Genomic DNA, 64,543 nt, shown 5'->3' on the forward strand with positions numbered 1-64,543 from the left:
TCATCAATATTTTATGTATAAATTGTTGTTATTTTTTCTGCTAATGTTATTTCTTTCCTCATTAGATAGCCTACTAATCTAAGACAAAAATAGCATGATTTTCCCAAATCCATAATTTACTCGCTACAAAAATGTAGTTTTGAAATTTGTACATTATTACCGCAAGTTTTGATTTTTGAAAGAAATTACCGTAAATTTCCATTCATTTTATATATGGTTTATTTTTTTTTAAAACTAAATTCCAATGGAACACATGTAGTTGAAAATAATGCTTGCAAGCCTCACATAGCAACAAAAACCTGCGATTTCACCTCTCAATAAGAGACTTTTCAATAATGCTCACACTTTTCTTATTTCTCTTTCACACATATCACACTCTATCTACGTAGTAGTTGTACAATTTTGTCATTTTTTTCTTTTCTTTTCTTTCTTCTCTCTTCTTATTTTTTACTTCTATATTATTGAAGCACTTATATTGTACCATAATCTATCTGGCACTTGCACATGCAGGTCATGTTGAAGTTTAAAGTCTTTAGCTATTTTGTTAGCGCACTGCAATTACTACTGTGAACAGGTTTATTGAGTCTTTAGCTAAATTTTTTTCCATCACTTTTGCTTTTATAGTTCATGACAAATGTTTATTTTGGTTTTTGGAATTAAATGTTTTTGGTTTATAATATTATATGTTGTTTAAATTGGAATGTACTTAAGCGTCAATTATGAATAAATTTGTCTTCTGAAAACTCAATAGAACTCAACTTTTATAAATAATTATTGCTAGATTTTTTTTTTGTTGTAGTTTCATTAAATATAACTAAAAATTATTCTGAATTTATTTCACTTATTGATTTAGTTTAATATATTAGTTTTAAAATATATTTTATTTGTTTTTTTATTTTAGCCCCTCGTAAAATTTGTACTAGCTTCGCGTTGATTGGTTAAGAGGTTAATTTGTCGAGGCTTCATTGATAGTAAGATGATTGAGTTGTATATAAAGTATGAGGCCTGTTGCAAGTTTACTGTGATACTTTTATTCAGTTTTTATTGATTTATGTCACTAGAAGTCAAAGAGGTTTTGATATCATGTAAATAACGAAGTAAATTATAACTCATTCCACAAACAAATGTACATATTGGATTCAGCTCTATTGTTCTTCTGGCCTTCTGAACCCATATTCATCTTCTCTTTGCAATTAGAAGAGATATTCAGAAACAATGATATCTCTTGCTAGTAAATAGTAAAAGAAGTAAAACCAATACATTAATCAGATAGGCATTGCAAACTGTAATGATCATATTCATTCTATGCTATAAGTTAACATGCTTGTATTTTATTTTGCGCTTCAAACATGCTGGTATTGTTATAAATCACGTGAGTAATTGTGCGTGTGTATTCCTTTAACCCTTGATTAGAGCTACTCTAATTAGCTGCATTAAAATTGTTACAAATTTTGTGGGATTTAATACTTATCAAGCTATCAACATATTTTGTGGTTTTTCAGAAGAAGAAAAGGAGGAATCAATGAATATCATACAATAAGCCATACATCCCTAAAAAAAAAAAAAAACATACAATAAGCCATACAGAAAAGCTGAGTTATTATTATTATTAGTGAAATTTAGCCACATTGTACTAACGACAAATAATTAGTTTACTTTTTTGTGTGACGGGTACAATAATTAGTTAGGAGACCATACAACGGGTCTTTCATTGTATCACATCATTAGTTATTTCCCAGGTTGAAATATTTTGAAAGTTGTTCAATATGCTTCTCAATTTCGCTTCTGAATAAACCATTACCTCTATTTGTTGTTTTTGTGTGTCAACTATCATCGGGTCGTAATTTGTTATTGGTTTTTTTTCTCGGTTAAATGAACAATTTTGATGTGTTTATTGAACAACCATCAAATATTTTTGAACCATAATTTATCGGTGGCCTTTGTTGGGAAATTTTGCCTTACACCCTTACATTTATACCTTCACCCTCACAAATTTTATAAAATTCTATTATTATCCTTTTGTCGGCACATAATAATGAAGTCATTATAAAAATATACGTATTAAAAGTCATGCATTCAACTTAAAAGTTAAAATATTATGTTTTTCAATGCAAAATTGCTTTTTTTAAGTTCTTTAACTTGTGCCCTTAGGGCACAAGTTAACATGACCTTAATTAATTCACCGAAAATAAACAGCTCAAAATTTCTTCAACTGATTATCAATTGATGAATTAGTTTTCCCAATATTAGGGGAGAGAATAAACAGCTCAAAATGTGAACTTGAAGTTCAAATGAAATATTTGAAAGGAAATATTAGTCTTTTCTTGATCCTCAAGATATAGCTCATTTGCAAAATTAAGAAATTAAAATAGTAGCTGCTAATGCTCCAAATAAAATAGATGTCCCTATCAGACAATATAATATTGCAAATGAGCCTCAACCATGCATGAAGCGTGTTAGACGAATCGGTTCCAAATATAAAAATCCTTGAACAAGAAAAGGAGCTAAAACGAAAGATAACCCAAATGAGGATTTGGAAACTCTAAAAGGGTCGTTTAATAAAATTGAATTTTAAGTTCCAGAAGAACTAACCAGATACCTGAAATTTATGAAATATTGATAAATTACTAGTTTGGACACCCGTGCCAAGCACGGGCTCGAATTTCGTCATATTTAATGGAAAAAATATTGTGATGTATCAAGTATTAGTTAAAGTTCCTGTAAACTTAGCTCAGCTAGTATGGACAATGCATAATATATGCAAGGTCTGGGGTTCAAACTTCGGACACCACAAAAAAAAAAGTGTCATTTAAAATCTCATCATTGGATAAAATATTGGAGGTCGAAGAACAAATAAGTGAAAAAAAAAACTCATATACTAAAGCCTTAAAATTTTGGATGAAGATGCGACATCATTCTCACTTGTGTGGTTGTTTTTTCTGCAATGTGTCGAATCACACAAGTGTTGTCTCCCCCGTAAGTCCCAATGGTGATATCATATACGCTTCAACATTTTTGGGGAGCGGAAGTGCTTCGTGGTGGTGGATCACAGACACGAAGAGTCTCATATTTAATTGAGAGATGTTAATGTGTCAAGTGTGGATTAAAATAACACATTGAATGCCATATAATAGATATTGAACAATATATAAGTGAGATGACTTATAATGTCATAAGATTTTGGATGTAACTGTGATGTCAATCTCACTTGTGTAATATCCCGCCTGACAGTGTCGGTATATTACCCGTTGACCGTGCCAGAGGAATTAAATTATGGAAAAGTAAATTAATGGAAACATTTTATGACATGTCAGCTATTTACGGGAAAAGTATAGTGCCAGATTTAACACGTTTAAAGGCAAGGGCATAATGGTAATTTCACGTGGAAAGGATATTTAATTGGTTTTAACCCAAAAATATCTCATTTCCTATTCTCTTTCTCTCTCTTCAAATGTTGGCAAACTTTTTCTCTTCCTTCTCTCTACTCCATCGATCTCTCCTTCTTCTCTCCCTACCTCACCAATTGATCAAGTCTTCTTCATCAAGAATCATGTTCAAGTTTGGTCCTTCTATCATCCTACAAGAGATTGGTACTTTGGGGTAAGCTTCTTTCCACTTCTTCTCCTCTTTATAAGAAATTTAAGGTTAGGGTTTTGTTGTTTGGGAAAGAGGAAGCTAGAGCTTGCTTATGTTATGGTTCTCCCTTGTTCAAGGAAGTGATATGAAGTTGTAGTGAGATGATTTCACTATTTTTCCTTCTCAAGGGAAGTTTAAGAAAACTTAGGGTTTGGTTTGATCAAGAAGCTAAGGCTTTTGTTTTGTTGATTTAGGGCTTATAAGGATCCTATTTCATGGAGTTGGAGAGTGAAGCACGAAAACAACCTTGAAGTTGATTTTGTCTTGAAGTCAAGAGTTATGGTTTGGCTCATGGTATGATGAAAGAGGTTTCAAGCTAGGTTTTCTTCAAGATCAAGAAATCATGGTGCTTTGAATTGCAAGAAAAAATATCAAGATTCAATGGTTTGATCAAAGGAAATGGGTTGACCTAAAACTAGGGTTTTGGCTTACTTGAGCTTGAGGCTTGGAGCTATCACAAGAAACTTGTTTAGGTGAGTTCCATAGCTAGTTTTCCTACCCTTTTGGGATCATGTTTATGCCATATTAGTTTATTATGAAAACTATGAAAAGTCTAGGATTATGTATTGTGATAGTTGCCCCTTTTCTTGCCATGCATGCAAAACATGTTTATACTTGCCAAATGAATGTTTTATAAGTTTCCAATGATCAAATATGTTCCAACATACATAGAGACACTTGGTTTGAGGTTTTTGGGTCAAAAATACCATTTTTAAGTGTTCTGGACTATCCTAACTCGCCACGGCGAGCTATTACTCGCCACGACAAGCTAGAACTCCGAAGGGGGGGTCTTACTCGCCCCCAACTTGCCACGGCGAGTTACCACTCGCCTCCCCAGCAAATCTACTCGCCTAGGCGAGTAAGACAGTGAGTAATCTCATTGTTTTGCTCGCTTCAGGCAAGCATGGGGTTTCGCGATGCGGTTTTCTCCGTGGTGTCTTTTTACGAATGTAAACCCCTCAAATCAAGGTCCTAAATAATGATCATTGTATGCGAGAATTCTTATGATAAATGAGTAAGTAATAAGCATGTTAGTAAGGTATGGCATACTAGAGAAATCAAGTCATGAATCGGGTAGCAAGTTATCCATAAGCAAGGGAAAATTAGAGCCTCGACATAGCTGTCGAGAACTAGCTAGTTAGCAAGATTCCTATAATGATAAGACGCGAAGTTTATTATCTTTGCACATGAACAAGAATAAGATAGCATATATGTTAAGTCAAGGATTGATTAGATAATCTCTCCACCATGATCAAGTACTAGTATGAACAAGTATGTATTTACCGATAATCGGATCGACTCAAGGGTCCGAGGTAATAAGCAAGCAAGTATGAATATGTTTATGTATACGTACGACAAGACTATGACTAATAAGTAGGTGGCATGTCTCTTGCTATCCACATCAGGGGGATACAAGAGGTTCTCGATCTAAGGGGAACGATTCAAGCCGTAAGGGACCCGCATGTCACTGAAATAAGCAAGACGTAGGTGCTCGTGTCTCTTGTTATCCACGCTAGGGGGATACGGGAGGTTCTCGACCTAAGGGGAACGGTTTAAGCCGCAAGGGACCCGTACGACACCGAGGGAGTCCGATGTACGTACATCGGTCATGTATGGGATTGTTCTTGGGGTTACTCCACCCGGGACTATCCGTAAAATGAATCAAGATAATAACTGTTTGTTCAACGCTAACCTAATGAATGAACTTAGATACGTTTATGCACGATATGAATATGTTATGTTTATGCAAGAATGATTACATGTATGATCAAGTTAAGAGCATTAGATGCTATGACAAGTGCAAGTTATGCATAGAACAAGTAAAGAACATGATACCGATGACGATCTTAGGTTTCCCCTAATCTTCCGGTTTAGCATCGTGCCATGATTACGATATGTTTAGGCCTCGATACATAGAGTGTATTCTTGGCAATGCGGTTTTAGTTTCCCCCTGACTGCCATGACACGTATAGGAAGTGAAGCCTATAACAAGTTAAGATAAGATTATGACGGCTCTAGTATGCACTACCGTCTAAGTATGCAAGTCCCCACACACGTATAATCAACCGTTAGGTTGTATGGTAGACACGTGGTGACCGTAGGTTTTCCCCTTGAGGTTGCCTATAGCCTAGGAATTAGGGGAACTCACTGAGACATTATGTCTCATCCCAATCCTTATTTGTTTCAGATATCAAGGTGGACGTCAAGGTAATAGCCGGATGGATTTTCAGCAAGAGCTCGTTCGTACCCGGAGCATGGTGAACATGGATTTCAAGGATGTACTTAAGTTATATAGATAAGATATGTTGTATTTGTCATTGTACGAACGCGTTTTGTTGTATATAAATTCATTCGAAATTTTCATGTTGTATATTTTAATGTATCCAGTACTAAATTAAACGCACGTGCTAGACTTTCTAGATACGTCTAGTATGGGTGTTACATTTGGTATCAGAGCAGGTCGATTCAGACCGTGCCTTGGGTCATTAAATTACAACTAAGGTAGTGGGACCATTGGGTTCTGGGTAAATGTTCTATTTGTTGATGTTAGTTGAACCTGATCAACTCAATTTAGCATTCAACGATTAGAATGGATGCCTGAGAGCTGAATAGGACCCAGGAGGAGCGAAGTATGTGATGAAGAGGTTGATCGTGCCAAAAGGTGGCCGGTGAACAAAGCAAGTAGGAGTTTGAATCCTCCGGGAATATCAGGTCATGTTAAGAATGGTCGTTCCGACAATGTCGGGTAAGAGTTGTTGTTGGAACGGGTTTATGGTATTCTGGAATGTCAGTATAAGGTTACAAGATAGTGAGAAGTCGACATATGTTGACGGAGTCAGCGGGTTCTCAGGAATAGCAATAAGTGAATTTAGTTAAGGACATGTATGCTCGGAAGGTTGCGTAAGTGGCAACGTGACGAGGTAAGTTATTCGTAGTAGAGAAGGATTTATGTTATCAGGATTAAGGCATAGATTTCCGACGTGCCAAGAATTGTGTCGAAAAAAAAGGGTTGATGTTGTCATGCATATGTTATAGAATATTTCATGATGCTAGGAATGAATGATGAGCATTGGTTACTTGAAAAAAAAAATATTTTCATGTAAAGAATGTTCTGAAAGATAGAGTTGGAGAATCTCACCAGTAGCAAGCCTGGGACGAAACTTTCCGTTTTTATGAAATTTACCAATTCGTTCCTATGGTTTGCAATGACTATTGGTGAGATGTTCTTACAATAATCTTTTGTGTGAAGAAAATCTTTTATGACATCAAGTAACGAATGCATATCATATCCTAAGATTTTCAAGGAAAAAGACATGGGCAACCATCAACGAAATCGATACGGTTTAAGGTAGCCTTGGAAGATAATGTGTTAAGAGTCAAGAACAAGCCAAGATCAAGAATATAGAAGTTCCGACATTTAGAAGGAAAGTTACAGATGTTTATGCATAAGGTATGAAGTAGGAAGTTAAAGCGGTGCAAAGTTATGAGGAATCACAAGGTTCGCGGATTATGTGGAACTATGACGTATCTCTCGAATCTATGTTTTGCTTAATAGACTTGCTAAGGCTCGATATGATGTTGAATCATAAAGTTTAAATAGTTTTAGAAAGATTTGTGCGTATGGGTGATTGAAGTTGACATTTTGAAAATTCATAGGAGATTTTCTAGGAACCAGGTTGCTACGACACTCGTAGAGCGGGCTAGACTCATTAGAGTTTAGGTTTGGTGACACGTATGTGTTATCAACTCGTTCTATGATTCCCGAAGCAATGGCCGGGGCCTAAACTCAATATATTTATAAAGTAGAAAATCATCAACGTCAATGACCCGTGCGTTAGTTTACGAAGTTTTCCTTAAAGAAAAATCAACGAGCAAGCATTGGTATGATTAAGCAAAATATGGTATGCGAGAATGCGAAGGTACAAGGCTATATCTTCAAGAAAGATATGTCCAAATGTTAGATGAGTTTGTCAAAGGAGTTCGAGTTGCTTGGAAACAAGTTCAAGTATGATGTGAATGGTAAATGCAACCAGTAAAAACGTAAGGTTTACCCCCAAGTCAAGTATTATGAGTATAAGATAAGTTATCATGAGATTTGAATTTACAAGACAAGTGTAAGGTTGTGACGTTGGTCGCAACATGGAAGATCTCAAGAAGTTAGTAATCAAGTGGTAAGCAGAAATGTGAAGTCTCAATCGCTTTAACGGATTAGAGTATTAGTTTAAGACAACCGGTGGAGATCAGAGTAGCGCCATGGAAGCAAATCTTTAATCATGAAACATGGATTTTTAGTATGAAAGAATACACGGTTGGTAACACAAGTTGAACAAGAATGCATCATAAGACAAGCAAGGAGTTCTCGAAGAGATAAGTAAGTAGGGATGTTTATATAGTCGACATTGGCTAAGGTGAAAGTTTAAAGTATGTATCTTTACCTAGGTAAGATGAGGAAGACAAGTATTTCCATATATGAATGGGACAAGGATCTTTTTGGTTTATGTCATGTATTGACATGTGTATGAGGTATGTATATCAGTTAAGAAGGTAAGAATCCACCTTCGAAGTATACGCATGTTATCATGTAGGGAGATGTGACTCTCGAGTTTTGTGCAATGAGAATCATACTTTCGTAGCTGATACTTGTTGAGTGAAAACGATGCTTGTTAAGACATGACAAGTCATGATTTTAATAACTTTTAAAGCTAAGATTGGTATTAAGGAACTTGGGAACGATGTTTATTTTAAACTCACGGAATTATACATTTTCGAAACTAATGAGATACATTTTAAGTAACCTCACTTAAGACGTACAGGCTTCAAGACCAAATTGTCGTGTGCAAGTTTGGGGCGAGTTGTTAAAACTTTTCAAAATATAAAGACTCGTCATGTGGTCCTGTAGTAACATTATGGACTCAGTTTTGAAATGATAATTCTTTTTAGCCATATGTTTATTCGTTCCAAGAACCCGTATACCAAAGTTTAGAAAATTTCTTAAAGCAAGAATATGGAACACGTATCGTTATCATTTAACAAGAAACGGCACTTAAAAGTATGCACATGTTATGGAAACGAGAATGTTCGTATGAAGCCCATATCCTACAGGATACACGGAAATGTGTTAATAATGTTTGATGTATGTGAAAGTAGATTGCTAGAAAGTTTTAAGAGCATGTGAACCACGATGTTGGTGATTAATTGTCAGATGAGTGATATTGTTGATTTCACATCTTCATGTCAAGTTATATGAGTTACCCCATAGTTCGGGTGTAATAAGATGCAATTAGATTGCAATGAAATCGAAAGATTTCCTAAGGCACTGAAAAGAGATAATAGATTTATGGAATGATTTATATGAGTAATGCAAGTAAGAGGCGTGTGTCCCAAGACTCAGTGAGAAAACCGAGGTATGAATTATATGTTTACCCGATAAAATTATGTATGCATGAAAAGATGTTTTAAGTTACAAGTAAGCACTGCAAGGCAAACCTGGTATCCGATAGGATTCCAGTTAAAAGGTGAATCCTGAGTGTTCATGTTTATGACAAGATACCTTTAGGGATGGTTTATGTTAAGCGGGTAAGATCCGATTCTGAGATAATAAGTTTTTGTCATGAGAATTGGTAGTTGATCTCTAAATTTTGAGGACGAAATTTTTTTTAAGGGGGGTAGAATGTAATATCCCGCCTGACAGTGTCGGTATATTACCCGTTGACCGTGTCAGAGGAATTAAATTATGGAAAAGTAAATTAATGGAAACATTTTATGACATGTCAGCTATTTACGGGAAAAGTATAGTGTCAGATTTAACACGTTTAAAGGCAAGGGCATAATGGTAATTTCACGTGGAAAGGATATTTAATTGGTTTTAACCCAAAAATATCTCATTTCCTATTCTCTTTCTCTCTCTTCAAATGTTGGCAAACTTTTTCTCTTCCTTCTCTCTACTCCATCGATCTCTCCTTCTTCTTTCCCTACCTCACCAATTCATCAAGTCTTCTTCATCAAGAATCATGTTCTAGTTTGGTCCTTCTATCATCCTACAAGAGTTTGGTACTTTGGGGTAAGCTTCTTTCCACTTCTTCTCCTCTTTATAAGAAATTTAAGGTTAGGGTTTTGTTGTTTGGGAAAGAGGAAGCTAGAGCTTGCTTATGTTATGGTTCTCCCTTGTTCAAGGAAGTGATATGAAGTTGTAGTGAGATGATTTCACTATTTTTCCTTCTCAAGGGAAGTTTAAGAAAACTTAGGGTTTGGTTTGATCAAGAAGCTAAGGCTTTTGTTTTGTTGATTTAGGGCTTATAAGGATCCTATTTCATGGAGTTGGAGAGTGAAGCACGAAAACAACCTTGAAGTTAATTTTGTCTTGAAGTCAAGAGTTATGGTTTGGCTCATGGGATGAAAGAGGTTTCAAGCTAGGTTTTCTTCAAGATCAAGAAATCATGGTGCTTTGAATTGCAAGAAAAAATATCAAGATTCAATGGTTTGATCAAAGGAAGTGGGTTGACCTAAAACTAGGGTTTTGGCTTACTTGAGCTTGAGGCTTGGAGCTATCACAAGAAACTTGTTTAGGTGAGTTCCATAGCTAGTTTTCCTACCCTTTTGGGATCATGTTTATGCCATATTAGTTTATTATGAAAACTATGAAAAGTCTAGGATTATGTATTGTGATAGTTGCCCCTTTTCTTGCCATGCATGCAAAACATGTTTATACTTGACAAATGAATGTTTTATAAGTTTCCAATGATCAAATATGTTCCAACATACATAGAGACACTTGGTTTGAGGTTTTTGGGTCAAAAATACCATTTTTAAGTGTTCTGGACTATCCTAACTCGCCACGGCGAGCTATTACTCGCCACGGCAAGCTAGAACTCCGAAGGGGGGGTCTTACTCGCCCCCAACTCGCCACGGCGAGTTACCACTCGCCTCCCCAGCAAATCTACTTGCCTAGGCGAGGAAGACAGTGAGTAATCTCATTGTTTTGCTCGCTTCAGGCAGGCATGGGGATTCGCGATGCGGTTTTCTCCGTGGTGTCTTTTTACGAATGTAAACCCCTCAAATCAAGGTCCTAAATAATGATCATTGTATGCGAGAATTCTTATGATAAATGAGCAAGTAATAAGCATGTTAGTAAGGCATGGCATACTAGAGAAATCAAGTCATGAATCGGGTAGCAAGTTATCCATAAGCAAGGGAAAACTAGAGCCTCGACATAGCTGTCGAGAACTAGCTAGTTAGCAAGATTCCTAGAATGATAAGACGCAAAGTTTATTATCTTTGCACATGAACAAGAATAAGATATCATATATGTTAAGTTAAGGATTGATTAGATAATCTCTCCACCATGATCAAGTACTAGTATGAACAAGTATGTATTTACCGATAATCGGATCGACTCAAGGGTCCGAGGTAATAAGCAAGCAAGTATGAATATGTTTATGTATACGTACGACAAGACTATGACTAATAAGTAGGTGGCATGTCTCTTGCTATCCACATCAGGGGGATACAAGAGGTTCTCGATCTAAGGGGAACGATTCAAGCCGTAAGGGACCCGCATGTCACTGAAATAAGCAAGACGTAGGTGCTCGTGTCTCTTGTTATCCACGCTAGGGGGATACGGGAGGTTCTCGACCTAAGGGGAACGGTTTAAGCCGCAAGGGACCCCCACGACACCGAGGGAGTCCGATGTACGTACATCGGTCATGTATGGGATTGTTCTTGGGGTTACTCCACCCGGGACTATCCGTGAAATGAATCAAGATAATAACTGTTTGTTCAATGCTAACCTAATGAATGAACTTAGATACGTTTATGCACGATATGAATATGTTATGTTTATGCAATAATGATTACATGTATGATCAAGTTAAGAGCATTAGATGCTATGACAAGTGCAAGTTATGCATAGAACAAGTAAAGAACATGATACCGATGACGATCTTAGGTTTCCCCTAATCGTCCGGTTTAGAATCGTGCCATGATTATGATATGTTTAGGCCTCGATACATAGAGTGTATTCTTGGCAATGCGGTTTTAGTTTCCCCCTGACCGCCATGACACGTATAGGAAGTGAAGCCTATAACAAGTTAAGATAAGATTATGACGGCTCTAGTATGCACTACCGTCTAAGTATGCAAGTCCCCACACACGTATAATCAACCGTTAGGTTGTATGGTAGACACGTGGTGACCGTAGGTTTTCCCCTTGAGGTTGCCTATAGCCTAGGAATTAGGGGAACGCACTGAGACATTATGTCTCATCCCAATCCTTATTTGTTTCAGATATCAAGATGGACGTCAAGGTAATAGCTGGATGGATTTTCAGCAAGAGCTCGTTCGTACCCGGAGCATGGAGAACATGGATTTCAAGGATGTACTTAAGTTATATAGATAAGATATGTTGTATTTGTCATTGTACGAACGCGTTTTGTTGTATATAAATTCATTCGAAATTTTCATGTTGTATATTTTAATGTATCCAGTACTAAATTAAACGCACGTGCTAGACTTTCTAGATACGTCTAGTATGGGTGTTACAACTTGTGTGCTTGCTCTTAGTCTAATGTTATGATACTATCCAATACAGGTTCCCACGAAAGGCTCAACATTATTATGATTTGTTTTCTTAGTTTTTGGGTGTCATTTGTTAAATTTTGTATCTTAAATTTTAGTTTTGGGATGTCATTCGCTTCCATGCAATTTTTTCATTCAATCTCTATTATTTTAAATTTCTTCAGTTTTAGTCTTTTGTATGATTTAAACTTCTACATTATATGTAAGAGTAGATAATAAGCAAACATATAAGTGATATGACTAATATATCCAATGTCTTAAGGATTAAGGTTTAAATGTGATGTGAATTTCACGTGTGGGGTTTCTCTTAGTCAAATGTGATGATCAAACTCATTGTAGGCACTGTAAGAACTCCGAACATCATGATGAACTGTTTTGATAGTTTTTGAATTTCATTTGCATAAGTTTTTTGATATTAAATATACATTTTTGGATGTCATTCACTTTCATTCAAATGTTTTTATCCAACCTCTATTATTTAAAATACTTCACTTTTTCTCTTTGGGGGATCTAACAATGAAAAAAAATGCATGTGTTTTGCTGAGTTGACAAAACGATATTTTAAAATTATGTGATATTTTACAACTGAGGCTATTTTTTGTTTGTTTTTGAAATAACTACTCATAAATTTTAACTCCTTCAACTAAACTATAAAATTACAAATAACTCACTTTATTTTCAATACTTTCACGGACGAAACACACAGTACTTTTTTTCCAATCATTTATCTCATTTTCAAATTACTTTTTCGTATTCTTTGCTTTTACAATTTCCTTTCTCTCTTTTCATGAAATTTAGAATCATAAGCCTCTCTCCATGAAATCACCATCAATTCACCTTTTTAATCATGTTATACTCCCTCCGTCCCGGATTAACTGAGCCATTTGCTCATTTCACACATATCAAGAAAAACGTATAAATGAAGGAGAAAGAAAAATGGTTTTAAGTGATCTTGTTAAGTATTGGTGCATTCTCCACTATTAGAAATACAAAGTGGAATCATAATAACTGAGTCATTTGCAAAAACAAAGTGTCCAAAAATATCTGAGCCATTTCACTTTTCAATGCAATATTAATTACTTTTTTTCTCTTCATAACGCTAATTAATACTATTGAATAGATGAAATATTTGGGAATGCAAATAAAGGTCAAGGTTTCAAATTTAAAAGGCAAGAAAGTCCGCATTTTATTTTATGTTTTTTTACAAAAGAAAGTCTGCATCCTTATTTACTTTGAAATACACGTTGTCGTATACATTTGCGTTGAAACCATTTGACTGTCATTGCTATTGCTATAAATACAATAATGAGCTGTTAATTGATATTATATATTTCTTAAAAAAATGTTTCATTAGAAATATGATATCGCATATTTACATGTTAGCATAGTGAATGATGACACAATTGAATTTTGAGGGAAGATAAAATTTAGTTTTGTATAAAAATTGAGACCCAAGTTGCTAAGAAAAATTAAAAGCACTTTTTAGTTTCAAAAAATAAAGTAGAAAATTTAGCCTCTATCTCACTGTATGCTTAAAAATATTTTTTCAGATTCCGTGATTAGATCTATGCGATAAGTTGTTAGAATTTGAGTATATTAAACTTATATAATTATATGATATTCTCATGTTCTTCAATAATATTTTTTCTTTTAGAATTTTCCAAAATTTAGTCTTCTCGGTTTGAAAAAACTAATTGAGGCTTTTTAATGACTACTATAGAAATTTAAAATTGACAATTTAAATAAAACAATTTTTTCTGATAATTTTTTTATGTGAGTTGGACTCCGAAGACTCGTCTGGATTAGATGACATCTCTCGTGATTCAAAAAGTATTTAAAAAAGTATTTGCACATCACTCATTGAATAGATTATCATGATGGCAACAAAAGTTGAATCAACAACTTCCTTAAAAAAAAATTGAATCAACAAATTTGTGGTTGAGTGAAAAGACTGGTGAGTTGTGAACTTTTTTTAAGCTTTTCTTTATGTACTGAACCTTTGTCACTTATTTGAATTTATTTTTGAAGGAAACATTTATTTGAATTAAAACACATATAATTAATTTCCACGTAAATGATAGTGTGTTATAATATTCACATCAATGTATTTATTTAGATCCATTAATTTAGTATGATCAATATTCATTGCATTGTAACATTCTATATTTTTTTGTACGACTTTAAAAAAAAACTGTACAAAAAAGGTACATTTTAGCTTTAAATAAGACATTAAAAACATATTTAAATTGAATTAATTTGAAATGTTGCTGGACTTTTTTTTTTTGTGAGATGTTGGTTGGGATTATCAATTCCTATCCAACCATTCTTATTTTATTAAATACTATTAAACATGATTATCAATTCCTATCCAACCATTCTTATTTTATTAAATACTATTAATATGATTCAAAATAATTAAACGAATCAATTCTTCTTATTCTTACTTCTAATATATGACCAAAAAATAATTGGGAATTTCCTTTTACATATTTGATAATTGACTAATATATAGCCAAAAAATAATTGAGAATTCCCTTTTACATATTTGACAATTGGTTCAACTTAAAATTCGAAAAAAAATAAAAATAACATTGGCACGGATCTCTGAATTAATCCTTCACATGTGTATATAAGAATTATTATAGTACACGTTACTCTATCTTCTTTTTTATTTGGCTACTTTTTATTGGTGGCCTTTCCCGGGTTCAAACCGGAGATTGTCTTAGTATATACATTTATTTGTCATTAAAAAAAAATCTTGGAGATTGTCTTATATTATGTGACTTCAAATTGAAAAATAATAGTGGGGAAAATGTTTATAATAGAGATAATTAACTTTTAGATAGGTTATGACTGAGAAGCAATGTTATTATTTTTTTTAAAGAATATTATTATATGTTATCAATCACACTTATTGTGTTACAAAATGTATTAGAGTTATTGTTATTTATGTTAACAACTTATTGCCCATAAATGGAATTTTAGATACCTTAATTATTCATAATCGATTTTAATATTATTTTTTGAAATTATTTTCGAAATACAATCAGTTTTCTAAAAATTGACTTTGAAACACACCTAATATAAACATTTTTTTATCAATAAGAATCATTTTATGATAATTAAGTAAAAGAAACATAATTTGTCAAAAAACAAAAGTTAATGTTATGATGTTGAATCCTGCAAACATAAAAAGATCATTCACACATTAAAATTAACCGAAAAAACGATGATCCAAAGAATATTTGATAACAAAATAAACCGTATTTCGATATCGGGACTAACGAATACATGAATAATACAATAAAATCTATAAAAACCCACAATTCAATAAAGAAATAAAAAAACATATTATTCTTCAATATATATATATATATATATAACAATATCATTCGTTGATTGAGTGCAAATGGGAATCAACATCACAAACATTGAAGAAAAAAAGTACTCCAATAAAATATAGAATCGGTCATTACAATCATTTTAAATAAAAAGAACACCAACAATATACCTATCAAATAAACATTCTCAATTTTTCCCACGATACATAAACATTCATAAAATTATGTGATTAGATCTATGTGATAAGTTGTTAGAACTTGAGTATCATAGGATGAACTTACATATTTGGACAACATACATGATGATCTAAGCTTTTGTCAAAAAAATAAAATAAAAATACATGATGATATAAGCTATACAATGGATTGAAATGAAAAATTGATTTAATTTTTGAAATCTAGAGCAACATGCTCTCCTATAGAACCCTCAAAAATAGCATTAGCAATTAGATACAAATATAAAAAAAAATCAACCCCATAATCCATCATCATCTAAATTAAAGACACACAACACAATACATATTTTAGGGGAGAAAGATGAAAATGATGAAAAATGAATTGTTTATATATATAGGGAAAAAAAATCATGTATTAATTTACAAGTAAGTCATGATCCATTTTGATTGGCTCATGAAAAATAATGAGTCATGCTCCTTTTTTGATTGGTTGATATAACACAAATGTGTCATAATCTATTTTGATTGGATGATAAGAAAACATTAAATGAGATAGGGAAGGTGAAGATGCCAAGTGTACTATCAAAATAAAATAAGGGAAATGTTTATAATAAAGATGTCATTAATGAAATATCTCAGTTGAATGAGATGGAACAAAAATGAAGTCAACGTTGACGTGTCTTTCTATATAATATAGCGTTATATGTAAAAAGTAATGATGAGCATCATGGATTAAAGTTTATTAAAGATTATAGATTAAAAAAATATCTACAAATGGAAAGAGACAATTATAGTGCAATCAATCTCTCTTCATAAAGCTGAATTTGTTTGAATTTGTTGTCCGCGCACTTGAAGGTGTGAGATTAAATGGATATATATGATTTTCGCGTGAAAAGGGAATTAGAATAGTAAAATACATATATATAGAGTTTGATATGCTCACTGGAAGTGAATTGGTAAATGTTTATCATCTATTTTTAAGAGACATTTTCACCTGAAGTGAGTTCAAATCTTGCTTGATAAAGTTGAATGAAAGACTCAATTTATATGAAAGATATAATATATTTGTATGGCTCACTTGAAATTGATGATTATATGAAACTCCATGAAAGAGCTAATTTTCATAAGACATATAGAAGAAATGACATCATATGTCCAATCTAAATATTTGAAAACGAATTTGTTATAATCATTTTAATGACGATGTAATAATTATTGAACTCCTGAAGAGATTCTAACATCTATTGATTATAGAAATATTTGAAATTAAATATGTTGCATGTACAAAGTTTGTTTGGATTTGCAGATTTATTATTTAAATGAGATTTTGTGCATCGAAAAACTTATATAACATATGTATTTGATATGGATAAATCTAGTTGATTCTGTACTAGAATGATTGTGATGTCACTTGATGTTAATATAGATTATGTCCTCAAGAAAATGATAAACAACTTGAATTGGTCCTAAAGTACCATATCTTAGTTCAACCAAGGACATTAATGTTTTTTTGTTAATTAATGTATTATCTTGGTATTTTGTTTTTGTCAATATTAGTAAATACAGATATCGGAGCAAAGTCAAGCATACACTTGTATCTTAGAGAAACTAGATAATCAAGGAAGTGGAGAATGCTATTTTATAAAGTATGATGATTTTACAAATACAATAAACTTGTGGTTCTTAAAGGGGCTCTTGCAACAACTGAATACGAAGAAACTTTTCAAGTACTGCTAACTTGAAGACGACTATGAAGATAAACCAGATCTTTCAACAAAGTCGTTGCAAGTAAAACTTTTGAGTAACTAGAACAAATAGTATTTGACTTTGTTCTTTTCATATATGATAACTATGATTTTATCCCATTGGGTTTTTCCTGGTAAGTTTTTTAACGAGGTAGATTATGACACAAAAAGATGTTGTACTCTTTTTCCTTTACTAGATTTTTTTCCCACCGAGTTTTTTTCTAGTAAAGATTTTAATGAGGCATATCCTTGACGGACATCCAAGGGACAGTGTTATGAATATTATAAGTGGATGTCCATATAGGAAATGAGTTAACGGACCATAATACTAGATTATTGAGCTTAGTGTATAAGCTACTCTATTTCCCTATAAATAGAGCTCATTTTTAACATTATGTGACACACCAAAGAATAATAATAATACTTCTCCCTATTCTCTCTTTTTCTCCTTCTTTCTATTATTATTTCTATTTACTTGTTTTCATAGCACTTACAAAATTATAACAAGTTTATACAAAACCTCTTAATAATTATTTTGAGGTGTTGGGTTTGAGAGATTGGGTGTTTAGTAAGTATTAATTATAAAACGAACGATATGTACATTTGGGCTGCATTGTGAATGGTCTAAATACCCAGTCAATATAAGCCACGTGACCAGCACAGTCGCAACTTCACTTCTGTTTTTCTATATATAGGAGCATCTTCATCTCCATTCAGGATCACCGGTCACAATTCTTTTACAGATAAAGAACGAAACAGAATCTGTTTTTGTTCTTTTCTTTCTTCTTCTCTAAAATCCGTCAATCTTTTCTTTCCTCTTCACAAAAATGTTTATCGAGAATTTCAAAGTCGAGAGTCCCAATGTTAAGTACACAGAAACTGAGATTCACTCCGTTTACAATTACGAAACCACCGAACTTGTTCATGAAAATCGTAATGGCACTTATCAGTGGATTGTTAAACCTAAAACTGTTAAATATGAATTTAAAACCGATATTCATGTCCCTAAATTAGGGTTAGTATCCTAATTTCATTTATAATCTTTGTTAATTTTTTTATCTTCTGATTTATTTATTTATTGGTTTGATTTGTTAGGGTAATGCTTGTGGGATGGGGTGGAAACAACGGTTCAACCCTTACCGGTGGTGTTATTGCTAACAGAGAGTCAGTTTTCTTAATTCTTGATTTGTTTTTTTTTTTTTTTTTTAATTGTGATTAATTGGAAATTTTATGGTTAATTAATTTTGATTGTGATTATCAGGGGAATTTCATGGGCAACGAAAGATAAGATTCAACAAGCTAATTACTTTGGATCCACGACTCAAGCTTCGGCTATTCGAGTTGGATCTTACCAAGGAGAGGAAATTCATGCTCCTTTCAAGAGCCTTCTTCCAATGGTAAATATTTTCTTAAACCCCTTTTGTTTTAATTGATTTGTTTAATTGAAAGTTATAATTTTGTTATGATGAAATATAATAAGAATTGAAATAACCATTGCATGTCACATATTAAATTGAATATGACTAATGGGATTTAAACAGGTATAATTTGAGGTGTAAAAAATGATAAATTTTAGTGTTGTTTTTCATATTATTTTTTTAATTGCGTTATTATCAGTTTAAGCATGCTATAAGGAGTGATGATCTATATATATATATATATATATATATATATATATATATATATATATATATATATATATATATATATATATATATATATATAAGCTTTTGCTATGTGACATTTTTATTTTTTTTAAATAAATTGGAGTCCAAGATGGTTTTAGTTAAAGATTGATAAAATTGACCTAAAATTCGTTGAAAAATATATGCAGGTCAACCCTGATGACATTGTTTTTGGTGGATGGGATATCAGTGATATGAACCTTGCTGATGCCATGGCTAGGGCTAGGGTTTTTGACATTGATTTGCAAAAGCAATTGAGGCCTTATATGGAATCCATGGTTCCACTTCCTGGTATCTATGACCCGGATTTCATTGCTCCTAATCAAGGAGAACGTGCGAATAATGTTATCAAGGGTACAAAGAGAGAACAGATTAACCAAATCATCAAAGACATTAAGTATGTTTCATGTTAATCTACATGCTTCATGGTTTATGTTGCTATACTTTTACTTATAACCAGCTTAAAATTTGCTGAATATGTTCCTCTGTTGACATGAATTCAGGGAATTTAAGGAAGCAAACAAAGTGGACAGGGTTGTTGTACTCTGGACTGCCAACACAGAGAGGTACAGTAACTTAGTTGTAGGACTCAATGACACCATGGAGAACCTTTTTGCTGCTGTGGACAGAAATGAATGTGAGATTTCACCTTCCACCTTGTTTGCCATTGCTTGTGTTATGGAGAATGTTCCTTTCATCAATGGAAGTCCTCAGAACACTTTTGTTCCAGGTTTGTTTCTTCTATTTATTTTCCCTCTAAATCTGTCACTTGATTAATCTTGTTCATAGCCGTTAACTTTTCTTTTATTATCATCAGGGCTTATTGATCTTGCCATCAAGAACAACTCTTTGATTGGTGGTGATGATTTCAAGAGTGGACAGACCAAAATGAAATCTGTTTTGGTGGATTTCCTTGTAGGAGCTGGTATCAAGGTACATTATATCCTTCACATTATTAATGTTATATCATGTGTTTTCAGTTTTACTTTAATGTATGTAAGACAATATATTATATGTTGTTCTGTATTTTTAATCTATGAATTATGCTAATTAAATTTTGCAATAAGAAAAGGATTTTAAGAGTTTTGTGAATAACTGACAGCCAACATCAATAGTGAGTTACAATCATCTTGGAAACAATGATGGCATGAACCTTTCTGCCCCACAAACCTTCCGCTCCAAGGAAATTTCCAAGAGCAACGTTGTTAACGATATAGTCAACAACAATGGCATCCTATATGCACCTGGCGAACATCCAGACCACGTTGTAGTTATTAAGGTAAATTTTATTTCACAATTTTATGTATGATTCTATATATTGTAACCTTTTCAGGTCTTTTATTCTCTTCACTTTGGTGCCTTTGCAGTATGTGCCTTATGTTGGTGATAGCAAGAGAGCCATGGACGAATACACTTCAGAAATTTTCATGGGTGGGAAGAACACTATTGTGTTGCACAACACATGCGAGGATTCCCTCTTGGCTGCTCCTATTATCTTGGATTTGGTTCTTCTTGCTGAGCTTAGCACTAGAATTCAGTTCAAATCTGAAGCTGAGGTCTGTATGCTATGCTATGCTATTTAATTTCATTCTTTGATTATTACTAGTCCTTGTATTATTTGAGGTTAACTATGCTGTGATTCTTGCAGAACAAGTTTCACACCTTCCACCCTGTTGCTACCATCCTCAGTTATCTGACAAAGGCTCCTCTGGTGAGTTGATTCTACTTGATTCAATGATTGTGTACATATACACACAGAATTTAGTTTCAAAAGACAAATTCAGTTGTTATAATGTTATATTATTATTCGTGCAGGTTCCACCAGGCACACCAGTGGTGAATGCATTGTCAAAACAGCGAGCAATGCTTGAAAACATCACGAGAGCTTGTGTTGGATTGGCTCCAGAGAACAACATGATCCTCGAGTACAAGTGAAGCAGGGGATATGATGTTAAAAAAAAAACATTTTCGGTTTCTTTTGGACTATTGACATATGTTGAATAAAAATGAGATTAATCAAATTTTTCTAAGTAGCTTGTTACAATGTTAAACCAGAAAAACAATCAGTTTGTTTTTGAACTTTTGAAATATGCATGTGAGAGATTATTAAGTTTTTTAGTGTTTTTATATTTTAAAAGTTAAGAAGTCCCATATATAATAGTTTAGAGGGGTTTTGAGTGTTTATATACTAATGTGTAGTATGTATTTGTTAACAAGTTTGATGGGGGTGACTTCATACATTGACTTGTCTTGTATGAAGTAAACCCTCATCGTTGGTTTTTTTTTCTTTTTCGTAAAGAACAATTGTCTTCCATAAGTTAAAATTAGTTTATAGGTTTATACATATCAACTTAGTGCATGTTAAGCTAGTGTATGCACGCAGTAGCATATAGCAACTTAGGGTTTATTACTTGTACATCAAGGAAAGGGTAAAACTAGCTATTATCATTAACATTCTCATCACTATGCAATATGTAGGTTGAACTTCAAATGATAGCCATGGTGGGACGTTTGGAGTAATCACATTTCTTACCTTTCATCATCAATGACGAGCACAAATATATAATTAGTTATAATTTTGTGTGTTTACAATTGATTATGGATTGTTTTGGGTAAGAAGCGAATTCTCAAACTGATAATAAGTGTGAAGATTGTTTTTTGTTTTTTGGGGAAAAGTGTGAAGATTGTTTTGTTGGCATGATGTTTAGTTCAGAACATTAACCTTTCAGTGTCTTTTGAACTTTGAAACATGTGAGAGATTGTTAGGTTTTCTAGTATTTTTTTAGGGTTACTAAATCACCGACCTGTGCGATGCACGGGTCCTATCATCTAAAACATGCACGATTAAGTTCAATTGTAATTAAAAATTATAGTTAAATAACAAAATACTTCTTCATAGGCGACATTTGAAGTCTCATTAATATTTCAGACATGTACTCTCTCCGTTTTAAATTGAATATCGTTTAAGATTTTTATACACGTATTAAGAAAAACATTAATTAAAAGAAAGAGAGATGTTATTTTATCAAATCATCATAATCAACTATTGGTTTGTTTTCCATTAAAGAAAAAAGTAATATTTTAGAAGCTAGTATTAAATTTTTAATTGAAGGCTACAATTGATAAGAAAAAATTATTATTACATTGAAACTAAAAGTGACATACATTTATTTTGAAACAATATTTTTGTTAAAGTGACAAAAAACAATAGTAATTAATTGTGGAATCAGACTCTCTTAACACAATTAGAGCAATTACAGAACAACAACAAAATCACTCCTATTTAGGTGTCATAGTTGAGGATTGTGTTAGTTTATTCTCTGGCTTGCATAGTTTGCAATTTTCTCATATTAAGCGTGTTTCTAGTCAAGTTCCAAACTATTTAGCAAAGGATATGCGATTGTCCAAAGGTATTTTGATCTGAATGTAGCCATGCGTTTTCCAAAGTCAGTTTCAATTCCAATAGAAAAGTTAATGCCTACATGAGAAAATGTGTTATTTTAAAACAGGTTTATTCAGCTTCCAATGCATACTCTAATGAAACGCTTTGTCACTCAGTTTGCATGGGACCTCCTAGGTGAATCTTGTTTGTTATTAGGTTGCAGTGACTAATTGATGATTGCTTGGACAATCTGCTATCTTAACAAATTTAGAGTTGACCACCTGAAACATTATATTAACACACACTATATTATTCCTAACCAGAGTTGTAAACCATTATAAATGTAGTTATCTAATTGTAACCAAAGTTGCGACATATCTAACTTGCGACACATCTAACAGTTCTATAATTGCGACACCTCTAACCTGCGGCACCTCCAAAAGTGTTATAATTGCGACATCTCTAAACTGAGGCACCCTAAAAGTGGTATAATTGCGACACCTCTAAACTGCGGCACCAATCAAAATTGCTCTAATTGCGACACCTCTAAGATGCGGCGCCACTCAACATTGGTATAATTGCGACACCTCTAAACTCCGGCACCACCAAAATTGGTATAATTACTACACCTCTAAATTGCGGCACCACGAAAATTGGTATAATTGCGACACCTCTAAATTGCGGCACTATCAAAAGTGAAAATCTTTTGCTTAGGTACGCCTCTAACTGCAGATTTATTTGAATAACTTTGCTCAGCCTACATCGATCATGTTATATGCAATATTATAAATTGAGATCTAACTAACACGGTTGTTAAGTGTTAGTTTTACACATGCTAAATTTATAAGTGCCTTTAAAAGTTATAGTATCATGAATATCAGCTTGTAAATCATCTTATAAATAATGGCTTCACTTCCATGATATTTAAAGGCACGTATTCTCCTGATATCAAAACTGAATTATGCTTATGATTTGAAAAGATCATACTACCAAAGTCATTATCTACTGTCAATGATCATGCTTGAGAAAGCAAATTCCTAGTAAAAGTTGAACCAGTGCAACATCTCTAACTTGTGGCACATCTAAAAGAGGTATCATTGCGACACCTCTAACTGCATATTGAATTGTCTAATGTGTTAGAGTATAAATTGCGACACCTCTAAATTGCGGTACCTCTAAAAGTTCTATAACTGAGACACCTCTAAAATGCAGCAACTCTAAAAGTGTTATAATTGCGACACCTCTAAACTGCGGCACCTCTAACATGAGATAACCAACAAAAAACCTCAAATTCAACAAACAGTCTTAGCTCAAACGGCTTGACAGTGAAAAACAGGCAACAATAAACAATAATAAGCATAATTTAACATGAGATAACCAACAAAAAACCTCAAATTCAACAAATAGTCTTAGCTCAAACGGCTTAATAATGCAACAGATAAGTCTACGCTTCCATTATATAACGAAACTAACAACTAAAACAGCTGATGAAATTTCCTTAAAACATAGATAATATTAAGCTACTTTGTAAATCAACTCGTAAACGATCAGCTCATTTTTCATCCTCCGGCTCCATCTTCACCCGAACTGCCCTTGCTGGTTTTGTAATAGATGCCTCTCCAATCTCAGCAGCAACGACGTTAGAGTCACCAAGATTGTCTGATGATCTCTTAGCTCCTAGTTTGCTCACCGGTGTTTCGATCGTGTTGGTATTGCTGCAAGAATCACAGAATTCCAAATCCTCCTAGAAACATGAGTTGGCAACGATATAAATGATATGATCTAATTAAAAAATCACTTGTGGATGGTAATAATTTTCAGCAGAATTAATATAGATTCATTCATACCAATCCATGAACACTGTCAGATACTTTAGGATCCGCATTTGTGAGATCAACGACATCAAGTTCACTTCCATTCATGTTCACTTCCAATAGTTCTACAATGTAATTTAAATCTCAAAAGAGGATTATTATAGTAGGATATGCGATTTATTCTTCATGTCTCCCTTCAAATATGAAGAGTGACCCATGCACCAATCCTAGTTTTATGGAAATCTCTTAAAGCATATCAGCCATCCTTAAAAAAGATTTTACCAACTTTGTTCTCTAGCAGTTAAGTCTATAAACAAAAAAACTAAATTTCTAAACATACAGCTTCAATAATATAATTACAAACAAAAAACAAAATGACAACAGAAAAATGCATATCGTACAAAATTGAAGAAAGCTGCACAATATCCGTTCTATACACGATGCAAGTCGACCAAAATTAAATAAAAGACAAACACAACATCAAAATGACAACAGCTAATGAAAACACATATAAGGTTATTGTATATAGAAGGAATGCTGTTGGAATTTCAAGTGCAAAATCTGAAAATCAATTGGCATGTACAGGAATTGATAATACGCATGCTTCACATATACTTAAATATTAATCTTATAACATGGTGTATATATCATGCATATATTGGTAATCTCCACCTCACACGGTATGCGTAAATGAAACTCCAACCATATTTTATTTGATAAATTACACAAAAAGTGCAAAACTCTAACTCATTTTAAAATATTTAGTAAAGAAAAGAATTTGCTAACCTATGAAATGTCTTATGAGCCACAACTGTATCACCATCAACGACACAACCAGGAAAGTGCCCACCAGATGCAAGCAGAACGATCCTCAAACAGGTGTTATCCCTAGGTTCAACCGTCAGAGATTACCGCCGCATAAACCGCCAGTGCATATGCTAGACCGCCACCGAGAGCCGTTACAGGGAATACTGTATAAATCTTGTGGGTGATTAAATTAAACTAAATCGAATATGTCATTCGAAAACAAAATGGCACAATGGTTGAAGAAGTGGACTGACCAGGATACTAAACCAAGGCCTCAGAACATAATACTACTGACTTGAATCATACAAATGATGCAGCAGACGGCAGAAACTCCGCACAACAGAAGCAAAACTGAAGGAAAACCTGCTACAGTATAGGTACTCCAAAAAGTCATGATGGCAAATGCTTCTCACACTACAATCAGACATCGGAAGAAGAGAATGGGTCACGAACAACACTTGATTCTAAAGCTCATGTTTCATGGTCTCCATTATTAAAACAAAACCAAAAAAATCGTCATAAGTAACAAAAACAAAGTAAAATACAAAGCATACAAAACATCGTGAGCAAACACACAAATAAGGCGACATCTCATAATAGAAATTCTATAAAACAGAAACTCACAAACCCATTTAGTTCTTGAACTATTTTTAACTAAAGCTAGAAACTTTTCAAAACAAAAATTAAGAAATAACTAATCTAACAAATGGTATTGTTCAAAATGTCTAAAATGAACAGAGAACCAACGATTTTTAGTTGAAAAGTTCATAGTTTTCTTCTACAAACTTGAAATTAACAACTTTTTTTAAAATTCCACTACCTAGAAACCCCAATTGCTCTATCTTTGTTTTTTTTTTCCCTTTCCAAACAGCTGCATTTCTTGCAAAGGAAAACTGAGTAACTAAAACTGATGCAAAATATTCAATCTGAACCATCGTACTCCAATCCTCACACTCCGATACTTACAATTTCACTGAATTTCAATTGAAATATCACCAATTTACTTTAGAAAGTTATCCAGAAATAACAATCCTGAAAAAAAAACAACGCAATGCCGAAAATATCAAGATTCCACAGTTATGAAATATTTGTTGCCAACGAAATCGGAAAAATGCAATTCGAAGAAGAAATGGTAGAGAAAACCTTGAATCGAAGATGATGATCGTTACAGAAGATGGTGCGATTACCAGGAGCTTGAGGCTTGACTCGGCCGATTGATGTAGGAACACTCTAGTTCATTGTGAAAACTCGAATCGATTGAAGGGCGAAAGAATGAAGAAGATGAAGGTTACGTTTTGGTTTGAATTTAACCGCACAGTGTTTGTTTTTGGTTATTCTGTGGCGAATATGAAGAAAGGATGAAACTGAAAGCGAAACTAAAATGGAGCATTTCAAATTGAAAACGTGATAATGGATGAGTTCATGATTCTTTTTTCTGAGGGGAGGGAGGTGTTCAGTGTTGGAAACATCAGAAGTTGAAAACGTGAGAAGGAGGATTTTGGAAACATAAACACAACCTCAAATTGACCATTCCAAAGAAAAGCAAGCTCAGTGCACTATGCGTTGGAATAGAAAAGAGTCTTTGAAAATAACAAATAGCATAGTGGAATGGTGATTATGATTAGCACTTTGGAGGAATTAATGCTTGCAAAGTGGAGGGAAAAAGTATGGGGAAAAATTAGGGCAACAATAGCTTGAGGGGTTAAGCTTTAGTAAGTAAGATTCTAACCGGTGCCCTTAGGGCAATGGTTAAGGAAACCCAAAAAAGAAAGTTTTAAGTTTGAAAATACCAATTTGTAAACTTTTGAAGAGTTGAATGCACAAGTTCCAATGCGAGATTACTATATTTGCTTTCTTAACCATTGCCATGAGGGCACTGGTTAGCATTATCCTTTTTTTTTAATATTTCAAAAGTTAAGAAGTCTCACATGGTATAATTTAAGAGTCTTTGAGTCTTTATATACAAATAGATAACAATCTATTGTATACAAATAACAAATATAAAAGTGTAAAATTACTATAGGATTATTAGAAGATTGCATTATAAATATTCAATCATTCACGATTAATCTTTGTTATTTGTTATACTTTTCTTTCTTTCATACTCTTAATTACACTATTAGAACTTTCTTAATTAAAAAAAAGGGCTATCAGTTTTGTAAATAACAACGTATTGTATCAGTTAAAATTAGATTAAACATAAACTTTTTCACAACTCTCATTAGATTTTTTCTTGAATAAATACAAAATGTTATAGACTACTATTTCTTGAGTTAAGTAACATAAGCTAATTTTGATTTAAAAACTCGTAACAAATCCATTATAACCTAAAAGTTGGTCCAAACTCAAATGAAGTTTCGAAGAGATTCAATTACATTAAACAAGGTTGAGATCACTGTATAGACCTTACTATATATTCGATCTTTTAGAAAAACATGTCCAACTCTCTAGAAAATAGACTTACTATATATTCGATCTGTTAGAGAATATGTCAAACTCTAAGGAAAATAGATAAATAAACGCATAGAAGAACTCATGGTTGCTTACAAAAGTTTGATCAATTGTGTTTGTGTCTACTTCTTTGACAACATAAAGTCTGCTATAATTTTTATATTATGCACTACTTAGAATTACATCGGAATAAAAACTCAAAATATATACCATAGTACACATTACAAATTTACCCCGCTACAATGTCACTTGATGTATTCTTTATTCAATTTTTGTTTTTCAACTGTAATTGGTGCTGTTGAGATTTTGTTTATGTTATTTTTAGAGCAGAGGTGTTTTTTTGGAGGGGTTGGAAAAAAGTATAACATTTTCATGCAACCTGCTAATTGGATTGGATTCTTTTAGTAATGTGGTGGTGCTATCAAAAATAGGGGTGTTCAAAACCGAACCAACCCAATAGAAAAACCGCAAACCAAACCAATCCAAACCGAAACCGCAAAAAACCGCACTTGGTTCGGATGAATTCGGATGATTTTTGCACTAAACCGCGCGGTTCGGTTCGGTTTGCGGTTTGCATCTCAGCAACCGAACCAAACCAAACCAAACCGCAAGAATAATGAATATTACTTAAAAATGTATTAGCCCAATTACATAGCTCAAGAATAATCTTTTTTGATTTTCTTTCAAAAAAATAATAATAATCTCTTTTGATTCGATTTTTCCATTATTGCACCATCAGGTTCAATTCTAATTCCTTTCCATCTCTTTCAATTCATTTCCCGTGATGAATTTGTTTCCTTTACTTCCCAATAATTTGTTTCATGCTTATGTTTCTTCTTAACTTTACCTATTTTGATATAAGTTTTACCTAATATTTTATCATATAAACATCAAAATAAAATGTCCTATGTTTATTTTGTAACAAGTTGGCAATATTAGAGTTAATGTAATATTTTTTTATCTCGCGATAAACCGCACAAACCGAACCAATCCAAACCGCATTGATTTGGTTTGGTTTGGTTTGGATGACTTTTTAAAAATCAACCGAACCAAACCAAACCGCATGCTTTTTTATCTCGCGGTTTGGATGATTTTTATGCTCAAAACCGAACCAAACCGCACCGCGAACACCCCTAATCAAAAATACTTTCTACCCACATTTCTTAGAATAGACTGACAGTGTAAAAATACTTTACACTATCAACCAATTAAAATCATCCAATTAAACACATCATCTTAATCTTAAGTGTTACAAAAAAAAAATGAAAAAATCAAACAAAATCTTTTTCAATAACTGCTTTCTACCCACATTTCTTAATATACATAAATATTAATGGTTATGCTCCATTACATTCATCTTGCAAGATTCCTCTGTGAAAGTTCAATTATTTTTCCTCCTTCTCACCCCTTTTGTTTTAAAAATTTGATGAATAATAATGTTGATATCTGATGAATATTTTTTTTTTTTTAATTATGAGTAAGTTATCTAATCTTGTAACATTGGCCTATGAGTTACAAGAGTTGACATCTATGAACAATAAAGAAGATTAATAGTCTGATGGACAAATCCATTTACCTTGCAGTTAAATTGAAATAATATGCAATTCATATTTAATTTGATGAAGGAAGGCATTGAAATTTGATTATTTTGGAAGGAGTTTACTGCATTTCGTTAGCGATGATAAATAATTTGAGCTCCAAAACCTTTCAATTAAAAATCTTTAGCCTTCTAGTAGTGATGCTCCTAAACGTAATGGAAAAAAACCAGCATATGTCAAATTTGAATCCAAACTATGTCTTCCTTCAAACCATGAAGAAAGAAACAAATTTTGTTTTAGGCTAATAATAATCAATTCTGTTTATTCAGCAAAATTGAAACAAAATTGATCGAGGATATAAAATAAGAAAAATTAAAGATCATAGAAATTATTATCATTTTGTGATGAATTGTTGACACAAATTGGACAAAGGTAAGAGAAGGTGAGGGAAGCAAGAGAGGCTTAGGCTAATAAATTAAATGTGGGATATGACATTATTATCCATATTTTATTTGATTTTCTTCCTTTTTTAACACTAAACATGATGTGTCTAATTAGGTGAATTTAATTGGTTGAGAGTGTAAAGTCTTTTTACACTGTCAGTCTATTCTAATTAATCTCTTAAAATATTATTTGACAACTCCAAACAATTTTATTAGTTCAAAGAGAGATGATATTAAAAATATATTGATTATCTATTTAGTTAAGCGTCAATTATGAATAAATTTGTCTTCTGAAAACTCAATAGAACTCAACTTTTATAAATAATTATTGCTAGATTTTTTTTTTTGTTGTAGTTTCATTAAATATAACTAAAAATTATTCTGAATTTATTTCACTTATTGATTTAGTTTAATATATTAGTTTTAAAATATATTTTATTTGTTTTTTTATTTTAGCCCCTCGTAAAATTTGTACTAGCTTCGCGTTGATTGGTTAAGAGGTTAATTTGTCGAGGCTTCATTGATAGTAAGATGGAGTTGTATATAAAGTATGAGGCCTGTTGCAAGTTTACTGTGATACTTTTATTCAGTTTTTATTGATTTATGTCACTAGAAGTCAAAGAGGTTTTGATATCATGTAAATAACGAAGTAAATTATAACTCATTCCACAAACAAATGTACATATTGGATTCAGCTCTATTGTTCTTCTGGCCTTCTGAACCCATATTCATCTTCTCTTTGCAATTAGAAGAGATATTCAGAAACAATGATATCTCTTGCTAGTAAATAGTAAAAGAAGTAAAACCAATACATTAATCAGATAGGCATTGCAAACTGTAATGATCATATTCATTCTATGCTATAAGTTAACATGCTTGTATTTTATTTTGCGCTTCAAACATGCTGGTATTGTTATAAATCATGTGAGTAATTGTGCGTGTGTATTCCTTTAACCCTTGATTAGAGCTACTCTAATTAGCTGCATTAAAATTGTTACAAATTTTGTGGGATTTAATACTTATCAAGCTATCAACATATTTTGTGGTTTTTCAGAAGAAGAAAAGGAGGAATCAATGAATATCATACAATAAGCCATACATCCCTAAAAAAAAAAAAAAACATACAATAAGCCATACAGAAAAGCTGAGTTATTATTATTATTAGTGAAATTTAGCCACATTGTACTAACGACAAATAATTAGTTTACTTTTTTGTGTGACGAGTACAATAATTAGTTAGGAGACCATACAACGGGTCTTTCATTGTATCACATCATTAGTTATTTCCCAGGTTGAAATATTTTGAAAGTTGTTCAATATGCTTCTCAATTTCGCTTCTGAATAAACCATTACCTCTATTTGTTGTTTTTGTGTGTCAACTATCATCGGGTCGTAATTTGTTATTGGTTTTTTTTCTCGGTTAAATGAACAATTTTGATGTGTTTATTGAACAACCATCAAATATTTTTGAACCATAATTTATCGGTGGCCTTTGTTGGGAAATTTTGCCTTACACCCTTACATTTATACCTTCACCCTCACAAATTTTATAAAATTCTATTATTATCCTTTTGTCGGCACATAATAATGAAGTCATTATAAAAATATACGTATTAAAAGTCGTGCATTCAACTTAAAAGTTAAAATATTATGTTTTTCAATGCAAAATTGCTTTTTTTAAGTTCTTTAACTTGTGCCCTTAGGGCACAAGTTAACATGACCTTAATTAATTCACCGAAAATAAACAGCTCAAAATTTCTTCAACTGATTATCAATTGATGAATTAGTTTTCCCAATATTAGGGGAGAGAATAAACAGCTCAAAATGTGAACTTGAAGTTCAAATGAAATATTTGAAAGGAAATATTAGTCTTTTCTTGATCCTCAAGATATAGCTCATTTGCAAAATTAAAAAATTAAAATAGCAGCTGCTAATGCTCCAAATAAAATAGATGTCCCTATCAGACAATATAATATTGCAAATGAGCCTCAACCATGCATGAAGCGTGTTAGACGAATCGGTTCCAAATATAAAAATCCTTGAACAAGAAAAGGAGCTAAAACGAAAGATAACCCAAATGAGGATTTGGAAACTCTAAAAGGGTCGTTTAATAAAATTGAATTTTAAGTTCCAGAAGAACTAACCAGATACCTGAAATTTATGAAATATTGATAAATTACTAGTTTGGACACCCGTGCCAAGCACGGGCTCGAATTTCGTCATATTTAATGGAAAAAAATATTGTGATGTATCAAGTATTAGTTAAAGTTCCTGTAAACTTAGCTCAGCTAGTATGGACAATGCATAATATATGCAAGGTCTGGGGTTCAAACTTCGGACACCACAAAAAAAAAAAGTGTCATTTAAAATCTCATCATTGGATAAAATATTGGAGGTCGAAGAACAAATAAGTGAAAAAAAAAACTCATATACTAAAGCCTTAAAATTTTGGATGAAGATGCGACATCATTCTCACTTGTGTGGTTGTTTTTTCTGCAATGTGTCGAATCACACAAGTGTTGTCTCCCCCGTAAGTCCCAATGGTGATATCATATACGCTTCAACATTTTTGGGGAGCGGAAGTGTTTCGTGGTGGTGGATCACAGACACGAAGAGTCTCATATTTAATTGAGAGATGTTAATGTGTCAAGTGTGGATTAAAATAACACATTGAATGCCATATAATAGATATTAAACAATATATAAGTGAGATGACTTATAATGTCATAAGATTTTGGATGTAACTGTGATGTCAATCTCACTTGTGTAATATCCCGCCTGACAGTGTCGGTATATTACCCGTTGACCGTGCCAGAGGAATTAAATTATGGAAAAGTAAATTAATGGAAACATTTTATGACATGTCAGCTATTTACGGGAAAAGTATAGTGCCAGATTTAACACGTTTAAAGGCAAGGGCATAATGGTAATTTCACGTGGAAAGGATATTTAATTGGTTTTAACCCAAAAATATCTCATTTCCTATTCTCTTTCTCTCTCTTCAAATGTTGGCAAACTTTTTCTCTTCCTTCTCTCTACTCCATCGATCTCTCCTTCTTCTCTCCCTACCTCACCAATTGATCAAGTCTTCTTCATCAAGAATCATGTTCAAGTTTGGTCCTTCTATCATCCTACAAGAGATTGGTACTTTGGGGTAAGCTTCTTTCCACTTCTTCTCCTCTTTATAAGAAATTTAAGGTTAGGGTTTTGTTGTTTGGGAAAGAGGAAGCTAGAGCTTGCTTATGTTATGGTTCTCCCTTGTTCAAGGAAGTGATATGAAGTTGTAGTGAGATGATTTCACTATTTTTCCTTCTCAAGGGAAGTTTAAGAAAACTTAGGGTTTGGTTTGATCAAGAAGCTAAGGCTTTTGTTTTGTTGATTTAGGGCTTATAAGGATCCTATTTCATGGAGTTGGAGAGTGAAGCACGAAAACAACCTTGAAGTTGATTTTGTCTTGAAGTCAAGAGTTATGGTTTGGCTCATGGTATGATGAAAGAGGTTTCAAGCTAGGTTTTCTTCAAGATCAAGAAATCATGGTGCTTCGAATTGCAAGAAAAAATATCAAGATTCAATGGTTTGATCAAAGGAAATGGTTTGACCTAAAACTAGGGTTTTGGCTTACTTAAGCTTGAGGCTTGGAGCTATCACAAGAAACTTGTTTAGGTGAGTTCCATAGCTAGTTTTCCTACCCTTTTGGGATCATGTTTATGCCATATTAGTTTATTATGAAAACTATGAAAAGTCTAGGATTATGTATTGTGATAGTTGCCCCTTTTCTTGCCATGCATGCAAAACATGTTTATACTTGCCAAATGAATGTTTTATAAGTTTCCAATGATCAAATATGTTCCAACATACATAGAGACACTTGGTTTGAGGTTTTTGGGTCAAAAATACCATTTTTAAGTGTTCTGGACTGTCCTAACTCGCCACGGCGAGCTATTACTCGCCACGACAAGCTAGAACTCCGAAGGGGGGGTCTTACTCGCCCCCAACTCGCCACGGCGAGTTACCACTCGCCTCCCCAGCAAATCTACTCGCCTAGGCGAGTAAGACAGTGAGTAATCTCATTGTTTTGCTCGCTTCAGGCAAGCATGGGGATTCGCGATGCGGTTTTCTCCGTGGTGTCTTTTTACGAATGTAAACCCCTCAAATCAAGGTCCTAAATAATGATCATTGTATGCGAGAATTCTTATGATAAATGAGCAAGTAATAAGCATGTTAGTAAGGCATGGCATACTAGAGAAATCAAGTCATGAATCGGGTAGCAAGTTATCCATAAGCAAGGGAAAATTAGAGCCTCGACATAGCTGTCGAGAACTAGCTAGTTAGCAAGATTCCTAGAATGATAAGACGCGAAGTTTATTATCTTTGCACATGAACAAGAATAAGATAGCATATATGTTAAGTCAAGGATTGATTAGATAATCTCTCCACCATGATCAAGTACTAGTATGAACAAGTATGTATTTACCGATAATCGGATCGACTCAAGGGTCCGAGGTAATAAGCAAGCAAGTATGAATATGTTTATGTATACGTACGACAAGACTATGACTAATAAGTAGGTGGCATGTCTCTTGCTATCCACATCAGGGGGATACAAGAGGTTCTCGATCTAAGGGGAACGATTCAAGCCGTAAGGGACCCGCATGTCACTGAAATAAGCAAGACGTAGGTGCTCGTGTCTCTTGTTATCCACGCTAGGGGGATACGGGAGGTTCTCGACCTAAGGGGAACGGTTTAAGCCGCAAGGGACCCGCACGACACCGAGGGAGTCCGATGTACGTACATCGGTCTTGTATGGGATTGTTCTTGGGGTTACTCCACCCGGGACTATCCGTAAAATGAATCAAGATAATAACTGTTTGTTCAACGCTAACCTAATGAATGAACTTAGATACGTTTATGCACGATATGAATATGTTATGTTTATGCAAGAATGATTACATGTATGATCAAGTTAAGAGCATTAGATGCTATGACAAGTGCAAGTTATGCATAGAACAAGTAAAGAACATGATACCGATGACGATCTTAGGTTTCCCCTAATCTTCCGGTTTAGCATCGTGCCATGATTATGATATGTTTAGGCCTCGATACATAGAGTGTATTCTTGGCAATGCGGTTTTAGTTTCCCCCTGACCGCCATGACACGTATAGGAAGTGAAGCCTATAACAAGTTAAGATAAGATTATGACGGCTCTAGTATGCACTACCGTCTAAGTATGCAAGTCCCCACACACGTATAATCAACCGTTAGGTTGTATGGTAGACACGTGGTGACCGTAGGTTTTCCCCTTGAGGTTGCCTATAGCCTAGGAATTAGGGGAACTCACTGAGACATTATGTCTCATCCCAATCCTTATTTGTTTCAGATATCAAGGTGGACGTCAAGGTAATAGCCGGATGGATTTTCAGCAAGAGCTCGTTCGTACCCGGAGCATGGTGAACATGGATTTCAAGGATGTACTTAAGTTATATAGATAAGATATGTTGTATTTGTCATTGTACGAACACGTTTTGTTGTATATAAATTCATTCGAAATTTTCATGTTGTATATTTTAATGTATCCAGTACTAAATTAAACGCACGTGCTAGACTTTCTAGATACGTCTAGTATGGGTGTTACATTTGGTATCAGAGCAGGTCGATTCAGACCGTGCCTTGGGTCATTAAATTACAACTAAGGTAGTGGGACCATTGGGTTCTGGGTAAATGTTCTATTTGTTGATGTTAGTTGAACCTGATCAACTCAATTTAGCATTCAACGATTAGAATGGATGCCTGAGAGCTGAATAGGACCCAGGAGGAGCGAAGTATGTGATGAAGAGGTTGATCGTGCCAAAAGGTGGCCGGTGAACAAAGCAAGTAGGAGTTTGAATCCTCCGGGAATATCAGGTCATGTTAAGAATGGTCGTTCCGACAATGTCGGGTAAGAGTTGTTGTTGGAACGGGTTTATGGTATTCTGGAATGTCAGTATAAGGTTACAAGATAGTGAGAAGTCGACATATGTTGACGGAGTCAGCGGGTTCTCAGGAATAGCAATAAGTGAATTTAGTTAAGGACATGTATGCTCGGAAGGTTGCGTAAGTGGCAACGTGACGAGGTAAGTTATTCGTAGTAGAGAAGGATTTATGTTATCAGGATTAAGGCATAGATTTCCGACGTGCCAAGAATTGTGTCGAAAAAAAAGGGTTGATGTTGTCATGCATATGTTATAGAATATTTCATGATGCTAGGAATGAATGATGAGCATTGGTTACTTGAAAAAAAAAATATTTTCATGTAAAGAATGTTCTGAAAGATAGAGTTGGAGAATCTCACCAGTAGCAAGCCTGGGACGAAACTTTCCGTTTTTATGAAATTTACCAATTCGTTCCTATGGTTTGCAATGACTATTGGTGAGATGTTCTTACAATAATCTTTTGTGTGAAGAAAATCTTTTATGACATCAAGTAACGAATGCATATCATATCCTAAGATTTTCAAGGAAAAAGACATGGGCAACCATCAACGAAATCGATACGGTTTAAGGTAGCCTTGGAAGATAATGTGTTAAGAGTCAAGAACAAGCCAAGATCAAGAATATAGAAGTTCCGACATTTAGAAGGAAAGTTACAGATGTTTATGCATAAGGTATGAAGTAGGAAGTTAAAGCGGTGCAAAGTTATGAGGAATCACAAGGTTCGCGGATTATGTGGAACTATGACGTATCTCTCGAATCTATGTTTTGCTTAATAGACTTGCTAAGGCTCGATATGATGTTGAATCATAAAGTTTAAATAGTTTTAGAAAGATTTGTGCGTATGGGTGATTGAAGTTGACATTTTGAAAATTCATAGGAGATTTTCTAGGAACCAGGTTGCTACGACACTCGTAGAGCGGGCTAGACTCATTAGAGTTTAGGTTTGGTGACACGTATGTGTTATCAACTCGTTCTATGATTCCCGAAGCAATGGCCGGGGCCTAAACTCAATATATTTATAAAGTAGAAAATCATCAACGTCAATGACCCGTGCGTTAGTTTATGAAGTTTTCCTTAAAGAAAAATCAACGAGCAAGCATTGGTATGATTAAGCAAAATATGGTATGCGAGAATGCGAAGGTACAAGGCTATATCTTCAAGAAAGATATGTCCAAATGTTAAATGAGTTTGTCAAAGGAGTTCGAGTTGCTTGGAAACAAGTTCAAGTATGATGTGAATGGTAAATGCAACCAGTAAAAACGTAAGGTTTACCCCCAAGTCAAGTATTATGAGTATAAGATAAGTTATCATGAGATTTGAATTTACAAGACAAGTGTAAGGTTGTGACGTTGGTCGCAACATGGAAGATCTCAAGAAGTTAGTAATCAAGTGGTAAGCAGAAATGTGAAGTCTCAATCGCTTTAACGGATTAGAGTATTAGTTTAAGACAACCGGTGGAGATCAGAGTAGCGCCATGGAAGCAAATCTTTAATCATGAAACATGGATTTTTAGTATGAAAGAATACACGGTTGGTAACACAAGTTGAACAAGAATGCATCATAAGACAAGCAAGGAGTTCTCGAAGAGATAAGTAAGTAGGGATGTTTATATAGTCGACATTGGCTAAGGTGAAAGTTTAAAGTATGTATCTTTACCTAGGTAAGATGAGGAAGACAAGTATTTCCATATATGAATGGGACAAGGATCTTTTTGGTTTATGTCATGTATTGACATGTGTATGAGGTATGTATATCAGTTAAGAAGGTAAGAATCCACCTTCGAAGTATACGCATGTTATCATGTAGGGAGATGTGACTCTCGAGTTTTGTGCAATGAGAATCATACTTTCGTAGCTGATACTTGTTGAGTGAAAACGATGCTTGTTAAGACATGACAAGTCATGATTTTAATAACTTTTAAAGCTAAGATTGGTATTAAGGAACTTGGGAACGATGTTTATTTTAAACTCACGGAATTATACATTTTCGAAACTAATGAGATACGTTTTAAGTAACCTCACTTAAGACGTACAGGCTTCAAGACCAAATTGTCGTGTGCAAGTTTGGGGCGAGTTGTTAAAACTTTTCAAAATATAAAGACTCGTCATGTGGTCCTGTAGTAACATTATGGACTCAGTTTTGAAATGATAATTCTTTTTAGCCATATGTTTATTCGTTCCAAGAACCCGTATACCAAAGTTTAGAAAATTTCTTAAAGCAAGAATATGGAACACGTATCGTTATCATTTAACAAGAAACGGCACTTAAAAGTATGCACATGTTATGGAAACGAGAATGTTCGTATGAAGCCCATATCCTACAGGATACACGGAAATGTGTTAATAATGTTTGATGTATGTGAAAGTAGATTGCTAGAAAGTTTTAAGAGCATGTGAACCACGATGTTGGTGATTAATTGTCAGATGAGTGATATTGTTGATTTCACATCTTCATGTCAAGTTATATGAGTTACCCCATAGTTCGGGTGTAATAGGTGCAATTAGATTGCAATGAAATCGAAAGATTTCCTAAGGCACTGAAAAGAGATAATAGATTTATAGAATGATTTATATGAGTAATGCAAGTAAGAGGCGTGTGTCCCAAGACTCAGTGAGAAAACCGAGGTATGAATTATATGTTTACCCGATAAAATTATGTATGCATGAAAAGATGTTTTAAGTTACAAGTAAGCACTGCAAGGCAAACCTGGTATCCGATAGGATTCCAGTTAAAAGGTGAATCCTGAGTGTTCATGTTTATGACAAGATACCTTTAGGGATGGTTTATGTTAAGCGGGTAAGATCCGATTCTGAGATAATAAGTTTTTGTCATGAGAATTGGTAGTTGATCTCTAAATTTCGAGGACGAAATTTTTTTTAAGGGGGGTAGAATGTAATATCCCGCCTGACAGTGTCGGTATATTACCTGTTGACCGTGTCAGAGGAATTAAATTATGGAAAAGTAAATTAATGGAAACATTTTATGACATGTCAGCTATTTACGGGAAAAGTATAGTGTCAGATTTAACACGTTTAAAGGCAAGGGCATAATGGTAATTTCATGTGGAAAGGATATTTAATTGGTTTTAACCCAAAAATATCTCATTTCCTATTCTCTTTCTCTCTCTTCAAATGTTGGCAAACTTTTTCTCTTCCGTCTCTCTACTCCATCGATCTCTCCTTCTTCTTTCCCTACCTCACCAATTCATCAAGTCTTCTTCATCAAGAATCATGTTCTAGTTTGGTCCTTCTATCATCCTACAAGAGATTGGTACTTTGGGGTAAGCTTCTTTCCACTTCTTCTCCTCTTTATAAGAAATTTAAGGTTAGGGTTTTGTTGTTTGGGAAAGAGGAAGCTAGAGCTTGCTTATGTTATGGTTCTCCCTTGTTCAAGGAAGTGATATGAAGTTGTAGTGAGATGATTTCACTATTTTTCCTTCTCAAGGGAAGTTTAAGAAAACTTAGGGTTTGGTTTGATCAAGAAGCTAAGGCTTTTGTTTTGTTGATTTAGGGCTTATAAGGATCCTATTTCATGGAGTTGGAGAGTGAAGCACGAAAACAACCTTGAAGTTAATTTTGTCTTGAAGTCAAGAGTTATGGTTTGGCTCATGGGATGAAAGAGGTTTCAAGCTAGGTTTTCTTCAAGATCAAGAAATCATGGTGCTTTGAATTGCAAGAAAAAATATCAAGATTCAATGGTTTGATCAAAGGAAGTGGGTTGACCTAAAACTAGGGTTTTGGCTTACTTGAGCTTGAGGCTTGGAGCTATCACAAGAAACTTGTTTAGGTGAGTTCCATAGCTAGTTTTCCTACCCTTTTGGGATCATGTTTATGCCATATTAGTTTATTATGAAAACTATGAAAAGTCTAGGATTATGTATTGTGATAGTTGCCCCTTTTCTTGCCATGCATGCAAAACATGTTTATACTTGCCAAATGAATGTTTTATAAGTTTCCAATGATCAAATATGTTCCAACATACATAGAGACACTTGGTTTGAGGTTTTTGGGTCAAAAATACCATTTTTAAGTGTTCTGGACTATCCTAACTCGCCACGGCGAGCTATTACTCGCCACGGCAAGCTAGAACTCCGAAGGGGGGGTCTTACTCGCCCCCAACTCGCCACGGCGAGTTACCACTCGCCTCCCCAGCAAATCTACTCGCCTAGGCGAGGAAGACAGTGAGTAATCTCATTGTTTTGCTCGCTTCAGGCAGGCATGGGGATTCGCGATGCGGTTTTCTCCGTGGTGTCTTTTTACGAATGTAAACCCCTCAAATCAAGGTCCTAAATAATGATCATTGTATGCGAGAATTCTTATGATAAATGAGCAAGTAATAAGCATGTTAGTAAGGCATGGCATACTAGAGAAATCAAGTCATGAATCGGGTAGCAAGTTATCCATAAGCAAGGGAAAACTAGAGCCTCGACATAGCTGTCGAGAACTAGCTAGTTAGCAAGATTCCTTGAATGATAAGACGCAAAGTTTATTATCTTTGCACATGAACAAGAATAAGATAGCATATATGTTAAGTTAAGGATTGATTAGATAATCTCTCCACCATGATCAAGTACTAGTATGAACAAGTATGTATTTACCGATAATCGGATCGACTCAAGGGTCTGAGGTAATAAGCAAGCAAGTATGAATATGTTTATGTATACGTACGACAAGACTATGACTAATAAGTAGGTGGCATGTCTCTTGCTATCCACATCAGGGGGATACAAGAGGTTCTCGATCTAAGGGGAACGATTCAAGCCGTAAGGGACCCGCATGTCACTGAAATAAGCAAGACGTAGGTGCTCGTGTCTCTTGTTATCCACGCTAGGGGGATACGGGAGGTTCTCGACCTAAGGGGAATGGTTTAAGCCGCAAGGGACCCGCACGACACCGAGGGAGTCCGATGTACGTACATCGGTCATGTATGGGATTGTTCTTGGGGTTACTCCACCCGGGACTATCCGTGAAATGAATCAAGATAATAACTGTTTGTTCAATGCTAACCTAATGAATGAACTTAGATACGTTTATGCACGATATGAATATGTTATGTTTATGCAATAATGATTACATGTATGATCAAGTTAAGAGCATTAGATGCTATGACAAGTGCAAGTTATGCATAGAACAAGTAAAGAACATGATACCGATGACGATCTTAGGTTTCCCCTAATCGTCCGGTTTAGAATCGTGCCATGATTATGATATGTTTAGGCCTCGATACATAGAGTGTATTCTTGGCAATGCGGTTTTAGTTTCCCCCTGACCGCCATGACACGTATAGGAAGTGAAGCCTATAACAAGTTAAGATAAGATTATGACGGCTCTAGTATGCACTACCGTCTAAGTATGCAAGTCCCCACACACGTATAATCAACCGTTAGGTTGTATGGTAGACACGTGGTGACCGTAGGTTTTCCCCTTGAGGTTGCCTATAGCCTAGGAATTAGGGGAACGCACTGAGACATTATGTCTCATCCCAATCCTTATTTGTTTCAGATATCAAGATGGACGTCAAGGTAATAGCTGGATGGATTTTCAGCAAGAGCTCGTTCGTACCCGGAGCATGGAGAACATGGATTTCAAGGATGTACTTAAGTTATATAGATAAGATATGTTGTATTTGTCATTGTACGAACGCGTTTTGTTGTATATAAATTCATTCGAAATTTTCATGTTGTATATTTTAATGTATCCAGTACTAAATTAAACGCACGTGCTAGACTTTCTAGATACGTCTAGTATGGGTGTTACAACTTGTGTGCTTGCTCTTAGTCTAATGTTATGATACAATCCAATACAGGTTCCCACGAAAGGCTCAACATTATTATGATTTGTTTTCTTAGTTTTTGGGTGTCATTTGTTAAATTTTGTATCTTAAATTTTAGTTTTGGGATGTCATTCGCTTCCATGCAATTTTTTCATTCAATCTCTATTATTTTAAATTTCTTCAGTTTTAGTCTTTTGTATGATTTAAACTTCTACATTATATGTAAGAGTAGATAATAAGCTAACATATAAGTGATATGACTAATATATCCAATGTCTTAAGGATTAAGGTTTAAATGTGATGTGAATTTCACGTGTGGGGTTTCTCTTAGTCAAATGTGATGATCAAACTCATTGTAGGCACTGTAAGAACTCCGAACATCATGATGAACTGTTTTGATAGTTTTTGAATTTCATTTGCATAAGTTTTTTGATATTAAATATACATTTTTGGATGTCATTCACTTTCATTCAAATGTTTTTATCCAACCTCTATTATTTAAAATACTTCACTTTTTCTCTTTGGGGGATCTAACAATGAAAAAAAATGCATGTGTTTTGCTGAGTTGACAAAACGATATTTTAAAATTATGTGATATTTTACAACTGAGGCTATTTTTTGTTTGTTTTTGAAATAACTACTCATAAATTTTAACTCCTTCAACTAAACTATAAAATTACAAATAACTCACTTTATTTTCAATACTTTCACGGACGAAACACACAGTACTTTTTTTCCAATCATTTATCTCATTTTCAAATTACTTTTTCGTATTCTTTGCTTTTACAATTTCCTTTCTCTCTTTTCATGAAATTTAGAATCATAAGCCTCTCTCCATGAAATCACCATCAATCCACCTTTTTAATCATGTTATACTCCCTCCGTCCCGGATTAACTGAGCCATTTGCTCATTTCACACATATCAAGAAAAACGTATAAATGAAGGAGAAAGAAAAATGGTTTTAAGTGATCTTGTTAAGTATTGGTGCATTCTCCACTATTAGAAATACAAAGTGGAATCATAATAACTGAGTCATTTGCAAAAACAAAGTGTCCAAAAATATCTGAGCCATTTCACTTTTCAATGCAATATTAATTACTTTTTTTCTCTTCATAACGCTAATTAATACTATTGAATAGATGAAATATTTGGGAATGCAAATAAAGGTCAAGGTTTCAAATTTAAAAGGCAAGAAAGTCCGCATTTTATTTTATGTTTTTTTACAAAAGAAAGTCTGCATCCTTATTTACTTTGAAATACACGTTGTCGTATACATTTGCGTTGAAACCATTTGACTGTCATTGCTATTGCTATAAATACAATAATGAGCTGTTAATTGATATTATATATTTCTTAAAAAAATGTTTCATTAGAAATATGATATCGCATATTTACATGTTAGCATAGTGAATGATGACACAATTGAATTTTGAGAGAAGATAAAATTTAGTTTTGTATAAAAATTGAGACCCAAGTTGCTAAGAAAAATTAAAAGCACTTTTTAGTTTCAAAAAATAAAGTAGAAAATTTAGCCTCTATCTCACTGTATGCTTAAAAATATTTTTTCAGATTCCGTGATTAGATCTATGCGATAAGTTGTTAGAATTTGAGTATATTAAACTTATATAATTATATGATATTCTCATGTTCTTCAATAATATTTTTTCTTTTAGAATTTTCCAAAATTTAGTCTTCTCGGTTTGAAAAAACTAATTGAGGCTTTTTAATGACTACTATAGAAATTTAAAATTGACAATTTAAATAAAACAATTTTTTCTGATAATTTTTTTATGTGAGTTGGACTCCGAAGACTCGTCTGGATTAGATGACATCTCTCATGATTCAAAAAGTATTTAAAAAAGTATTTGCACATCACTCATTGAATAGATTATCATGATGGCAACAAAAGTTGAATCAACAACTTCCTTAAAAAAAAAAATTGAATCAACAAATTTGTGGTTGAGTGAAAAGACTGGTGAGTTGTGAACTTTTTTTAAGCTTTTCTTTATGTACTGAACCTTTGTCACTTATTTGAATTTATTTTTGAAGGAAACATTTATTTGAATTAAAACACATATAATTAATTTCCACGTAAATGATAGTGTGTTATAATATTCACATCAATGTATTTATTTAGATCCATTAATTTAGTATGATCAATATTCATTGCATTGTAACATTCTATATTTTTTTGTACGACTTTAAAAAAAAACTGTACAAAAAAGGTACATTTTAGCTTTAAATAAGACATTAAAAACATATTTAAATTTAATTAATTTGAAATGTTGCTGGACTTTTTTTTTTGTGAGATGTTGGTTGGGATTATCAATTCCTATCCAACCATTCTTATTTTATTAAATACTATTAAACATGATTATCAATTCCTATCCAACCATTCTTATTTTATTAAATACTATTAATATGATTCAAAATAATTAAACGAATCAATTCTTCTTATTCTTACTTCTAATATATGACCAAAAAATAATTGGGAATTTCCTTTTACATATTTGATAATTGACTAATATATAGCCAAAAAATAATTGAGAATTCCCTTTTACATATTTGACAATTGGTTCAACTTAAAATTCGAAAAAAAATAAAAATAACATTGGCACGGATCTCTGAATTAATCCTTCACATGTGTATATAAGAATTATTATAGTACACGTTACTCTATCTTCTTTTTTATTTGGCTACTTTTTATTGGTGGCCTTTCCCGGGTTCAAACCGGAGATTGTCTTAGTATATACATTTATTTGTCATTAAAAAAAAATCTTGGAGATTGTCTTATATTATGTGACTTCAAATTGAAAATAATAGTGGGGAAAATGTTTATAATAGAGATAATTAACTTTTAGATAAGTTATGACTGAGAAGTAATGTTATTATTTTTTTTAAAGAATATTATTATATGTTATCAATCACACTTATTGTGTTACAAAATGTATTAGAGTTATTGTTATTTATGTTAACAACTTATTGCCCATAAATGGAATTTTAGATACCTTAATTATTCATAATCGATTTTAATATTATTTTTTGAAATTATTTTCGAAATACAATCAGTTTTCTAAAAATTGACTTTGAAACACACCTAATATAAACATTTTTTTATCAATAAGAATCATTTTATGATAATTAAGTAAAAGAAACATAATTTGTCAAAAAACAAAAGTTAATGTTATGATGTTGAATCCTGCAAACATAAAAAGATCATTCACACATTAAAATTAACCGAAAAAACGATGATCCAAAGAATATTTGATAACAAAATAAACCGTATTTCGATATCGGGACTAACAAATACATGAATAATACAATAAAATCTATAAAAACCCACAATTCAATAAAGAAATAAAAAAACATATTATTCTTCAATATATATATATATATATATATATATATATATATATATATATATATAACAATATCATTCGTTGATTGAGTGCAAATGGGAATCAACATCACAAACATTGAAGAAAAAAAGTACTCCAATAAAATATAGAATCGGTCATTACAATCATTTTAAATAAAAAGAACACCAACAATATACCTATCAAATAAACATTCTCAATTTTTCCCACGATACATAAACATTCATAAAATTATGTGATTAGATCTATGTGATAAGTTGTTAGAACTTGAGTATCATAGGATGAACTTACATATTTGGACAACATACATGATGATCTAAGCTTTTGTCAAAAAAAATAAAATAAAAATACATGATGATATAAGCTATACAATGGATTGAAATGAAAAATCACTTACTCTTAAAGCTTATTAGGTCTTGCTTATCACTAAACCTAATTTTTCCCTCTAATTCCATGTAATTAATGTTTGCTAAGCAACCCTAATTTTTTCCTCCTTCTAATTGTGAAATTTGAAATTCAAATTGTTTTGAGAGTTTGTTGCAACACTTCCAATACACGTGCAGTAAATGAGTTATGCGGCTTTCCAATACATGTGCATCCCTCCTTCTGTTTGTACAATCCGAAATTTTTAATACCCTGTCTATTGTTGCCCTTCCTATTCTCATGGCCACATTAAGTGCATTCTTTTATGAATAATGGAACGACTTTCATTGAAAATCAACAGAAAACGTGCTTATTTTAAGACTTTTAGAATATCAACCTTCCGATCAGCTTTTAATATCCAGTAATTTTTTTGTGAGTTTCCAATGCAAAGACAAGTATCTCTTCACACATATGCTATATATACTGTAATTGATTGAACTACTTACTTGCATCTTCTTTTCATCTTTCATATTCAAATGATTTCAAATGATTGGTAATGGAACAATTTTTCTGCACGTCTGATTGATGGTTTTTTCTTGCTCGATTCTATAGTCTGTTGGACAAAAATCCTTTTGGTGTCAAGTATAGATCGCATACTGTTGAATACGAAGTTGGAGATATGGGTGTCCCTATTTCCCCATTATTTGTATGTTTTATATGCCTTTTAAAATACAATCTAACCATTTTCCATTTTATTTTTTTGCTAGGGCACTGTGATACTACCTAACATGTTTGCTGCTGATTTTGGTGACCAAATCACCCGATATGCAATGCTGATTGATAAGAAGGGCAACCGGTTTGAAGTTTTGGTCGAGAGGATCAATGGTTCTATTTTTATGGGATTCGGTTGGGTGCATGGGTCACTTTGGTCTTTGTTAGAGTAGGTGAATTTGCTATGGTTATTAAGGATAGGTTTGAGAAGGTTGTTAAGTGCTGTTTGGGAGTGCATCATAATTTTTGGGACTGGTCCTTATCAACACTTCAGGATTGGTGGGCAGTGGAAACGATTTGTTGATGTGCGAAGACTCTGTGAAGGGACTAGAATCAGGATTAGTGCACCATTTGCCGGAAATAATGATACCATTTACGTGCCAATTTATGGTGGTTAGTGTTGGGAGTAATTCAAGTGGGATTTGTATGGTTCATTGTCAGAGCCTCTTTTTAATGTTTTTGAACCCTTTTCAAGTTTTCTTTGTGCTGTTAGTAGTGCATAAATATGGAGAAATTGTAATTATCAGATAAGGAAATGAATAATTTGTCTATATTATATAAATAAACTAAGCGAAATAAATATGCAGAAGAACAAGTATGTTAATAATACGATTATTTACAGATAAGAAACTGCAATATTGTTGCACCGGATTAATTCAAATTTGACTTCCATACGTTCTGAAATTATTTTTGTGTGGCTTCATGTTTGTAAAAAATGAAAAACACGGCTAATATATTGTTCTTAGAGCCGTTGCAGGAGGAATAAGTAATTGATGTTTGTCCAAGATCACTGCATCTTATTCACTTTTGACAGTAAATTTACATAAGGGAACAAATAAGTATGGTAATTTAAACAAGTGAAATGTTATGGAATGTTATTGTAAGTTCATTGTTTCCGGTGATAGTTCACAATCTGGTGCATTTATTCTAATTGTGATTGATGATTAACAATTCATACTTGATTTTTTGTTTTATAGACAAATGTTAGTGTTAAAATTATAAAAAAAAAATATGTACAAAACTTTATTAGTTATCATTTTGTTATGTGTGATTTTTTTTTAAGATTATGCGACAATCAATGTTGTTTTGGTGGCATTGATTGAAAAAAAAAATATTACTCCTTCCATTTCAAAATGAGTGTCGCTTTAGCCAAAAAAATTGTTTCAAAATGAATGTCACTTTCAGTTTCCAATGCAATAATAACTTTTTCTTTTCAATTGTACCCTCCAATTAATACCCTGCACACTACTTCTAAAGTATTACTTTTAAAACTAACCAATAGTTAATAAGGATAATTTGGTAAACTAATCATTCATTTTGAAAAGGATGGAGTAGAATTGGTTATGGTACAATTTAACAGTGTACGTGTGAACAAATTATTTGGAAGAATTTAATCAAATATACAAAATTAGTTCAAAGGTCATCCTAGAAAAAAATAAAACTGTTGTGATTTGTTGTGACTAAACCAATTCTCAATGTTTACACTTATAAAAAAAAAAAAAAAAAGCAACCCGGTACACTAACGTTTACACTTATATTGCCCACATTTAATTCCAATCATGCATGTGCATTAAGTGAGTCACGTGCCCATAAGTTTCAAAGAAAACATTTTCCTTTGCAGTATCTTCCGACGCATGTATTCTCCAATAGCCAACTATATGTTGCTGTACCGAGAGTTACTTCAAGAGAAAGTTTAAAGATATTGATAACTGATGAAGATGTAGAAGACACCGGTTATGCATCTAACGTCCTTTACGAAAAAGTTTTTCGTAATTTTTGATATTGATATAAACAAATCGTTTGTATAAAATAATCAAAAAATCCCTTTTTACTGTTTTTTTTATACACTATAGTACCAGATTATCATTATTGTATGTGTTTCTTCTCAAGTACTTCCTCCGGTCACATTTATAAGCAAAAAATACTTTTTTAGATACATTGAATATTTAATGTATGCAGTCACATTATAAGTCAGGTACATTAATTATTCAATGTACGTAAAAAGCTACTTTTTGCTTATAAATGTGACCGGAGGGAGTATAATATTTTGCATTTTTATTTAGCATATACTCCCTCTGTTTCAAAATATAAGCAAAAATTGGTCAATGAAAGTTAATGTATTTGGTACAAATTTTTAACCAAATACATTAACTTTTGTTGACCAATTTTTGCTTATATTTTGAGGCGGAGGGAGTATTTTACAACTCATAAGACCCGTGCGGCGCACGGGTCGGCTTTCTAGTTGATTTAATTTTTGAAATCGAGAGCAACATGCTCTCCTATAGAACCCTCAAAAATAGCATTAGCAATTAGATACAAATATAAAAAAAAAATCAACCCCATAATCCATCATCATCTAAATTAAAGACACACAACACAATACATATTTTAGGGGAGAAAGATGAAAATGATGAAAAATGAATTGTTTATATATATAGGGAAAAAAAATCATGTATTAATTTACAAGTAAGTCATGATCCATTTTGATTGGCTCATGAAAAATAATGAGTCATGCTCCTTTTTTGATTGGTTGATATAACACAAATGTGTCATAATCTATTTTGATTGGATGATAAGAAAACATTAAATGAGATAGCGAAGGTGAAGATGCCAAGTGTACTATCAAAATAAAATAAGGGAAATGTTTATAATAAAGATGTCATTAATGAAATATCTCAGTTGAATGAGATGGAACAAAAATGAAGTCAACGTTGACGTGTCTTTCTATATAATATAGCGTTATATGTAAAAAGTAATGATGAGGATCATGGATTAAAGTTTATTAAAGATTATAGATTAAAAAAATATCTACAAATGGAAAGAGACAATTATAGTGCAATCAATCTCTCTTCATAAAGCTGAATTTGTTTGAATTTGTTGTCCGCGCACTTGAAGGTGTGAGATTAAATGGATATATATGATTTTCGCGTGAAAAGGGAATTAGAATAGTAAAATACATATATATATAGAGTTTGATATGCTCACTGGAAGTGAATTGGTAAATGTTTATCATCTATTTTTAAGAGACATTTTCACCTGAAGTGAGTTCAAATCTTGCTTGATAAAGTTGAATGAAAGACTCAATTTATATGAAAGATATAATATATTTGTATGGCTCACTTGAAATTGATGATTATATGAAACTCCATGAAAGAGCTAATTTTCATAAGACATATAGAAGAAATGACATCATATGTCCAATCTAAATATTTGAAAACGAATTTGTTATAATCATTTTAATGACGATGTAATAATTATTGAACTCCTGAAGAGATTCTAACATCTATTGATTATAGAAATATTTGAAATTAAATATGTTGCATGTACAAAGTTTGTTTGGATTTGCAGATTTATTATTTAAATGAGATTTTGTGCATCGAAAAACTTATATAACAAATGTATTTGATATGGATAAATCTAGTTGATTGTGTACTAGAATGATTGTGATGTCACTTGATGTTAATATAGATTATGTCCTCAAGAAAATGATAAACAACTTGAATTGGTCCTAAAGTACCATATCTTAGTTCAACCAAGGACATTAATGTTTTTTTGTTAATTAATGTATTATCTTGGTATTTTGTTTTTGTCAATATTAGTAAATACAGATATCGGAGCAAAGTCAAGCATACACTTGTATCTTAGAGAAACTAGATAATCAAGGAAGCGGAGAATGCTATTTTATAAAGTATGATGATTTTACAAATACAATAAACTTGTGGTTCTTAAAGGGGCTCTTGCAACAACTGAATACGAAGAAACTTTTCAAGTACTGCTAACTTGAAGACGACTATGAAGATAAACCAGATCTTTCAACAAAGTCGTTGCAAGTAAAACTTTTGAGTAACTAGAACAAATAGTATTTGACTTTCTTCTTTTCATATATGATAACTTTTATGAGGGGGACACATAAATGTGTTCTGCACTCATTTTCCCTTAACTATGATTTTATCCCATTGGGTTTTCCTGGTAAGTTTTTTAACGAGGTAGATTATGACACAAAAAGATGTTGTACTCTTTTTCCTTTACTAGATTTTTTTCCCACCGAGTTTTTTTCTAGTAAAGATTTTAATGAGGCATATCCTTGACGGACATCCAAGGGAGAGTGTTATGAATATTATAAGTGGATGTCCATATAGGAAATGAGTTAACGGACCATAATACTAGATTATTGAGCTTAGTGTATAAGCTACTCTATTTCCCTATAAATAGAGCTCATTTTTAACATTATGTGACACACCAAAGAATAATAATAATACTTCTCCCTATTCTCTCTTTTTCTCCTTCTTTCTATTATTATTTCTATTTACTTGTTTTCATAACACTTACAAAATTATAACAAGTTTATACAAAACCTCTTAATAATTATTTTGAGGTGTTGGGTTTGAGAGATTGGGTGTTTAGTAAGTATTAATTATAAAACGAACGATATGTACATTTGGGCTGCATTGTGAATGGTCTAAATACCCAGTCAATATAAGCCACGTGACCAGCACAGTCGCAACTTCACTTCTGTTTTTCTATATATAGGAGCATCTTCATCTCCATTCAGGATCACCGATCACAATTCTTTTACAGATAAAGAACGAAACAGAATCTGTTTTTGTTCTTTTCTTTCTTCTTCTCTAAAATCCGTCAATCTTTTCTTTCCTCTTCACAAAAATGTTTATCGAGAATTTCAAAGTCGAGAGTCCCAATGTTAAGTACACAGAAACTGAGATTCACTCCGTTTACAATTACGAAACCACCGAACTTGTTCATGAAAATCGTAATGGCACTTATCAGTGGATTGTTAAACCTAAAACTGTTAAATATGAATTTAAAACCGATATTCATGTCCCTAAATTAGGGTTAGTATCCTAATTTCATTTATAATCTTTGTTAATTTTTTGATCTTCTGATTTATTTATTTATTGGTTTGATTTGTTAGGGTAATGCTTGTGGGATGGGGTGGAAACAACGGTTCAACCCTTACCGGTGGTGTTATTGCTAACAGAGAGTCAGTTTTCTTAATTCTTGATTTGTTTGTTTTTTTTTTTTTTAATTGTGATTAATTGGAAATTTTATGGTTAATTAATTTTGATTGTGATTATCAGGGGAATTTCATGGGCAACGAAAGATAAGATTCAACAAGCTAATTACTTTGGATCCACGACTCAAGCTTCGGCTATTCGAGTTGGATCTTACCAAGGAGAGGAAATTCATGCTCCTTTCAAGAGCCTTCTTCCAATGGTAAATATTTTCTTAAACCCCTTTTGTTTTAATTGATTTGTTTAATTGAAAGTTATAATTTTGTTATGATGAAATATAATAAGAATTGAAATAACCATTGCATGTCACATATTAAATTGAATATGACTAATGGGATTTAAACAGGTATAATTTGAGGTGTAAAAAATGATAAATTTTAGTGTTGTTTTTCATATTATTTTTTTAATTGCGTTATTATCAGTTTAAGCATGCTATAAGGAGTGATGATCTATATATATATATATATATATATATATATATATATATATATATATATATATATATATATATATATATAAGCTTCTGATATGTGACATTTATAGATATATTTTTTAAAATAAATTGGAGTCCAAGATGGTTTGAGTTAAGGATTGATGAAATTGACTGAAAAATCATTGAAAACTATATGCATGCTATAAGGAGTGAAGATATATATATATATATATATATATATATATATATATATATATATATATATATATATATATATATATAAGCTTTTGCTATGTGACATTTTTATTTTTTTTAAATAAATTGGAGTCCAAGATGGTTTTAGTTAAAGATTGATAAAATTGACCTAAAATTCGTTGAAAAATATATGCAGGTCAACCCTGATGACATTGTTTTTGGTGGATGGGATATCAGTGATATGAACCTTGCTGATGCCATGGCTAGGGCTAGGGTTTTTGACATTGATTTGCAAAAGCAATTGAGGCCTTATATGGAATCCATGGTTCCACTTCCTGGTATCTATGACCCGGATTTCATTGCTCCTAATCAAGGAGAACGTGCGAATAATGTTATCAAGGGTACAAAGAGAGAACAGATTAACCAAATCATCAAAGACATTAAGTATGTTTCATGTTAATCTACATGCTTCATGGTTTATGTTGCTATACTTTTACTTATAACCAGCTTAAAATTTGCTGAATATGTTCCTCTGTTGACATGAATTCAGGGAATTTAAGGAAGCAAACAAAGTGGACAGGGTTGTTGTACTCTGGACTGCCAACACAGAGAGGTACAGTAACTTAGTTGTAGGACTCAATGACACCATGGAGAACCTTTTTGCTGCTGTGGACAGAAATGAATGTGAGATTTCACCTTCCACCTTGTTTGCCATTGCTTGTGTTATGGAGAATGTTCCTTTCATCAATGGAAGTCCTCAGAACACTTTTGTTCCAGGTTTGTTTCTTCTATTTATTTTCCCTCTAAATCTGTCACTTGATTAATCTTGTTCATAGCCGTTAACTTTTCTTTTATTATCATCAGGGCTTATTGATCTTGCCATCAAGAACAACTCTTTGATTGGTGGTGATGATTTCAAGAGTGGACAGACCAAAATGAAATCTGTTTTGGTGGATTTCCTTGTAGGAGCTGGTATCAAGGTACATTATATTCTTCACATTATTAATGTTATATCATGTGTTTTCAGTTTTACTTTAATGTATGTAAGACAATATATTATATGTTGTTCTGTATTTTTAATCTATGAATTATGCTAATTAAATTTTGCAATAAGAAAAGGATTTTAAGAGTTTTGTGAATAACTGACAGCCAACATCAATAGTGAGTTACAATCATCTTGGAAACAATGATGGCATGAACCTTTCTGCCCCACAAACCTTCCGCTCCAAGGAAATTTCCAAGAGCAACGTTGTTAACGATATAGTCAACAACAATGGCATCCTATATGCACCTGGCGAACATCCAGACCACGTTGTAGTTATTAAGGTAAATTTTATTTCACAATTTTATGTATGATTCTATATATTGTAACCTTTTCAGGTCTTTTATTCTCTTCACTTTGGTGCCTTTGCAGTATGTGCCTTATGTTGGTGATAGCAAGAGAGCCATGGACGAATACACTTCAGAAATTTTCATGGGTGGGAAGAACACTATTGTGTTGCACAACACATGCGAGGATTCCCTCTTGGCTGCTCCTATTATCTTGGATTTGGTTCTTCTTGCTGAGCTTAGCACTAGAATTCAGTTCAAATCTGAAGCTGAGGTCTGTATGCTATGCTATGCTATTTAATTTCATTCTTTGATTATTACTAGTCCTTGTATTATTTGAGGTTAACTATGCTGTGATTCTTGCAGAACAAGTTTCACACCTTCCACCCTGTTGCTACCATCCTCAGTTATCTGACAAAGGCTCCTCTGGTGAGTTGATTCTACTTGATTCAATGATTGTGTACATATACACGCAGAATTTAGTTTCAAAAGACAAATTCAGTTGTTATAATGTTATATTATTATTCGTGCAGGTTCCACCAGGCACACCAGTGGTGAATGCATTGTCAAAACAGCGAGCAATGCTTGAAAACATCACGAGAGCTTGTGTTGGATTGGCTCCAGAGAACAACATGATCCTCGAGTACAAGTGAAGCAGGGGATATGATGTTAAAAAAAAAACATTTTCGGTTTCTTTTGGACTATTGACATATGTTGAATAAAAATGAGATTAATCAAATTTTTCTAAGTAGCTTGTTACAATGTTAAACCAGAAAAACAATCAGTTTGTTTTTGAACTTTTGAAATATGCATGTGAGAGATTATTAAGTTTTTTAGTGTTTTTATATTTTAAAAGTTAAGAAGTCCCATATATAATAGTTTAGAGGGGTTTTGAGTGTTTATATACTAATGTGTAGTATGTATTTGTTAACAAGTTTGATGGGGGTGACTTCATACATTGACTTGTCTTGTATGAAGTAAACCCTCATCGTTGGTTTTTTTTTCTTTTTCGTAAAGAACAATTGTCTTCCATAAGTTAAAATTAGTTTATAGGTTTATACATATCAACTTAGTGCATGTTAAGCTAGTGTATGCACGCAGTAGCATATAGCAACTTAGGGTTTATTACTTGTACATCAAGGAAAGGGTAAAACTAGCTATTATCATTAACATTCTCATCACTATGCAATATGTAGGTTGAACTTCAAATGATAGCCATGGTGGGACGTTTGGAGTAATCACATTTCTTACCTTTCATCATCAATGACGAGCACAAATATATAATTAGTTATAATTTTGTGTGTTTACAATTGATTATGGATTGTTTTGGGTAAGAAGTGAATTCTCAAACTGATAATAAGTGTGAAGATTGTTTTTTGTTTTTTGGGGAAAAGTGTGAAGATTGTTTTGTTGGCATGATGTTTAGTTCAGAACATTAACCTTTCAGTGTCTTTTGAACTTTGAAACATGTGAGAGATTGTTAGGTTTTCTAGTATTTTTTTAGGGTTACTAAATCACCGACCTGTGCGATGCACGGGTCCTATCATCTAAAACATGCACGATTAAGTTCAATTGTAATTAAAAATTATAGTTAAATAACAAAATACTTCTTCATAGGCGACATTTGAAGTCTCGTTAATATTTCAGACATGTACTCTCTCCGTTTTAAAATGAATATCGTTTAAGATTTTTATACACGTATTAAGAAAAACATTAATTAAAAGAAAGAGAGATGTTATTTTATCAAATCATCATAATCAACTATTGGTTTGTTTTCCATTAAAGAAAAAAGTAATATTTTAGAAGCTAGTATTAAATTTTTAATTGAAGGCTACAATTGATAAGAAAAAATTATTATTACATTGAAACTAAAAGTGACATACATTTATTTTGAAACAATATTTTTGTTAAAGTGACAAAAAACAATAGTAATTAATTGTGGAATCAGACTCTCTTAACACAATTAGAGCAATTACAGAACAACAACAAAATCACTCCTATTTAGGTGTCATAGTTGAGGATTGTGTTAGTTTATTCTCTGGCTTGCATAGTTTGCAATTTTCTCATATTAAGCGTGTTTCTAGTCAAGTTCCAAACTATTTAGCAAAGGATATGCGATTGTCCAAAGGTATTTTGATCTGAATGTAGCCATGCGTTTTCCAAAGTCAGTTTCAATTCCAATAGAAAAGTTAATGCCTACATGAGAAAATGTGTTATTTTAAAACAGGTTTATTCAGCTTCCAATGCATACTCTAATGAAACGCTTTGTCACTCAGTTTGCATGGGACCTCCTAGGTGAATCTTGTTTGTTATTAGGTTGCAGTGACTAATTGATGATTGCTTGGACAATCTGCTATCTTAACAAATTTAGAGTTGACCACCTGAAACATTATATTAACACACACTATATTATTCCTAACCAGAGTTGTAAACCATTATAAATGTAGTTATCTAATTGTAACCAAAGTTGCGACATATCTAACTTGCGACACATCTAACAGTTCTATAATTGCGACACCTCTAACCTGCGGCACCTCCAAAAGTGTTATAATTGCGACATCTCTAAACTGAGGCACCCTAAAAGTGGTATAATTGCGACACCTCTAAACTGCGGCACCAATCAAAATTGCTCTAATTGCGACACCTCTAAGATGCGGCGCCACTCAACATTGGTATAATTGCGACACCTCTAAACTCCGGCACCACCAAAATTGGTATAATTACTACACCTCTAAATTGCGGCACCACGAAAATTGGTATAATTGCGACACCTCTAAATTGCGGCACTATCAAAAGTGAAAATCTTTTGCTTAGGTACGCCTCTAACTGCAGATTTATTTGAATAACTTTGCTCAGCCTACATCGATCATGTTATATGCAATATTATAAATTGAGATCTAACTAACACGGTTGTTAAGTGTTAGTTTTACACATGCTAAATTTATAAGTGCCTTTAAAAGTTATAGTATCATGAATATCAGCTTGTAAATCATCTTATAAATAATGGCTTCACTTCCATGATATTTAAAGGCACGTATTCTCCTGATATCAAAACTGAATTATGCTTATGATTTGAAAAGATCATACTACCAAAGTCATTATCTACTGTCAATGATCATGCTTGAGAAAGCAAATTCCTAGTAAAAGTTGAACCAGTGCGACATCTCTAACTTGTGGCACATCTAAAAGAGGTATCATTGCGACACCTCTAACTGCATATTGAATTGTCTAATGTGTTAGAGTATAAATTGCGACACCTCTAAATTGCGGTACCTCTAAAAGTTCTATAACTGAGACACCTCTAAAATGCAGCAACTCTAAAAGTGTTATAATTGCGACACCTCTAAACTGCGGCACCTCTAACATGAGATAACCAACAAAAAACCTCAAATTCAACAAACAGTCTTAGCTCAAACGGCTTGACAGTGAAAAACAGGCAACAATAAACAATAATAAGCATAATTTAACATGAGATAACCAACAAAAAACCTCAAATTCAACAAATAGTCTTAGCTCAAACGGCTTAATAATGCAACAGATAAGTCTACGCTTCCATTATATAACGAAACTAACAACTAAAACAGCTGATGAAATTTCCTTAAAACATAGATAATATTAAGCTACTTTGTAAATCAACTCGTAAACGATCAGCTCATTTTTCATCCTCCGGCTCCATCTTCACCCGAACTGCCCTTGCTGGTTTTGTAATAGATGCCTCTCCAATCTCAGCAGCAACGATGTTAGAGTCACCAAGATTGTCTGATGATCTCTTAGCTCCTAGTTTGCTCACCGGTGTTTCGATCGTGTTGGTATTGCTGCAAGAATCACAGAATTCCAAATCCTCCTAGAAACATGAGTTGGCAACGATATAAATGATATGATCTAATTAAAAAATCACTTGTGGATGGTAATAATTTTCAGCAGAATTAATATAGATTCATTCATACCAATCCATGAACACTGTCAGATACTTTAGGATCCGCATTTGTGAGATCAACGACATCAAGTTCACTTCCATTCATGTTCACTTCCAATAGTTCTACAATGTAATTTAAATCTCAAAAGAGGATTATTATAGTAGGATATGCGATTTATTCTTCATGTCTCCCTTCAAATATGAAGAGTGACCCATGCACCAATCCTAGTTTTATGGAAATCTCTTAAAGCATATCAGCCATCCTTAAAAAAGATTTTACCAACTTTGTTCTCTAGCAGTTAAGTCTATAAACAAAAAAACTAAATTTTTAAACATACAGCTTCAATAATATAATTACAAACAAAAAACAAAATGACAACAGAAAAATGCATATCGTACAAAATTGAAGAAAGCTGCACAATATCCGTTCTATACACGATGCAAGTCGACCAAAATTAAATAAAAGACAAACACAACATCAAAATGACAACAGCTAATGAAAACACATATAAGGTTATTGTATATAGAAGGAATGCTGTTGGAATTTCAAGTGCAAAATCTGAAAATCAATTGGCATGTACAGGAATTGATAATACGCATGCTTCACATATACTTAAATATTAATCTTATAACATGGTGTATATATCAAGATTCCACAGTTATGAAATATTCGTTGCCAACGAAATCGGAAAAATGCTATTCGAAGAAGAAATGGTAGAGAAAACCTTGAATCGAAGATGATGATCGTTACAGAAGATGGTGCGATTACCAGGAGCTTGAGGCTTGACTCGGCCGATTGATGTAGGAACACTCTAGTTCATTGTGAAAACTCGAATCGATTGAAGGGCGAAAGAATGAAGAAGATGAAGGTTACGTTTTGGTTTGAATTTAACCGCACAGTGTTTGTTTTTGGTTATTCTGTGGCGAATATGAAGAAAGGATGAAACTGAAAGCGAAACTAAAATGGAGCATTTCAAATTGAAAACGTGATAATGGATGAGTTCATGATTCTTTTTTCTGAGGGGAGGGAGGTGTTCAGTGTTGGAAACATCAGAAGTTGAAAACGTGAGAAGGAGGATTTTGGAAACATAAACACAACCTCAAATTGACCATTCCAAAGAAAAGCAAGCTCAGTGCACTATGCGTTGGAATAGAAAAGAGTCTTTGAAAATAACAAATAGCATAGTGGAATGGTGATTATGATTAGCACTTTGGAGGAATTAATGCTTGCAAAGTGGAGGGAAAAAGTATGGGGAAAAATTAGGGCAACAATAGCTTGAGGGGTTAAGCTTTAGTAAGTAAGATTCTAACCGGTGCCCTTAGGGCAATGGTTAAGGAAACCCAAAAAAGAAAGTTTTAAGTTTGAAAATACCAATTTGTAAACTTTTGAAGAGTTGAATGCACAAGTTCCAATGCGAGATTACTATATTTGCTTTCTTAACCATTGCCATGAGGGCACTGGTTAGCATTATCCTTTTTTTTTAATATTTCAAAAGTTAAGAAGTCTCACATGGTATAATTTAAGAGTCTTTGAGTCTTTATATACAAATAGATAACAATCTATTGTATACAAATAACAAATATAAAAGTGTAAAATTACTATAGGATTATTAGAAGATTGCATTATAAATATTCAATCATTCACGATTAATCTTTGTTATTTGTTATACTTTTCTTTCTTTCATACTCTTAATTACACTATTAGAACTTTCTTAATTAAAAAAAAGGGCTATCAGTTTTGTAAATAACAACGTATTGTATCAGTTAAAATTAGATTAAACATAAACTTTTTCACAACTCTCATTAGATTTTTTCTTGAATAAATACAAAATGTTATAGACTACTATTTCTTGAGTTAAGTAACATAAGCTAATTTTGATTTAAAAACTCGTAACAAATCCATTATAACCTAAAAGTTGGTCCAAACTCAAATGAAGTTTCGAAGAGATTCAATTACATTAAACAAGGTTGAGATCACTGTATAGACCTTACTATATATTCGATCTTTTAGAAAAACATGTCCAACTCTCTAGAAAATAGACTTACTATATATTCGATCTGTTAGAGAATATGTCAAACTCTAAGGAAAATAGATAAATAAACGCATAGAAGAACTCATGGTTGCTTACAAAAGTTTGATCAATTGTGTTTGTGTCTACTTCTTTGACAACATAAAGTCTGCTATAATTTTTATATTATGCACTACTTAGAATTACATCGGAATAAAAACTCAGAATATATACCATAGTACACATTACAAATTTACCCCGCTACAATGTCACTTGATGTATTCTTTATTCAATTTTTGTTTTTCAACTGTAATTGGTGCTGTTGAGATTTTGTTTATGTTATTTTTAGAGCAGAGGTGTTTTTTTGGAGGGGTTGGAAAAAAGTATAACATTTTCATGCAACCTGCTAATTGGATTGGATTCTTTTAGTAATGTGGTGGTGCTATCAAAAATACTTTCTACCCACATTTCTTAGAATAGACTGACAGTGTAAAAATACTTTACACTATCAACCAATTAAAATCATCCAATTAAACACATCATCTTAATCTTAAGTGTTACAAAAAAAAATGAAAAAATCAAACAAAATCTTTTTCAATAACTGCTTTCTACCCACATTTCTTAATATACATAAATATTAATGGTTATGCTCCATTACATTCATCTTGCAAGATTCCTCTGTGAAAGTTCAATTATTTTTCCTCCTTCTCACCCCTTTTGTTTTAAAAATTTGATGAATAATAATGTTGATATCTGATGAATATTTTTTTTTTTTTAATTATGAGTAAGTTATCTAATCTTGTAACATTGGCCTATGAGTTACAAGAGTTGACATCTATGAACAATAAAGAAGATTAATAGTCTGATGGACAAATCCATTTACCTTGCAGTTAAATTGAAATAATATGCAATTCATATTTAATTTGATGAAGGAAGGCATTGAAATTTGATTATTTTGGAAGGAGTTTACTGCATTTCGTTAGCGATGATAAATAATTTGAGCTCCAAAACCTTTCAATTAAAAATCTTTAGCCTTCTAGTAGTGATGCTCCTAAACGTAATGGAAAAAAACCAGCATATGTCAAATTTGAATCCAAACTATGTCTTCCTTCAAACCATGAAGAAAGAAACAAATTTTGTTTTAGGCTAATAATAATCAATTCTGTTTATTCAGCAAAATTGAAACAAAATTGATCGAGGATATAAAATAAGAAAAATTAAAGATCATAGAAATTATTATCATTTTGTGATGAATTGTTGACACAAATTGGACAAAGGTAAGAGAAGGTGAGGGAAGCAAGAGAGGCTTAGGCTAATAAATTAAATGTGGGATATGACATTATTATCCATATTTTATTTGATTTTCTTCCTTTTTTAACACTAAACATGATGTGTCTAATTAGGTGAATTTAATTGGTTGAGAGTGTAAAGTCTTTTTACACTGTCAGTCTATTCTAATTAATCTCTTAAAATATTATTTGACAACTCCAAACAATTTTATTAGTTCAAAGAGAGATGATATTAAAAATATATTGATTATCTATTTAGTTAAGCGTCAATTATGAATAAATTTGTCTTCTGAAAACTCAATAGAACTCAACTTTTATAAATAATTATTGCTAGATTTTTTTTTTGTTGTAGTTTCATTAAATATAACTAAAAATTATTCTGAATTTATTTCACTTATTGATTTAGTTTAATATATTAGTTTTAAAATATATTTTATTTGTTTTTTTATTTTAGCCCCTCGTAAAATTTGTACTAGCTTCGCGTTGATTGGTTAAGAGGTTAATTTGTCGAGGCTTCATTGATAGTAAGATGATTGAGTTGTATATAAAGTATGAGGCCTGTTGCAAGTTTACTGTGATACTTTTATTCAGTTTTTATTGATTTATGTCACTAGAAGTCAAAGAGGTTTTGATATCATGTAAATAACGAAGTAAATTATAACTCATTCCACAAACAAATGTACATATTGGATTCAGCTCTATTGTTCTTCTGGCCTTCTGAACCCATATTCATCTTCTCTTTGCAATTAGAAGAGATATTCAGAAACAATGATATCTCTTGCTAGTAAATAGTAAAAGAAGTAAAACCAATACATTAATCAGATAGGCATTGCAAACTGTAATGATCATATTCATTCTATGCTATAAGTTAACATGCTTGAATTTTATTTTGCGCTTCAAACATGCTGGTATTGTTATAAATCATGTGAGTAATTGTGCGTGTGTATTCCTTTAACCCTTGATTAGAGCTACTCTAATTAGCTGCATTAAAATTGTTACAAATTTTGTGGGATTTAATACTTATCAAGCTATCAACATATTTTGTGGTTTTTCAGAAGAAGAAAAGGAGGAATCAATGAATATCATACAATAAGCCATACATCCCTAATAAAAAAAAAACATACAATAAGCCATACAGAAAAGCTGAGTGATAGACGTTTGGCAAGTGCACCAAATACTATCGAAGTAGTAAAATTATCGATCCCACGAGGACTGTTTTTAACTTCAATAATTCAATTTCGTTATATAATTAGGATGTGTAAAGTTTATTTTTAGTTTGCCTCTAGGCAGTAGATTTGGTTTGATTTTACGAAATCAAATAAAAGAAATAAAGTTGATTAAGAAAATATGGAGAGAGAGATGAGATCAGGTCTGTCGAATCCTCTATGTTTCCCCTAATTGGTTACTGCACCTATTATTACTAATGATTCTCTAGTTTCACGATAGTTAACAAATTAGCCCTAATCAATCCCTTGAGTTAGGACCCTCTTTTTAAACTACAGCCCCTAATTCCTTAGGTGGTCTAATAATCATCAAAGGTTTAAGCACGTTAACCTAATATCACTAACAAACGATTATCCATTCCTAGACTAACCATGTTTATTAGAACAATTCAATTAGGTCTAAGTCAAAAGCTATGGTCAGTAGTCATTCGTTCTCACAAAATCATGTTTATATTTGATCAGGATATAAAAAGCATTAAGAACAATTGAATTGAATGAAAACTAGAATATCATTAATAAGTAATAGAGTTTCACAGCAACATGTATCAATTAGGGTTACATAGATTCATCTCTGACCTAATCTCTGAGAGATTTAGCTACTCATAATCGAGTTTACAGATAGCATAATCAATGAAATAATTAAAACATACATGAATTGGTAAAAGGTTGAAGAAATCGCCCTTCTAGCCGTCTCTGATGTCTCAAAATCGCACTTTGCTCTCCAAAATCGTAACCCTTGTTCTTCAGATTGAGTGCAGTATTTATAGAAGTCATGGGCCTGACCCATCAAAATCGCGCCGCGCCTTGTATAATGGCGTGCCGCGATTTCCCTCAAACAGGGAGGATGTAATTTTGCTTCAAAAATCGCAGCACGACTTGAAATTGGCGTGGCGCGATTTCCTTCGAACAGACTTCAATATTTAAGCTTTTTGCACTCCAGAACAGTATAAATTGCATGAGAACTCTATCAAAATGTCACAATAAGTCCCTAATATTACGTAATGACAGGATGTCATCACAACCCCAAACTTAAACCATTCCTTGTCCTCAAGTAATTTGCTTGCAACAGTGACAAACGACAGTAAAATAACAGTTACCTGACAAAACGATAGTACCCAAAAGTTCATTCTCCTTCTAGCTAAAGATGAGCTAGTTTGACTTGTTCGCATCCACCAATTCACAACTCCTCGCATCAAATTGAAACAGGGTTCTACCAGTCGACATGCAGGTCTACATATTACCATACGCTTGAAAAGTTTCTAAACATCAATCAAAGTCAATATCATTACACACTTTTGAGGTCTTTAGGGTTATAACGGGGCTTAGGTGAAAGGTGGGATATATTTGGATAAGTAGGCTACACAAAATTTGAGTTAGGCATTCCTACGGAAATTAAAGCACACCATTCAATCCTTCGATCATTCACCTTGTGGAAATACAATCAATGCAAAGGTACTAGAGAATATTTTTAACATTTAGGGACAATCGAGTTTGAAGTTACTCGGATTTTCAATGTTTTGTCCCTTTTTCATCATTCAATTTCTTTTTTTTTTTTGATACACCATTTTTATGTGTATATTTTGCATGACAATTTCATATTTCTTTCATTTTTGTTCTCTAATTCTCTAGTACCCCCACCCCAAACTTAGTTGGTTGCAAATTCCAATAGCAACCCCAAACTTAATCTTTACCAACATTCTACAATGCCTTAACTCAGAAATTCATTAAGGGACAAGTCCTAAAAAGTCTCTAGGCTTGTAATGTAGTTTGTCACCGAACAAAAAGTTCTAATCCTACCGGCTCACAATTGGTTAAGAAAGGATAAATTCAACAAATTAAAACAGGGTAGGCTTCAAAAAGGCTCACAGGACCAAGCACTTTTGCCTCAGTGTGTAATTGACAAAGACCAATCAATAATAGAGAAACAATGCAAGTTCTAGAAATGTAGTTGCATGGAAAACTAATCTAAATATAAGTAAATTGAAAAACAAATTTGGCAATGAACCTTATGGCTGAGATTTCTGGGAGTATGTGACTACCTAGCAACGCCGTACACTTCGCCTTTGAATCAAGTCACCCCTCCTTTAGAACTTTTGGAATACCGTTTCATCAAACAACTGTTACTAAACTGGAATAGGTCACATGAAACAAAACAAATTCATTAATAATAAACAAGTGCAGGAGCAATTACAATAGGGAAATAAGTTCAATGGACTTCGACATAAAAAGAAAATATAGAAAATACATCAAAAGAAAAATAACCGAAAATAAAATACAAAGCAGGAAATGCTAATCCATCAGTAGATCAGCCCATGTTCACATCATCATCTGGGTGTCTTGAGAGGAATTTCAAAAGTGCAAGAGGCACTCTCAAGTGTCTGGACCAAATAAGACACCCACGCCTTGGGTATCGGTAACATCTCAGCATAGGTAAGCATCCATGACTTTTTCCAAGTCGACCCAGGCCTACACATCGTGGTAATGATGTCATCAAATGTATCCTCCGTCATACCAAATCTCTCCCTCCTCAGTTTCTCAACCCAACACTCCTTCGGTGGTTGAACACTCAGCCATTCATTAAGAGCTTCAGGGCTGAAATCAATGGTCTTGCCTCGAACAAAAGTTTGAAAGGGTTTATAGGAAACCCGTGCATTTGCAATGAATTCAACGGTCACAGTTTTGTTGTTCACTTTATTGATCATCTCATTCAACTTCGTCCACCCCTCTCCTTCGTAATTCAACCTCAAAGAACGGATACTTAACAAGCCTTGTGAAGTCAAACTCTCTCTCCCCCATAACTTCAAAACTTTTCATGGATTGGTGGAACTCTTGGGCTTGGTCATTGATGAAATGGATGGTGTTTGCGGGTGTTTCGTGGGTTGGAGGCCATTTGTGGTTAAGGAAGATGGTGAAAGGAAAGTTTTGTGAAGTTTGGGAAAATTGTGAAGGAGTGTGACTGATAATGGTTTGGATTGATGAATTTGTGGTTGGATTGTGGTTTGATGATGTTTAGGAAGTGATAAAGTAGATGAAGATGGGAAAAATTCGTGAATGGGCAGTCTAGGGAAATTTTTGGTAGAGAAAAGTAGGAAAAATGGAATGAAAATGATGATGAATAGTGAGGTTTTTATAAGCTGAGGAGAAAAATCGCGCCGCGGTGCAAAACTGGAGTGCCGCGATTTTGTAGAAACAGGGAGTTCTCTCAGGCCAAAACTTGTTTTCTTGAAAAATGCCTGAGTCTTATTGAATTTTTGAAAAACTTTTGAAGAGAGAA

The 64,543-nt window shown here is 33.0% G+C and overlaps 3 protein-coding genes and 1 long non-coding RNA gene across 6 annotated transcripts; 2 read left to right on the forward strand and 2 right to left on the reverse strand.

Moving 5' to 3' along the window:
• The first annotated feature begins 18,142 nt into the window (after positions 1-18,142).
• LOC146912512 (inositol-3-phosphate synthase-like) lies at positions 18,143-21,266 on the forward strand. Its single transcript, XM_085720675.1, has 10 exons — positions 18,143-18,486; positions 18,567-18,635; positions 18,733-18,868; positions 19,306-19,553; positions 19,660-19,886; positions 19,974-20,089; positions 20,259-20,435; positions 20,524-20,712; positions 20,805-20,867; positions 20,972-21,266. Exons 1-10 carry the CDS (start codon positions 18,299-18,301, stop codon positions 21,089-21,091), a joined length of 1,533 nt encoding a protein of 510 aa, XP_085576801.1. The 5' UTR covers positions 18,143-18,298; the 3' UTR covers positions 21,092-21,266.
• Positions 21,267-23,891: 2,625 nt separating this feature from the next.
• Positions 23,892-26,749, reverse strand: LOC146912513 (uncharacterized). 3 transcript variants are annotated; one of them, XM_085720676.1, is made up of 6 exons: positions 26,303-26,749; positions 25,980-26,191; positions 25,414-25,573; positions 25,139-25,323; positions 24,386-24,477; positions 23,892-24,282 (listed from the first exon to the last, which is right to left on the reverse strand). In XM_085720676.1, the coding sequence occupies exons 4-6, from the start codon at positions 25,173-25,175 to the stop codon at positions 24,091-24,093; spliced, it is 321 nt and encodes a 106-aa protein (XP_085576802.1). In that variant the 5' UTR covers positions 25,176-25,323; positions 25,414-25,573; positions 25,980-26,191; positions 26,303-26,749; the 3' UTR covers positions 23,892-24,090. The 3 variants fall into 3 exon arrangements, with proteins under 3 accessions (XP_085576802.1, XP_085576804.1, XP_085576803.1); XM_085720678.1 differs by having other exon boundaries at positions 25,414-25,644; positions 26,126-26,191; positions 26,303-26,717; XM_085720677.1 differs by having other exon boundaries at positions 26,126-26,191; positions 26,303-26,714.
• A 23,652-nt stretch (positions 26,750-50,401) lies between these two features.
• On the forward strand, positions 50,402-53,660 carry LOC146912514 (inositol-3-phosphate synthase-like). The gene is made up of 10 exons (XM_085721709.1): positions 50,402-50,695; positions 50,776-50,844; positions 50,942-51,077; positions 51,700-51,947; positions 52,054-52,280; positions 52,368-52,483; positions 52,653-52,829; positions 52,918-53,106; positions 53,199-53,261; positions 53,366-53,660. Exons 1-10 carry the CDS (start codon positions 50,508-50,510, stop codon positions 53,483-53,485), a joined length of 1,533 nt encoding a protein of 510 aa, XP_085577835.1. The 5' UTR covers positions 50,402-50,507; the 3' UTR covers positions 53,486-53,660.
• Positions 53,661-56,285: 2,625 nt separating this feature from the next.
• Positions 56,286-57,389, reverse strand: LOC146912515 (uncharacterized). The gene is made up of 2 exons (XR_015014555.1): positions 56,780-57,389; positions 56,286-56,676 (listed from the first exon to the last, which is right to left on the reverse strand). It is a non-coding gene; the product is annotated as an uncharacterized LOC146912515 (long non-coding RNA).
• Between the last annotated feature and the right edge of the window lie 7,154 nt (positions 57,390-64,543).

This window comes from Medicago sativa, chromosome 6, assembly GCF_051527215.1.
Source record: "Medicago sativa cultivar Bolivia chromosome 6, Bolivia_mono, whole genome shotgun sequence".
Lineage (NCBI taxonomy): Eukaryota > Viridiplantae > Streptophyta > Magnoliopsida > Fabales > Fabaceae > Medicago > Medicago sativa.

Excerpts from the sequence above, each read along its gene's own strand:
- LOC146912513 (XM_085720676.1), bottom strand. The coding sequence starts at position 25,175 with ATGGTGATACAGTTGTGGCTCATAAGACATTTCATAG. Across the intron at positions 24,478-25,138 it reads GCTCATAAGACATTTCATAG|AACTATTGGAAGTGAACATG; the intron begins GTTAGCAAATTC and ends ATTACATTGTAG. Across the intron at positions 24,283-24,385 it reads CTGACAGTGTTCATGGATTG|GAGGATTTGGAATTCTGTGA; the intron begins GTATGAATGAAT and ends TCATGTTTCTAG.
- LOC146912512 (XM_085720675.1), top strand. The coding sequence starts at position 18,299 with ATGTTTATCGAGAATTTCAAAGTCGAGAGTCCCAATGTTAAGTACACA. Across the intron at positions 18,487-18,566 it reads ATTCATGTCCCTAAATTAGG|GGTAATGCTTGTGGGATGGG; the intron begins GTTAGTATCCTA and ends TTGATTTGTTAG. Across the intron at positions 19,554-19,659 it reads CAAATCATCAAAGACATTAA|GGAATTTAAGGAAGCAAACA; the intron begins GTATGTTTCATG and ends ACATGAATTCAG.
- LOC146912514 (XM_085721709.1), top strand. The coding sequence starts at position 50,508 with ATGTTTATCGAGAATTTCAAAGTCGAGAGTCCCAATGTTAAGTACACA. Across the intron at positions 52,281-52,367 it reads TCAGAACACTTTTGTTCCAG|GGCTTATTGATCTTGCCATC; the intron begins GTTTGTTTCTTC and ends TATTATCATCAG. Across the intron at positions 53,262-53,365 it reads ATCTGACAAAGGCTCCTCTG|GTTCCACCAGGCACACCAGT; the intron begins GTGAGTTGATTC and ends TTATTCGTGCAG.